Source organism: Phodopus roborovskii, unplaced genomic scaffold (genome assembly GCF_943737965.1).
Source record: "Phodopus roborovskii unplaced genomic scaffold, PHOROB, whole genome shotgun sequence".
Classification (NCBI taxonomy): domain Eukaryota; kingdom Metazoa; phylum Chordata; class Mammalia; order Rodentia; family Cricetidae; genus Phodopus; species Phodopus roborovskii.
The window spans coordinates 2,502,515-2,574,603 of record NW_026125444.1 but is presented as its reverse complement, the minus strand read 5'-3'; the positions used below and the strand labels follow the sequence as shown (position 1 = coordinate 2,574,603).

Sequence of the window (72,089 nt, the reverse complement as noted above, 5' to 3'; positions counted from 1 at the left end):
TTCTCCTACTTCTCTCTCCATTAGCTGTCTTCCCCCACTTTATTCAGGTGATTTTTAAGTTAAAGGTAATACGTTGATGTTTTGTAGAAGTATATAAAAATAACAATAGCATTTATAAGAGTCCTATTAACAGTTATTAAGTCAGTTACTTGACTGCTGTATATGTTACATTAATTGTCTTCACACTCTTTACCTAAGGAAATTAAATGAAAAATGCTTTCAAGAAAAGTTAAAAAACAAAAACAAAAAATTGCTTAAGTCCTCATACTTATACATTGACTGAGCTGTCTCCCTTGACTTTAGATCTGTATTTTTCCATGGGCATATATATGTATATGCCAAATAAGTAAAGAACTATATCTCCTTTGTCCCTGATATGATGATATGACTGGAATCTGAGGTTGCCTCAGTTTCCAGTACCAGCTCCTTTAAACTTCTTCCTTCCCCCTTTTTTTGTTGAAAATAGAATATTTTCTCATACAGTAGATCCTCATTACAGTTTTTCCTCCCTTCCCATCTGCATCTACTTCCTTAGTATCTCTCATTAGAAAAAAAACAAATGTCCAATCAATAGTAAATAACATGTAAGATAAAGAATAAACTATCACACCAAAGTTGGACAAGACAAACCAATAGAAGAAAAAGTGCACAACATAAGTCACAAGAATTAAAGGTCAACTTGTTCAACACTAAACTGGAAGCTGTAATATCAATGTAGAGGACCTATTGTAGACCCATACAGGCCCTCTGCATGCTGCTTCTGTCTCTGTAAGTGTATATGAGCTTTGCTCATGTTGATTTAGTGTGCCTTGTCTTCTTGGCATCCTCCGTTATCTCTGGTTCTAATATCTTATATTCTTTCCTTCTTCCACAGGGTTCGTTGAACTCTGAGGGGAGGGATTTGTTAACATCTCATTTAGGGCTGAGCATTCCATACCATACTTTCTCTTCTATCAGGTTCAACTTTTTTTTTTTGTTTTGTTTTGTTTTGTTTTTTTTCATGACAGAGTTTCTCTGTATTGCTTTGGAGCCTGTCCTGGAACTAGCTCTGTAGACCACATTGGCCTTGAACTAACATGTATCTGTCTCCCTCTGCCTCCTGAGGGATTAAAGATGTGCACCATCAACTCCCAGCTAATGTATCTGGTTTTATGATGAGTTATTTTATGCACTCGGGGTTGAGTTTTGTGAAAGGGGATGAGTATAGATCTATTTGGATTCTTTTACATGTAGCCATCCAGTTTTGCCATGGGCATTTGTTGAAGATGCTTTTTTCTAGTGTGTGTTTCTAGATTATCAAAAACGAGGTGTTCATGGATGTGTGGTTTATGTCTGGATCTTCAATTTGATTCTGTTGATCAACATATTTGTTTCTTGTGCCAGCACCATGTTGTTTTTATTACTGTAGCTTTGTAGTAGAATTTGAAATAAAAAATGGTGAACATTAGCAGTTCTTTTATTATTTAAGATTGTTTTGGGTATCTTGGACATTTTGTGTTTCCATATGAAGCTAAAAATTGTCCTTTCAGGATCAGCAAAGAATTTAACTGGAAATTTTATGGGGATTTCTTGATTAGAGTCACCCTGAGACATTTTATATTATTTGAGGCTATTGCAAAGAGTGTAGTTTTCCTGATTTCTTTCTCAGATAATTTTTCATTTGTGTGCAAAATAGCTACTAATTTCTATTAGCTAATTTTGTGTTCAGCTTCTTTGCTGGATACACCGGTTGGAGTACCCCAATGGCATTTTTAATGACAATTAAGTCTACTATTATGTCATCTGCAAATAAGGTACTTTGACTTCGTAGTTTCCAATTTGTATTCCCTTAATCTCCTTCAGTTGTCTTATTGCTCTAGCTCAGATGCCAAATACTATATTGAAAAGGTATGGAGAGAGTAGACAATCTTGTCTTGTTCCTGATTTTAGTGTGGTTGCTTTGAATTTCGATTTTAACTTGATTGCAGCAATGGGTTTGCTATGAACTGCATTTGATACGATGAATTATGTCCCTATATCCCCAGTCTCTCCAGGGCTTTTAGCACAAAGGGCTGTTATATTTTGTTAAGACCTTTCCTGCATCTAAAAAGATGTGCTGTTAAGTTGGTTGTATGAGATCTCTCTCATTTCTTTTTTGTAGGCATGTAGTGTGTGTTCTTATCTCTTAGAACTGCCTTCACCTTGTCACATGGATTTGTTTATGTGGGGCATTCATTTCCATTCAGTTACAGAAAGTCTCTAATTTCTTTATTGATTTCTGCCTTTATTTCATTCAGGAATGAGTGTTCAGTTTTTATGAGTTTGTGAGCTTTCTGTTGTTTCTGTTGTTTGATGATACCCAACTTTAATCTTTGGTGGTAAGACAGGATGGAGGGTGTTATTTCAGTTTCCTTGTATCTGTCGAGACTTATTTTGTTTCTGAGTATGTGATCAGTTTTGATAAAACTTCCATGATAAAAGGTATATTCTTGTGCATTTAGGGGAAATGTTCTGTAAATATCTATTAGATATCTGGTTTAAAACAGTTAACTCCAGAATTTTCCTATTTAGTTTTTGTCACAATAACATGTCTATTTGTGAGAGTGGAGTATTGAAGTTTTCCAATCTCTGTGTGAGGATCAATATGTGATTTTTGCTGTAATATGTTTTCTACAGACTTGGGTGTCCTTGTATTTGGGACACAATGTTAAGAACCGCAATGTCTCTTAGTAGAGATTTCCTTTGAAGAGTATGTAGTGTCCTTCCTTATTTCCTCAGATTAGTTTTGCTTTAAAGACTATTTTCTTAGAAATTAAAATATTTACACCAGCTTGCTTCTTAGGGATGTGTTATATTTGTTTATGCTGTGGAATCTGTTTAATGATTCAAAGATGTGTTGCATTCTTTTATGTTGCATTGGTTTAACTTGTGAAATTGTGTTACTTTGGGTGCATAAAACACCTGACTCGTTTAATAAAGGGCTGAACAGCCAATAGCTAGGCAGAAGTGAGAAATAGGCAAGGCTGTAGGGCAGAGAATAGGTAGGAGGAGAAACGTAAGGAAGAGGGTGAGGAGAAAGAGAAGGAGAGGAGGATGCTGGGGGCCAGCCACTCAGCCAAACAGCCAACCACAGAGGAAGAAAGGAAGATACATAGACTAAAGGTAAAAAGACCAGAGGCAAAATGTAGCAAAAGAGAAAAAGTATAATGTAAGTTAGAAAAACTGGCTAAAAACAAGCCAAGCTAATGTCAGGCATGCATAAGTAGTGAGAAGGGTTTTATTTATTTGGGAGCTGGGTGGCAGGGCCCTCCAAAGAGTAAACAAACAAACAAAACTCTACAAGATCTATTTGCTTGAAATATCCTTTTGTGTCCTTTTTCCTGAGGTGGTGTCTATCCTTGATGTCAAGGTGTGATTTTGGATACAGCAGAAGAAGGGATCTTGTTTTCACATTCATTCAATTAGTCTTTGTCTTTTAATTGGGGATTGAGACCAGTGATGTTGGGAAATGTCAGTGACCAATGATCATTGATTCCTTCTATTTTGTTGGGTTCTTTTTATTCATTTGTTTGCTTGTTTAGTTTTTTCTTTCCTTTGTGTGTGTGTGTGTGTGTGTGTGTGTGTGTGTGTGTGTGTGTGTGTATGTGTGTGTGTCTACCCACAAGCATGTGCATGTCATCCCCTTCTTTTGACTTTACTGTTCTGGGATTATTTATTTCCTGTGCTTTCTTGGATGTAGTTAATCTTTTTTTGGTTGGGGGTTTCCTTCTAGTACCTTATATAGAGCTATATTAATAGATAGATATTGATTAAATTTTGTCTTTACATGAAATGCTTTAATTTCTCCATCTATGGTGACTGAAAGTTTTGATGAGCATAGTGATCTCTTTGAGTTTGTAGAACACCTACGTAGGCCACTCTGGGTTTTAGAGCCTCTATTGAGAAGTTGGGTGTAATTGTAATAGGTCTCCCTTTATATGTTGTGCAGTCTTTTTCCCTTGCAACTTTTAATATGCTTTTTCTTTTTCCTAAACAATTCCTGTTTTTATTACAATGTGCTGAGATGAATTTCTTTTCTGGTCCAATTAATTTTGTGTTCTGTCTGCTTCTTGTAGCTTGATAGGTATCTCCTTTACTTTATGCAAATTTTGTTCTATGATTTTGGTGGATATTTTCTGTGCCTTTGACCTGCATTTATTCTCTTTATTCTTATTATTCTTAAGTTTGGTCTTTTTATAGTATTCAAGATTTCCTGGATGTTGTGTGCCCAGAGTTTTTTAGATTTGACATTTTCTTTGACTGATGTATCCTTTTCTTCCATTTTGTCTTCAATACATGAATCTTGTGTATTCTGTTTGTGTAACTTCCCTCTGAGGTTCCTGTTATAGTTTCTAAAATTTTCTTTTCCTAATTCCCCTCAATTTCAATTTTCTGTTTTGCTTCCTCTTCAACTTTCATTTCTTGAATAGTTTTATTCATTTCCTTCCACTGTGTTTTAATATATTCCTTTAAAGGATTCACTTCCTTTTTTGGTATCTTTATCATATTCATAAAGGCTGTTTTAAGGTCTTTTTCCTGTGATTCAGCTGTGTTGGAATATTCAGGGCTTGCTTTGACAGCATTGCTGGGCATATTGTCCTATTATTGATTTTTCTGCTAGTGTCTATTTATCTGGGGATAGGAAGATTGTAATTCTAGGTTTCTGGTGTTGTATTTGTTGGGTGGATGTTTTGTTCCTTGTTCTCTGTTTCTTCCATGCTTTTTAGGAGTGTGTGGTAGCTGTGTGTTGTCTCGTAAGGAATTCATCTTGTATCCTGATAGATGTGGCCACTGGGTGTTGCCTGTAAAAATGCTATTGGGGGCTGACACTTAGGAATGGGGGTGGACTAGATGGTGTTGGTGGGCTTCACAGGAGGGAGAAAAGCAGGCTGTTCCATGAGGATCTGCTTAGTTAGTTAGCTGTGAATGAGGGCAAAGTGAGGCGAGGCCATAGCAGAAGTTCTCCTACACAGCTGGGGATGAGACTGAGGGTTTGAATTTGGAGGAACAGATAGAGAGGTGAAGGTTTGCAGCTAGCTCACTGCATCCCTGGCCACAGTGGCCTGTGTGTTCCCAGCTAGTGCCTGCTGGAGTTGGGGGCTGGGATAAAATAATTAACTGGAGGAAAGAGGTGAGGAGGGGAAGGTCTATGGTATCCATTCGAGATGGAACAGAGCAGAGCAGAGAAGGAAGGCTGTAGCAGGTTTTCTGCTGCAGAACTGGGGATAGGACTTCAGAATGGGATCTGTTGGAGAGGAGGGAAAGGTGGAGATCTGCTTACCTGGCCAGACTGGCCTGTGGGTTGTCAGGGAGTCTCCCATTCCTATTGAAGTCTGTTGAGCCAATTCTTTTTGTAAACAAGTTCTTATTGGTCTGTTACTTCCAACCAACCATTGCAGAGGGATACATGTTTTCACATGTAAACACCTCATAAAATTATTTTTTACTAAAACCTGAAGCCACAAGTGGGAAAGGTGAGGACCCAAGGAAGAAAACACAATGAGTAAATGTTTGTGCGATTTCATTTGTCTGATGCTGTATGGATGAACAGGTTTGCATACTAACGTCCTTACAGATCCTACTCTCTCATCCAGACATAAGCGAGAGACTGTAAAGTAAAACCACAAAAACTCATATGAAAGCTACCAAAGGACTACATTGTTTGAATAGGATAGACATTTATAATTTTTCTTGAGAAGCAAAGCTACTTTAAAGATACAGATAAATAAATTAAGATTTCCCAGTGTAGGCACTAAAACAATGTTACTATCTTTTCAAAGGGGTAAGATTTCAGAATAAGGAAGGCAAACAGTGCAATAAAATTTTTCATTAGAGAAATAGTACATTTTTTCTATTTTCAGCAACATTAACCTACTTGAAACTTTATATCCACAAAGAATAATCATCACAGAAGCAGACACCCACAGCTAAACACTGAACTGAATTGCAATCCAGATGCAAAGAGAGGGAGGACAAGACCAGGCTACAGAAACCCACAGAGACAGCTAACCTGAACAAGGAGGAGCTGATGGACCCCCAGATTGATAGCTGGGAAACCAGCATTGGACCGACTCAGACTCCCTGAACATGGGTCTCAGTTAGAAGGTCTGGATAGTCTAAGGGACCTCTGACAGGATGTATCCCTGGTGCACAAAAGGACTTTGGGAGCTCATTCTCCATGGAGGGATACTCCCTTAATCTAGAGGCAGGAGGGAGGGCCTAGTCCCTACTCCAAATGACAAATTTTGTTGATACCTCCTGGAAGGTATCACCCCCCATGTGGAGTGTGTGTGTGTGGGGGGGGTAGGGGTGGGATGGGAGAGTGGTCAGGGGGCATGGGAGAGAGGGAGAGGGAACTCAGATGGATATGTAAAATAAGAAAAAAATTACCATATGCAACATCTTAACTCTGATGCATCCTGTACCCAAAGAGAACTTATTTACTTCTTGTTAACCTGTGAAAATATTTTGGCTGATCCGATAAAACATGTTACGATCTTGACAGGAGACTGAGCACATATTCTTTTTGGGTTTGACCAGTGTTCAGATACTGACACTCAAGTAGTTCACTATTATCTACATTCCATATCCTGTATACATACAGAAAACATTCTCTCTCATGTACAAACTTCATATGAACAATATGGCAATATACTTGGTAAATTGGTTAAAAAAAAGAAAAAAAGGAGCCAATTCTTTTGGTGCCAACATTAGAAAATATTCTTGGAGTGGAGTTGGGGGCCTTGAGCTTGTTACATTTGTCCAGATACCCAATTAAAAGAGCCGAAAAAAAATCTGTTCAGAGAATTAATTCTTCTAGTGGTTTGTATAGCCACAAAGATGCGCAAAAACCTGGTAAATGTGTAGCTAGCCTTTCATGATTCTCCTTCTTTTACATATTTTTAGGTAGAACGTAGGTCTTATTAGCCTATGGAGGACCTTGGGTTCGAGTTCTCGCAGAGAACAAAGATGATTACCATTTACAGATTTGTTTTAGCAGTGCTGGGAGAAGGCAGATAGTGAGAAAGCAATGAGTTTATTATACCCCAGATCATATAGATAGAATATGGATGCAAAGCTTAGTAGCTATCAAGCTACAGAAAGCAAAGACTACCATAGATTGACAAGTGAGCATGTACTTTGCTTCTTATACAAAGTGAAATTGGTAGCCTATTTGAATGAAAGAAGCATAGCACAAGTAAAAATTGAGAAAAAAACTTATGCTTTTAAAACAGTATTTGGAATTGCAATTTGTAGTGCAAAAATCTTAAGACATTAAGAACACATTCTTTAAAAGATACTGAGTTAAAAAAAAAAAAAACATAGCAACTTTCCTTGGTTTAGTAAATAAAATACCATGGTTAACTTTTTCCCATGAAATGCTATTTATTTAGGTGAAATGTATCTTAACAATTCCACACTGTACCATTTATGCCTACATCTTAGCACACATACCTAGTAATTTGAACATACAACATTCATTTTGAAAGAGCAAGGGAAAAATAAACTGGGAGCTTAAAGCAGGAGAGACAGCTGTTGAGTTCAGTGAGAATTTTCCATTTGAATAGCAGATGGAAGTCTTTCCCTTGAAGAGTAGACTGTGGAGACATTAAAGATTCCTAACCACACAACAATAGGCACTTAGGGTGCCAAATATTTATGCTTTTTTCTCTCTGAAGCCCGGATATTTTATGCAAAATTTTCATTTGAATTTCAGGCAACATTTCAAAAACATTTTGCTTAAGGAAAAAAAAAATCTCAACCCAAAACAATCACCAATCTGTTCTTCTCATCTGCAGGAGAATGCAGAGAAAAAGACTTAGCTGAACTTGCATCTTCATGAGCCATATTCACTATGTCCTACAAAAGGATTCTCAATTTGCATCCAGTTTATTCAAGTAGGTTTCAGAGTGTATCCTTTCTATTGTCTGTCTTCTCTCACCCGACTATAACCACCTGGAGGGCAGGGATAATTTCACTCCTGCTTGTAACCTGGTGTTCCATATTGTGCTGGTGTTTACTCAGTATATATAAAGATTGCTCTTGTTGGGATAAAAAAAGAATATTATGTACTTTAGGTAATTTTTACATTTTCTGAAGAACACAGGTAAGTCTTTCATATTTCAAATTATGTATTGTATTGTTGAGTCAAATGAAGCACACAAACTTCTCCCTTTGTAATTCTGGACATTGAAAGAAATGAAATGATAACCAACTACAATGTAGGGCCATAGAGCCACAGAGCTTAGGTATAGAGGAAGTATAGAGGAAGGGACTGGGAGGACAGATAGATCACTTTAGAGAAAGGGAATAGAATAACTATTGACAGATGGGGGTGCTAGAATGGGAGGATCAATGTGGGGGTAGGAAGAGAGGGACAATGGAAGGAATATGGGGAGAGACAGCTAAAATTTAGGGCCATTTGAGGAATGAATGTTTTGGAAATGTAATATAATAGGAGCTTCCTAAAATATATACACATGAAGGTAAGACAGATGAAATAACAATATTATTGTGGAGGCAGCCCCAGTAAAGAGAAATAAAGAAATAAAAGTAAATACCCTCACAATATGGCTGTGGGAAGAAACATTTTACATCTACTCAGGTCTCTGAGGAAAGCACACTAGGACCAGGTGGTGAGTGCAGAATTAACTTACCACAAATGGTCATTCTATATGCCAAAAATCAATGATCAAACGTGCTACAAAAGAATTGATGGCATATTCATTCTACTGGTCTTCCTTTGTGTACTAGGCAAATAAAGGAGCTCTAGAGTCCCAAACTCTCAAATATTATAGGGCACAGGGATTTACTGTACATGATATAGGACTTAAATCTCAGCGTAAGAAAAGAGATACACAAGATTTGATGTGCTTCTTAACCCCTCAAAATAAGATACTTTTAAATAAAGACCTTTCCAAGTCTGACAAACAGTTAAGACTTAGTTTAGTTAGTAAAGTCATTTTTGCTCAAATTTGTAAGACTTACTCCCTTAGTACATCAAGCAACCCATCTTCATCACAGGCATAGCAAACATCGCCACCAGTTTCATCAAGAAAGGAAAACTCATGAGAGACTGGGGTGATAATACATGCAAGCTTGACCAGATGGAGGTAAGACAACACACAAAGCTATTCCAAGAGATCAGAATGTAAGACAGTTCTTTTGGGGGAAAACATAGGTCTCAACTCAGGTGGTGGCTGTGTGCAGATTTAGGATGCAATTTCAAGCAAGGACACATGACACTGCTTCCCAGGTCCATACCTTTCTCCAGGCTCTCGGGTGTTACGCTTACTGGGTTAAAAAAAAAAAAAAAAAACTTATTTCTAACATTATTACTTTAAAAATAACTTAACACACTAGTAATAAACCTTAAGTCACTAATAATGCATTGATATCTCACTAAGAAATCAAATCACTCCTCCTTAGTGCCATTTAACCAAGTGCGAGTCCTGATTGAATTTTCTACTTCACTCTCTCCATGTCTTTTGTCTTGTCTGTTTTATGAGTCTGAATCTGTGCCTCTCAAAGGCTGTCTTGTGATTCTGTCTCTGTATATGTCCCTAACAATGTATATTGCTTTCTTTTTTATCAAACAGCACTGCAAGAATCACATGAATCACAGAAATATTCAACAATTTTATAAAGGATCAACCTACTGACTCTAGTTGACCCAGACAATAAAGAGTAGAACAAACATTGTGTATCAACCAACACCTGTAGGTTGTGTTGAACAGTTTTGGTGAATATTCATAAGGTTGTTTTCAATCTATATTTGCTATTTCCAGTAAATGATTATCATGCCAGATGCACAGACAATTCTCTTGGGTCAGGGGCATGGCTGAGTATATAATTTAAGATTACAACTGGGCATTAACTTCTGTTGTAAAATGTGATCACAGGGGAAATCAAAGGCAAGTAAAATTGTTTGTTACATTGCTATCCGAAAGGCAGGTTAAAAAAGCAGGATGAGTACACTATAGGACAGCAATCTTTAGTGACCTCAGGGTGAATTATTAACTCAGCTGTGAAGTTTTGTAGAAGTCCCAGTCTCTTAGAATCTGAAAGTTTATTTTTTATCATAATACATTGTCACAGCTTACTCTCTCATCTTTTCAGCATGTGTCTAGGCATCAGCCATTTTTTAAAGACTGTTGACGTCTATAAGCAACCACGAAATGTTTATTAATCAGACATTTTATAAACCTAGTGAAGACACAGATGAACTCTCAACGGTGGTTATGTGAAATGCTAACAACCTTGATGATGCTTAAATGCAAAGATCACTGAGTGAACAAAAGAGTGAAATTTTATCTCAAAGTCACCACTGTTTTAGATAAATTCTTATTTATGGTGACTAATATTATAGATACCATAAAAGTCTATTTGTAGCATAAAACACATTTTAACTGTTGTAGCCTAACATATGAGCATGACTAGCTTGCTGGCAATGTAAGATACCAGTCATTTGTCTTACCAGGCTGAATGCCTCATGGTCATATGGGACACAATTGCTCAGATACATGGAACAAGATTTTTATGTCCACAACTATTAATAAGCTCCAGAAACAGCAGAATGGGTAATTCTGCTTCTAATTCAATAAAGCCAAGATAAGATGCTTTGTTTATTTAAATAGAGCAAGGACTCCATTACCAGACTTAGCACTGAATAGTTTTGATAACTCTGCATTAACTTTTGTGAAACTACTTTCAAGTATACAGAAGCTGAATAGATATTTTTTTTCCATATCCCTGTCTTCTTGAGATGGAAAACATTTTTGCTAGACTTCTATAGTCGTCAGTTATGACAATTACAAAGTATCAAATGAAGGTCAGGCATGATGCTTGGAGTACTTAATAACTGAAGTTGGGATGTCTCATGCTCAGGTGGCATATGCTTTTCTTTACTATCATGTTCATTTTTGTGTATATATTAATAGAACATTCTTTTATAATAATTCTCTGAAAATGGAGGGTTGCTTAGATTTGAGAACAAGATTCAAACAGTTTGAAGTCATAGATAAGAAGTAGCCTCTATTAATCTGATGAGATCTCCAAGATGTACTAAGCATTGTGTGCTCTGTTCAGATTTCGTCTCTTAAAAAAAAAAAAATCAATGTTCTCCAATAAACTATCTGCTTACATCTTCTGGAATGAAATGACTCCTGGAAGTAGGTGTCAGAAGCCACTGCTACAGAGTCTTCTGAATACTAGAAGAAAGACATGTCTCCTTTTGTTATAAATCCCTGACACCCAAACGTTTTAGGATATTTGTACACTCTATTGCTTTGATTGGTGTAATAAAATGCTAAACAGCCCATAGGTAGGCAGAAGGTTTAGGCGGATTTCTAGGTAGACAGAGCAAGAAGGAGGAGGAATCTAGACATGTGAGAGAGACTTGAGGAGACCTGGAGGAAACAAGATGGGTGGTATGTGCCAGATCATAGATGAATAGAAATGGGTTAACTTATGAGAGCTAGGTAAAAACAAGCCTAAGCTATGGTATCGTCCTGGCTCTGGGCAACTACGGATGCCAGAGATGAGGAACCTTTCTGATTGGACCTCCTCTCAGGACCACTATGGTCCCCAATACCTGTAGAGGCCATGCTAGTGTCTGTGGTACGAACCACAGACACTAACGTGATGAAGACTGAGATCCATGCAGACACACTTGTTCTGTGCTGCTGACTGAAGCTGTTCTGCCTTGTGGGGGACCCTGTGGATGTGAATAACCTGTGTAGGTATCTGAGGCCCATGTTCCATTATGCCACTAAGGGTGTGAGTGAGTTGGTGGTCCTGAAACAGCTGGGGGCTGTGTTGATGTCAGTGCCATACAGATATTGATGATCAGTGCTGCTGCTATGTTGATGCCAGAGGGCTTTGTTGCAGGCCAGAAGCCATGCTGAAGTAAGTGGCTCATGTAGTCACCTGGGGCCATGGTGATGTCCCTGGTCCATGCTGCCACTGAGGTCTATGTGTGGGTCAGTGGACTTGATATGGCTGGTAGCTGAATTAACGTTCGTAACCTGTAATACCACCAAAGACCATGTAGATATCTGTGTATCCTGAAACCATGTGGGATGTCCACAGACAGAGCTATCAGTAGGAGTCATACTTATCTGAGTGGCTTGAGTTGCCATCTGTGATCATAGTGATGTTTATGGTGCATGCTGCCTCCAAGGACCTTGTCTGGGTCCATGGTCCTATTGCTCATGAAGACTCTGCTGCACGATTGCCTTGGCTCTGAGCAACAACAAGATGTCTGAGATGGAGACCAGTTATTTTTTTGGATTGGTCCTCCTTTAAAGACCTCAGTGGTCCATGCTTCCACCAGAGGCCATATTGGTGTTTGTGGACTATACAATAGACAGGGAACTTGATTATATCCATGGTTCATGCTACCATCCCATGCCATCTCAATGCCCGTGGTTCATGTGGACATCTGTAGTCTGTGCTGCTACTAGAGGCCATGTTGATGTATATGGTCCATGGTGCCAGCAGAGGCCATGCTGGTGTTTGTGGTCGGTGATGCCACGCGAGACCATGTTGATGTTCATGGTCCATGCAGGGGGCATGTTGAAGTCTGTGGTCTGTACTGTCACTGAAGGCTATGCTAAAATTCATGGCCAGTGCTGCTACTGGAGGTGGTGTGGATACCTGTGGTCTGAGAGATGTTGCCAGAAATCATGTTGAAGTTCATGATCTCTGTTGCTTCTTACTGTACCAAGCAAAGAAGCTTCTTTTGCAGTGGTACTGATGTCTGTGGATCCATAGTTGAGAATGAGAGATAATGAAGGCTTCTGCCACAATCTCCCCATTCTCCTGCCAGAAGTATAGACAGGAAGCCATTGAGGAGAGCATTGTGGTGGAGATGCATAAGTGTAGCTCTTCATAGTCAATGGCTTCTTGGGTAGAAGTGGGGACTGGATTTTCTTTAAGAGGCTCGCCTTGGGGAGTTTGACCATACTTCAGTGAATACATGAACAACACAAATTGGACGTGGTATATATTTTTCTTCTTTTTCCTTTTTTTGTCCTTTTGGAGGGAGGGCAAAGGAGTGGGGGGGGGGGAGAGGACCTGGGAGGACACGAAAATGAGTGGGCATAGAGGTGCATTATGTGAAAATCCAAAATGATCAATAAAAGTATTATGTTAGGAAAAAAAAAGCCTAAGCTGAGGCCAACCTTTCATAATAAGTCTCCATGTCATTATTTGTGAGTTGGTAGCACCCCAAAAATCTGATTATACCCAAATCCTTATTTCCTCCCTCTTCCTGTCAGATCTTGTCTTTTTACATACTCTCCTTACTGTGCCCAAATTCTGGGTATTCATATGTCTCAAGCTTGTCCTAAATGCACATCTCTTTTTATCTCCTCATTAATCATCTTATTTGGGTCCTGAGTCTTGATGGTCTTAAATAGCACTGAGTCAAATCAACAGTTCTATTCCTGATATTTTCCTGGAAAGCTTAGATCATATATTAATACCCCACAATTAGCTAAATGGCATCTCAGATTTAATTTTACTAAAATAGATCTCTTGTTCTCTCACAACTCTTTTACTAATAGCTTAGTAAATGGAACTGATTCCCTGTTACTCAAAGCGAAACCGAAAAATCATTCTGGATCTAGTTATTCTCCTTTAAGTTATTCAAGGAGTCCAAATAGTACTACCTCTAAAATATCCCTTCCTCATCATATGCTGCCTCTCCACAGGGTCAACATGAAAATAGTGATAGTATCTCAAGAATTTACATCTCCTTTCTACTCTTATTCCACCCCTTTTTTTCATGATAATCAGATCTCTATCTCCTCCCTGCTGCTATGTCTTGTTACAATGCTCAAATGGCTTTCCCACTATTCCTACAAGGCAATCTACACTCTTGAACCACCAAGAAAGTCGTAAAAATCCAAATTAATTCACACTGCTGTATCTTTTTTTTTTCGAGCTACACACACACACACACACACACACACACACACACACACACACAGGGTTTCTTTCAAGCTCACCAAAATGCACTATGGCCCTTCATATTTCCAGTGTCTAATTTTCTTTTTCTGTGCCATTAATCTTCACAAGGATGACATTGTCTCACATATCAACATATCATACCATAACAGTGACTGATATTCAGAATGATGCAACACACAAAAAAACCCAAACATGGAATTAGCAGTGTGGCATCAGAGATGAAGAACTCAAGATTATGGAAAGCTCAAATGCCAGTGACTCATCACCCCACAAGAAAACTTCCCATGAAAGTGCCTGGTGAGAACTTGAAGTGCAGATCCTATGTTTATTGTACTTCTAGCTCTAGGGAAAGTGCCTGGAGAAAGCCAAACTGCCACCCTATTCACATCTGCCTGGTGTTTCTCAGGAAGAATTTTAAGAGACTGATGAGATTAGGCAAAAAAAAAAAAATCCGTTTGCACAAGGTTAAAATAAAGGTTAAAATAATAGAATACAAGGTTAAAAGGATACAATGTCTCAAATGTGATTTGTTACAAAGTTAGGAAAATGTAACTGTGTCTATTGTACCAAATAGCAGATGATCATTGCTACTCAGAGCTTTTTTGTAAAAAGTTACAACAGTGTCAATAAAATAAAGCACTGATTCCCACCTGTGGCAACTCCACCCCTTGACCCTATAAAGCACCTAAAGACCTCTGTTCTCACTGGGTGCTGCTGGAACCTACTGGATAGATGTGAGGGAGGTTGTCATATAACCTGTAGCACACAAAAGGCCCGATGCAGCAACAACAGGCTCAAAGTATCCCTGGTGTTCATATGGAGGACCCTTAGGTAAAGAACTGTGGCAAAGAGCAGATTAAGTATGTCTTCCTATCTGACAATTCAGGAGAAAGGACTAGAAAGACCTTTGAGGTTGATTTATGGCAATGGATCTGGCTGTAACAAAAGGCCTCTGATATTTTAAAATTTCAGATTTAAGGCTTCTCATAATCTGACTTTGAGCTATTATGGTATTGTTTCTTCTATGGTGCCAAAAGGTTCTGGCCCGCAATGGAGTCAATAATGAAAAGAAAGGGGACTTTGTAAATGACTAATTCTGAACTGGCTGATAGGAACCATCAAGCAGATACAGATGATGCCATAACAGACAGAGAATTAAACATTTCCAACATGGCCTTCAAAAATATTTAAAAGTCAAAGATTTAAATGTCTTAAGAATTTTTAGTTTGAAGTATGCTTTGGTTTAGTATGCTTTTAAAAATTAATGAGATGTATTGACTTATTACTCATGCACACAAAACATTCATATTCTTTGTCATTGTTTACATTTGCCTATGTCATTCTTGTCATCATGCAATCAGTCCTAATTTTCTTATCTAAAACCTACAATTACTAACCAGGTGCTATTAACAGCACAGTACTTAATATAGTCAAAAGGATACATGATAAAACCCATTGTGCTAAAGGATTTCTAAAAATTAGATGTACCTTTTAATTAATTTTATTTTATCGAATTGTTCACTTTCATATGCAACAGAGTTAATTAAGGTCTGCGTTCAGAGTCACAAGGTACAGTGGCTTCAGGGCTGTTAATTTGCCACTCTGCTAATCTAAATGAGGTGAGTGTAGATTCTTTTATTCCAATATAGATTGCTGCAATTAACTTTCCCATCAAACACTAAATGTGAATGTACGTGGGTTACAGAATGAAATTAAGATTTAGAAGCTATAGCAGAATTAGAGATGTCAGAAGTGAGTGGAGCAAAATGCAATAGTGTGGTGAGTTATCACCCTGCCTGCACCTGTAGCATTGACCATGCCCTTTTGGGTGTGGTCACAGGTGTGGACCTGATGGAGAGTGGGTTTTAGGTCTGGCGTGGCTCTCCCTTGCTTCAGTTGGATCACAGAGGGAAGCCTGGGTGAAGCCTTGGAGCTGGAACTTTCGTCTGTCACTTGCTTCTTGTGGAAGTGCTTTCTCCCCAAATAAACTTCACTTAACCTGAGTCTAATGAATCTTGATTCCAACACAATACAATAGAGTTAATATTAACCACCCTCAGGGAAGAAGCTGCTACTGGACCATGGGGGTCAGGGTTTAGAACAAAGATACAGAATTGACTTGAGCCATGAAGCAAAAAGGCAGAACAGGGTGGGAGCAGGGATACTGGAGGCTGCGAATGGATGACAGGGGACATAGCCAAGCCAAACCTCCATGGATAGTGAGCTTTCTGCCTGTGAATCTGCAATGTGTGTACTGGTTGTCAGATGAAAAATCAGTTTGGGGCTGTCATGATCACAGTGTTAGGAATCCAGTACTCTATGGGTTTCAGTTGGAGAATTGTACCCTTTCTTTGGTCTGTTGTGTTCTTCTTGGGCTGTGTTCCCTGATATGATTTTCATACACTGGGTTCCTTCACAGTCTCAGCTGGTTGATAAACTTACAAGGTTTCACCCTTGGTACTCCCAGAGCAGACTGTACTGTATGTGTGGTTCCAGACAAATGGTATTTGCTTGTTTACCAGAACCACAATCATCATCCATCCTTGAAATTGAGTCTAAAGTATCTGTGGCAGACAAAGAATGACTTTAAAAACCATGGTTTCACATAATATGGAGTGACTTAAAGTTAGAGCACATCCCGATCTCAACAAAAAATTTAGGGTATCATGAACAACAGAACTCCAGCCCAGGAACGAGGAGATCTAGATTGTTGCCACATGGATGTGATGACTAGGTTTGGACTGGTTGTGAAGCCAAAAGGAATCCTGGCTGGATGAGCTACTGGTATGTGGACCTAGGAAAATCTCAGATTTGTTTGTTTCAGTTTGATCACATGAGGACTTTACTTCCACATCCATTTCCCCACATGGATTTATAAGATCAAAGTTTGTCTATTTATGTGAATTTATACAGAATAATGTACAAACCAGATCTGAAGTTTCCTAGCCTTATTGATTCATAATGACCCAGACTATCTGAATATACCTCAGCTTCACAGACCCATGCTGACCCAGACTAGATGTGAAGGCTCCTCAGCCTCACAGATTAATGCTGTACCATCCATCTTGGAGATCCATCATGCCAAAACATTGTACTGAAGGCGTTATCTAATGTACTGGTATTTTCAAATGGATGTGACACTCTAAAAAGAGATAGCATTTTGATCTATCACAAGTTACAGGAGACAGTGCTTGCCTCCTGGAGTTCCTGGGTTCTTGTGCAAACAGAGAAGATAATACCTATGTACAGTTTTGCATTTGAATGATACATGCTACGTCCTCAGAAAATTTACTATTAGTAGTTTGTAAGGGAAATGATACTGAGTACCTAAACTTGCACTGTCAGACACAAATTTCACAGAAAAAGCAAAAAAAAAAAAAAAAAAGATGTCTTATCATGTTGCTTAGGCTAGCCTAAAACTCACTGAGATTAGAGATGTGTCTAACCACACCTCTAAAATTCTTAACAATCCCTCTGATGCAGGACACCTGCAGCCACAAGCGTATTTACATAAAAAACAAAGGACATGACAATTAAGTCACAACTGTTAACAAAGGGTTCAGGTATCCTCTAAAACAAAGAAAAGTACTATTTTCTAGACAGGAATGTGCAAACCTAGCAGCAATTGTTAGTTGCTGTATGGCTGTCTTGTAATAGTCTGGGGTGGGGACCAATTGCCAGATCAAACCAGCTTTAATTCAGGAAAGCCTTAAAACCATGAGATTCTGTGGTCATACTCTATACCAGCTCCCATGCATATGACAGTCCTGTGTGTCTAGCAGTTTGCTGGATTGAAATACAGATTCCTTCATTTTACCAAACAGCTCATATTGCCTGTGGGTTCTTGGATTCTGTGAAATTTTCAGTTCATCAACTTCCTAAATGTGAAAGAACACATCTCCTGGCTTCATCCCAACAAACAAGTAGCACTAACATCCACGAGGGCAGGCAGAAAGATGGAAAACCAACACATCTGTCTCCTGCAGTTTGTCTTACACTAACGTATTGAACTTCAAAAACACATTCATTTCTAAATTTCCAACCATGATTATATTCAACATTTGTAACAAGATACATGTCACAATTTTAGGTTCTTTAAAGTAATGTATATTTCCAGAAGAAGTATACATTTCGTCCTGGCATGGCTAATCCAGCATCTAAAGGATGCTATTAAAGCTCTGAACCAAGTAAATAGTTCAATGTCCTGATTTAACAGTGAGGTAGTAAAAACAAAAGCTTTTCATGTGATCTGAAGTTGTCTTTATGATGTGGTCTTGATCAGTGAGCAAGCCTGTGTGTCAAGACAATCAAAGACTGATAGAGAGTACAGCTGATGCCTTCCTCTGATGCCTTTCCCAACATATTCAGATATACATATACCATACATGTACACACACAGAAAAAAAAACTTTGTTATTTTCTTTTTTTTTTTCCTATAAAATACTTTGTTTTTATTAGCAGACAGGGTCTTGCTGTGTAGCCCAACCTGGCCTGGAACTTGTGATTCCCCTGCCTCAGCATCCTGAGTTTATTTTTATTGCTCTGTCGTCACAGCAAACGAGGCGCGATCTCAATGGTGTTAATCCGGAGGACGGTCTGTGGGTTCACGATGATGTTTTTCTTCCTGAAGTTTTTCCTTTTCCTAAATTTCATATTGAGTTTGGGCCATGATTCTGTCTTTTCAATGACTGCGGCTTCAACCGGCATAAGATCCTTTCCGAGGAGTGGCTTGACCAGGAGTGTGAAGTTGTCTGTCCTGACCAGCAGGACCTTCTCTAGCCGGATCCTCTTTCCACACTTAATGTCCAACTCATTTTCAATTAGAATCAGGTCCTCGGAGGTCACCTTCCATTGGTGGCTGGCAAAGTGCACGACAGCAAAGAGGCAGCCATACTGGCCTGTGGCGATCAGCTCGTTCACTTTCCTCACAACCTCTTTGTGGTGTCTTCTCTTCAACGGGGACTGGCAGAACCACTTCTTCACAGGGTGGTGAGCTCAGGGAGATCTTAGGAAGATATCCTTGTGGATATGAAGTGCTCTGTGAATTGAATCTTTGAGAAGCATACCGGAGGGCAGCAGCTCCGGGTCCCGAAGGTGCCAGGATGCTGCGGCTACATACAGACACCAGCCGCCCAAAAGCGCCTGGCAATGCCCAGGCCACTATGGACGCCGCCATTTTTTCCCAAACTTTGTGATTTCTAAGTTGAGCTCTATACAAACCAGGAGAGCATAAGGAAAGATCAGGAACCCGGGTGTAGATGTGGGTGAGTGCCCATCTCAGGAGGGTTCTTTGTGGAAATTGCCCAAATACTTTGAACTTAAGGATTCCCTTCAGGAAACTGAAATGAACCAGGAGGAAATCTTGATGCTTTTCCTATTTCTAACTTTGCGGGTGCCCAACTTTGGTATAATTTATAGGGTTTGTCCCCAAGTCTCTTAAAGAAGCAATGGTGATTTAGTCCCTCTTACGTACCAATACCAGATAAATTACATACAAAAAATGAACTAAAAGAAAATTAAAAACAAAGACTTTCCTGTCTTTCACATATCTATATATCTGCTATAAAGTTCATTCCTATCTTTTCTCTAAGGATTCACTTGCTTAGAGAAATGATACCTTCTTTTCATTAAACTACCTGGACTCTATTAAAGATTCTTTCAAATGTGTAGACAGTGATGGTTTCTTCCCTAGACATACCTGTTCAACAGCCAAGAGAGCAGATAATTCTGTAACTTTACATCAAATTATCTATCACATACATTTTAGGTCATCATTTTATTTTCTTTCTTCAGTAATCAAGAAAAATCTCTACTAAATAACTTATCTAATTCTTTTATTTTATTAGTAACACTATATTTGCCTTAAGCTACACATTTTAAAAGCCTTGGGTTGGTTTTGGTACTGTATAATAACTAAAAACAAATGATACTATCTACATTTTAGGCTAGCCAGAGGATTTATGACTCTGCCAAGTCAATTCATCCTTTACCCTTTTGTGCCTCAGTTATATCATTTATAAAATGGTAATGACGTCAGTACTCACAGCACTGGTGAAGTTTGAAAAAGTAGAATATACAAAGAACTATAAAACAACTATTAAGAAAATAACCCAGTTTAAAAACGAGGCATAGAACTAGCATGGTGTCAAATTATGGTATACAAATGTCTGAAAGACTCTTAAAACTGTCTGTATCCAACTATGCAGATTCTTGCTCATTCATGTTCATTACTGCTTTATTCACAATAGCTAGGAAATGGCAATGGCCTGGATATCCGTCAACCTATAAATGGATAATGCAAAGATGGCATATTTACATGTGGAATGTTATTCTGGAATCAAGAAAACTCAATTGTTTTTGGATAGAGATGGAAGCAATCATGCTGAGTGAGGTAACGTAGATCAAAATGACAGACATCTCATGGTTTCTCTTATTTGTAGATTTAACTTTGAATCTTCAGATATTTGTATTTCATTTGAAATATCCTTAAGGGTCAAAAATTAGGAAGAGGTCATAGGGGCAGAGATTTAAGGGAAAGGGAGATAGAATGAAGTTGTTATGAAGGGTTAAAAATAGTGAAACAGGAAGGATTAGATTAGGGTAGAGGACCACAGGGCAGAGGAGAGGAAGGAATTGATAGGAAGGGAAAATAACACTAACCCCCCCCCCCCAAAAAGCTGTGTGGAAACTATTAGCTACTTATATGTTCTTGGGATAAAACACCATGACCAAAGCATTTTGGGGTTTTAGCTGCATGGGTCAAAGTCAATGATGGTACAGCAGAGACATGATGGAAGGGACAGGAATCTGAGAGGTCACATCTACAACTTCAAGCATGAAGCAGAGAGTGAACTTGAAATGTTGTGGGTCTCAAAAGCCACCTGTAGTAACACACTTCCTTCAAGAAGGCCTCTAAAACCTCTGAAATGACATCATCAATTAGGGATCAAGGATCCAAGTGCCTGAGACTATGGAGGCCATCTCATTCAAACCATCACTAAAATATACTACAGAACAAATTGGATTTGATGGTTTTTAAAAAGAGACACAGAGTTGGATGGGCAAGGGAATGGGTGGGGTAGACCTGGCAGGAATTGTATAATGCCTATGGAATTATACAAAATTCTCAAGGTTCTAATAAAAATGAAAAAAAGAAGAGTTGTCAATATATGATCAACACTGTTTTTAATCTTATGTAAATTGTTCTATAGACAAACACTAATTACATAAAGAAACAAAATACCAAGGCATGATTAACTCAAGGAAAAAAATAAGCTGCCTAAGGTGGAGAATGACTACAGATTATGAGTGATTCACCTCTGAGCAAATAAGGAAGCAAATAATCAAAACAGACTTGGCCAAAAATTGTAACACTGAGATCTAAAAAAGGACATTTATTTGCAATTGAGCTCTGTAAGCATGTGATTTTCCATGACAGAAATGATGCAATTAGTCCAAGTCACCATCTTCTGTAATAGATGGTCATCTACTACTAGAAGACTACATGGTTGTAACATCTACAACTGCATTTCTGATAAATAGCAGTAAATCTTATCACTCCTATGAGAAATATATAAAATTAAAAAACATGGAGCAGAGCCAGGAGGTGGTGTTTCATGCCTTTAATCCTAGCACTTAGGAGGCAGAGGCAGGCAGATCTCTGTGAGTTCGAAGACAGCATGGTCTACAGAGTGCTAGGACAGGCTCCAAAGTTACAAAGAGAAACTCTGTCTCAAAAAACAAAACAAACAAAAAAGCTGGATCAGGAATTGTGGCTAGAGATATTCTTTGACTTAAAATTTGTGTTCAAGTGTATATTTTACATATGTTCAATTATGGATATAAAATATTCATATCTGATATTACTTGCAAATATCATCTCATACTAAAACTTGTAATTCCAGCTAAAAGTAACAACTGAGTTAGGGAATGGTCAAGGAATTGATGGTAAATTTATAACCAAAATCTTTAACACATCTAGATGTTGAAGTGATAGAGTAGTCTTTTGATGTAATGTGAAATTGGTACTCAAAACACATTGTCACTATCAGGAAAAAAACCCAGGTTTCAAAGACTGAAACTGACCTGAAAACTGTAAATGGAGTTCTTAATTGGTCTAAGTAATAAAAACCTGGAGTCAGATATTGAGGAAAATGCTGAGAGATCAGAGAGGAGGAACAAACCTTTGCCACACCTTACCTCCTTGGTGTCTCCACAGACCAGAGAGCAAGTTCCTGTTTCTCCCTTGCTTATATTCTGTTTCTGCCCAGCTACTTCAATTCCTGTTTGTCTGTACAGACCTCCAGACCTTTATGGTTAACTAGTGGCAGGCTCCATTTTCTGGTCTTCAGACAGACTTTATTTGTACAAGCAAGATATCACCATAGCAAACCATGAGGCAGTATTTATTTGGTTAGTGATCAGACACAAGACAGTTTGAGTAATATGGCACATAACACTTTATTAATGTGCTGTTGACCTTCAATGTGAAACTTGCCATTTTTATTTTTGTCTCCATAAAGTACCATTGCCACTAACATTATTTGAACATTATGAAAATAAGTTATTTGCCAAGTATGTTGAGTTCTCTAATTAAAACCACAGCTTCAGAACAGTTTTAAAACCCCTGTAATTATGTGCTATCTAATAAATTTAATGAGTTTGTTATTCTGTTCTACAAAATTAGGGAAACAGAATTTATGACATTTAATAAAGAAAGGGAAATTCTAAGCTTCCAATTAATGATTACTAGTTATTCATAGTTTAGAAGATGACTTTTTAGAATTCTCTAAATCATTTTGAGGACATGTCCTGTCTTTACAATGCCTGGGGGCTCATCTTTGACTTGTTATGTGTTCTAGTAAGCTTTTGAATACCAATCATCTCACAAGTGTGGAAATATCAGTCTGTTATGGGACTTGGAGATTAGGAGGGAATGTGAGTCTTTAAGATGCTATCAAGAGTGACAGTTGGTATGCCAAGGGTATCATCAGAGAAGATACTCAGAATTAGCTCAAAATGTATATTCAAGCACTTTGTGTAGATGTAGTCCAATCTCTTCAATATGTTCAAGAGGAAACAAATACACCAATCAGAAGGTATTCCAACCTGAATATGTGAATAAGCAAACTTTCTCAGAATGAAAAAAAAAAAAAAAAGAAAGAAAGAAAGAAAAGAAAAAGAGAAAAAGCCTTGCTTGCTTCTAAAATCAATACTGAGTGTCTCCACAGGATAGTAGGCAGGTCGTAGCCTCTTTTCATGCACAAGTGACAGCATGTGGATGAACTTTATGGGAATCATCATGGAAGAAGTTCATCTGCTCAGATGGTTCCTTCTTCTACTCTTAAAACTTGGGTTTTGATAGATCTTGGTGGGTTAAAACTCCCTGTACAGATAGTCATTGAGGATTGATCTGTACCCTCTGTTCTCTTTGTGTAGAATAATGCAACCAAAGGATGTTCAAATCATTTAGCCATGTCTATGAACATATAACAGCAATTTCTGCTAAATGTTGAACTTCCATTTCCATCTACCACAAAATATTTGCTAGGAAAATGGTAATTGTTAAAACCACAATATAGACTTGTCATTTTAGAAACTTGACTCTACTCCAAGTTTCATATTATTACTACCCATAAAAAGTTTTGTTGGGAAGAAAATTGAAATAAAGGAATACCAGGGTCAGATATCTGGTATATTTCTACTAGGTTGAATATTTTCAGTAGGTTAGTGTAATAACATAAATTTCTGAAAAAAAAAAGAAGTCTAATAAATTATCTAGGCTGGACATACTAATTTCTGGAATTTTTCCCCATAAACTCTGGCAGACTTGTTTTTCAGAGCCATGGAAAGCCACTGAGCTATCATTGGTATAGGAATGACATTGTTTCCTTATAGCAAACCCGATGAGGATCCAGGAGAACAGCATGGGTTTAGTTGGAATGCAATGAGTTTGAAATGTCTTTGAGACATAAAGCCAGTAAAGAGGTTGATTGTGATGGGAGGGCAGGTCTCTGCAGAGTAAATGACCAAAGTAACAGTAGCATGAAAACCTGAGGACACAGTAAGGAACAAAAAAGAATATGGTCTAGCACATATTGTCAGACACAGGGTCTCAACTAAAAGGAGACATGTAACTTGCCACTTAAGTTCTAGAAAAATGAAAAATAATTTTTTAAATGAAAAAGAATATTGTGGGACAGAGAAAAAGAAAGACAATATTTAGTTAATTAAATATACATAGATGATGAAATACAATTAAGCATTTAATACCTCTTACACTGATAGCTTTTCAAAAGTTGTTTGCTACCTTCTCTCATCAGTGCTAAATATGATCACTTCAAATACGAACAAGGGATAACATATTAAGTATAGATTGGTATTGCTATACGAACAAGACAAAGAGAATTTAAAACGCAGATCTGTGTTTAAGCTGAGACCCTGTAGAAAATACAGCAAATGTTTCAGTAAACTTAAATTTAAAGGTAAAATATCATTTGTATTCAGGGTCTTGTTCAAAGGTCAAATATTGGAATATCTACTTCCTTGGCTGTAGTGAGGAAGTCCCGAGGCTGTCTGGTTTATTGGTTTAGACAGAGTATTTTTAAAAATTAATTATTTTTTCCAGCCCATCACAGTCTCCCCTCTATCCCTCCTCTCCTTCTAATCCCTCCCTTCAACTCCCCTCCCCCATCCCTCCTCCTTTCTCTTCCTAACAGGGCAGGCTTCCCATGGATATCAGTCATCTAGGCATATCAAGTTGTAGTAAAAGTAGGCATCTCTTCTCCTATTAAGGCTGGACAAAGCAACCCAGCAGGAGGAGAGGGTTCCAAAAGTAAGTATCAGACTCAGAGACAGTTCCTGTACCATTAGGAGCCATACAAGAAAACAAAGCTACACTCCTGTAACATATATGCAGAGGGCCTAAGTCAGTCCCATTCAGGCTGCCTATGAGCACCTATGAGCCCAGCTTAGTTGATTCTATGGGTTTTCTTATGATGTCCTTGACCCCTCTGGCTCCCACAATCAATCCTTCCCCTCCTCCACAGGATTAGCTGAGTTCAGCCTAATGCTGGCCTGTGGGTCTCAGCATCTGTTTCCATCAGTTGCTGGATGCCTCTTTGATGACAACTGTGCTAGGCACCAATCTATTTGTATAGCAGAATATCATTAGGAATCATTTCATTGACCTTTATGTGGCAAGTCCTATTTGGTTCTATCCTAGGTGTCTGGTGTATCCCATGTCTGGTTTCTGGCCCTCAGGGGTCACCTCTCCCTCTCAGAGCATGCATCTCCAGCTGGGCCAGTCATCAACTGATTACTCACACAATGTCTGCACCATCTTTGTCCCAGCACATCTTATAGGCAAGACAAATTGTAGGTTGAAAGGTTTGTGTCTGGGTTGGTGTCCCAGTCCCTCCCCTGGAAATCTTGTCTGGCTATAGGAGATGGCCAGGTCAAGCTCTGTTTTCACTGTTGCTAGGAGTCTTAGCTAGCTGACCCTCATAGATTGCTGGAAGTTTCCATTGCACTAGGTTTCTAGCTCATCCCAGAGGTGAGGGCAGAGTATCATAAGTTTTTCTGTGAGCAGGGAACCCTAGGATGTAGCTCAGGTTAGCTGGGAACATCAAATCATTTTATGACAGATTTAAACGCTGATTAGAAAATTAACAAATAATGCCCAGCATATATGCTAGTCACCTGCTACTACAAATTCTCATATAAATTTTTTGACATATACAGCATTATATCAAATACAGAGTCTCTGTGTATTATTTGTGGCTGGCGCGGTGGCGGGACATGACTTAGGCGGTGGGTGGAAAAAACCTAACTCCTTACATACATATATATGCATGCCCTGGATTTTTATCCCCAGCTACACAATAAATAAACAAGGCTCAACACTGTCACTTTGTGCCTATAGTCCTTGTATATTTTTTAATGGGATTCAGAATCTTCCTTTTCCTCTCTGGAAACTACCTGGGCCTCCAGTCCAGGAGAATACTTGTTAAACCTTCCTCCTCTTTCTTGTAGTCCCTTGGGCTCCCCAGTTCTCCCCCTCAGCACTGCACATGCTTGTGAACATTGTGAACAGTCTCATTAGTTCTGGATCAGAGTCCTGACTAGCACATCTATATTTGCCAGATAATAAATAAAAATAAATCACTTCCAAGCTTCTAGCTTCCTATGTGAACATCAGACATTTCTGATGGCTGGACTACCTTTTTCAGCAAGTTACACAGCAGTGTGTGAAAAAAATAATCTGGTAGGGGTTTCAGAGGGAATCTGGGAGGTGAGTTACCTCACTATACGTAGCAGGGGCACTGAAGCAATGCCAGGGATGCCCAGGCTCAGAGGCACTTTCCTTCTGCAGATCTTTTCTGCCTTATGTGCTTTATAAAGGTAGAGGAAGGAATGCAGGGTGTGATGCAATCCTTTCTGTAACCCACAAATATTATAACAACAAAACCTATTAGAAAGCTGAGTTAATTGTCATCCAAACCTGAAAACTTTGAAGGTGAGCTTCCACAGTCAGTGAAAATAATGACTATTCCCATTGCCCTGGTCTATAATTCATGCACACACCAGTCTATCGTCTTTTCTAATCTTCCCTCTCCTGTTCCCAAGCCTCTCAAACACCACAAGCAAGGCAAGTCTTTTGGTCTCCCAAATATTTCTTGACCTGTTAGAATTAAGGAAAACACATGGTATTTTCATAATTTCTCATTAACATAAAATGTTCCTTGATAAACGTTTATCTAGCAATAAACACTTGTATGTGTCACTTAGAAAATAAAGGACAGGAACCAGGCATTCTAATTTAATGCATCAAAGGAGTTGATCATCTTGCTTTTCTGGCTCTAGGGTCTCTTTCTGTTGAGTTTGACTAAGGCGTAAGACACACAGCCCCACATTCTGAACATCAGAGCAGTGTCCTTGTGTACTTTTGGAATTACACAACATTTGTTTCTTACAGTCCAGGATACTAGTTACTTCACGAACATCTTCACTTCCTAAAATCAAACATAAACAACAACAACAAAAATATTGAAAGGCATTTACTTACACATTTGTCCATAAAGTTCTAGCAATGATTTTAAAATAAGACTTTTGGGAAAATGCTGTTAGAAGTGTCTCAAGTGACAACACAGTTGTTAAAGTGAAATGATTGGCCTGCTTGTATACTGATTAAGGCCAGAGTTACTGGGTAAGCCTGCATGATCGATACTAGAAGTTCAGAGCTGAACATTTTCATGCTGGAAATTGCATCATTCCAGGTAGGTGAGAGCCACTAGTTCATATGGCTCAGATATCTTTCTCAGAAAGTAGACTATACTGTCCTAGTTATGAAATCCAAAATAAGGACTTCTCCTCTTTACTGTCATCCAACTCCATTTATTAATGTAACATTTGGGAATGTAACTTAACCACCATTCTAAGTTTATTTATCTTAATTTACGTGTGTTTGCCTGTCTGTGCATCATGAGTTTGCAATACCTGATGAGACCAGAACAAGGTTTTGGATTTATGAGTTGCCTGGCGTGGCTGCTGTGAGCTGTACTCAGGTCCTCTGAAAGAGTAGCAAATGCCCTTCACTGTTGAGCCATCTCTCTAGTCCATCACCACCCTCCAAAGTTAGTTTTTTAAGTTGGCTTTTCTCTGCTTCAGTTTCCTTGATAATCTTTCACCTTAAAAAATCTCACTTTGTATAGTTTTCAAACTTATATAATTAGAGAGAGAGAGAGAGATGAAGAGGAGGAGGAAGGATGGATTAAGAATCAGGAAACTGGAATGAATGGTTTTTGAGTTGCCCATTACTTTCATCATCACACAGCTCTTTCCACCACCACAAACAGGGCACAAGACTCCCAAAAGTCACAGAAAGGACAGAGGTTGAAAGAAAATTTCAGTAGTTTTGTATTCACATAACTTGAGATGTTTGTGTTTTTGGAAGGTCCTGTCAGGTTGGTCCTCAGCCTCAACATTATATCAATGCTAGGTTATTTGTACCTGGGCATCTCATCATCACTTCAAGGTTGCCATCTCTGAAGTCACTCCCACTGGCTTCATCTCCTAAGTCAGTCAGCCTGTTTACTCAAGTGCCATCACTGACACTTCCCTCCTCTCTCAGACCTCCACTTCTGTTCTGCATTTTGTCCTTTTTGTTCTTAAACTTATGAGGCCCTTTTTTTTTTTTTTTTTTTTGGTTTTTCGAGACAGGGTTTCTCTGCATTGCTTTGGAACCTGTCCTGGAACTTGCTCAGTAGACCAGACAGGTCTCACACCCACAGAGATCTGCCTGCCTCTGTCTCCCAAGTGCTGGGGGCAGTCTGAAATTTTAAGACCTAATAAGTTCATAGTTTTTTTTCAAATAATTTACCTTTTTAATTTTTTGGGTATATTTTATTTCCAATAATTTCATACATGAATATTGCATTTATATCCTCTACCCTCTCTCATTTATCTATTTTTTCTTCTGCCCGCTCATACTTCTCAGATCCATAGTATCTAATTCCTTTAGTATTATTATTACAGATGTACCTGTACCTGTATATATACACATATATAACTTGATAAACCATATTCATTCTTATTGCAGATTTCTGAATAGAAAGAACTTACTGAGTGTTTGAATGGAAAAAAGCACTACAAGGCTGGAGATGGCTCAGAAGTTAAGAGCCTATACTGCCCTTGAAGAGGACCCAGGCTTGATTTCCAACACCCACACCTGGTGGTTCACAAAGGCCTTGTGACTTCTGCTCTGGGGACTCAATGCACTTTGCTGGTCTCTTTGGGCATTCATGTTTGTTTTGCTCCCTCCCAACATATATACATGAGTTTTAAAAATTAAAATCTAATGACTCATGATGGAGTCCTAGCTAACTAGAGACTCTCTAATTTGGTGCCAAAGCCCAGGCCATTGCCTGTTTCCTGACCTGTATGCAGATATACTGCCTGAACATACTTCCCCTCTCTCCACACACACACACCCTCACTCAATGCGGGTTGAGTCATTTGAACTCATTGGACAGTAACTTGATGTGACCTTAGTGGATTGGATAATGTATGCATATATGCCAGTGAACATACACATTTAAACTAGATCTCTACTGCAAAATAATAAAAAATACAAATAAAATCTTTTTAAAAAGAGGCACCAAAAGAAAGATAAGGGAATTAAAATGAAGGCATAAAATGGGTAACAAACACTTAGTTCCCTCCCTTGTACTATAAGAATCTACTCCTAGATCTGAGGTAGGAACTTTTGTATGAGTTGGAAACTCCTACAATTCCTCACATTCTATTCTACTTTCAAGCAACAACTTGTTAGGAAATGAACACATCCATTCAGTAAATCCATTCAACCAAAATGTATACCAAGTGTGTAACTGATAATGTCAGAAATGAATGTGTCACTTCACATCTTGTCTGTATTTGCTTTCTGTAGATGGAATGTTTTCTTGTCTTGTCAGGTCAATAAACGTACAGACACTATATTAATCATTAAACTGTTGGCCAATGGCTAGGGCTTCTTATTGGCTAGCTCAATTATTAACCCATTTCTGTTAATCTAAGTATTTCCATGTGGTCTTATCTTACCAAGAAGGGTCTGGACCTCTTACTCTTTCCTCCTCTACATGGTGCCTCTTCGTGGTCTCTATCTCTGCCTACCTTTCCCAGAATTCTCTTCGTCTTCAAGTACCACCTATCTTCCTGCCTCTATTGGCCAAACTGTTTAATTCATCAACCAATACGAGAAGCATATATACAGAAGAACATTCCCCCATCATCTTTCACTTTAGTCTGTCACTAAGGTCTTACCTGAGTTGGTCAGCAGGCCAAAGAGGAGAAACATTAAGAAAAGGTAAAGAATCTTCATTGCAAAGGAGCACAGAAACCACAAAGCATTCCAGCAAGTAAGATCGTTCTGTGGAGAGGTTTTAGACTCAGAATTGCTGGATAGAGTGATATCTATGGATGATCAGGGTCTTACATGCTTTGGTCTTAGTTTCCTGAGCAGTCCATTCCCACCAGTGACCTGCACCTTGTCTTCTTGCTTTGATTGTATTGTGACACATACAAACCTTTATTGCATCATCAACACCCACAGGGACCACCCTCTGGTCTCTTATTCCTTCACAGGTCTCGAACTTGAGATCTCCTTTGGAGAAGTAATTCCCAACACCATTTCCATGCTCCATGTGGACACAGTGCCTGCTGCAATTCTATATTTGCTCTTTTCTCAGTTGGCACCCTGTTCACAGAGGTAAAAGCTGACCTGAATAAATCCATGCCATTTAACAGACTCAAATCATGACAGCCTCCAATTTAACATTTTCTCCACACCCTATGCTAAATACAACAAACAGTACTGAAAACCATAATGTCATTCTTTCAGTTGGCAATCTTGGGTGTTTTCCATTAAATGTGAATTTCCCAAGGCATGGGTCTGTGTATCACTAAATCTTGAGTACAGCACAGGGTCCCACATGATAAATGTTCATAGCAGTTTCTGTAACTGAAAAGCTGGTATTTTCACTTGTCACTATTTTTTTCTCTTTTATCAACATTTATTTTTTTAACTCAATGATAGTTGTTCATATCAGAATAAGTCCCTGGCCATTCCCTGGGAACACAGATTATTAAAATGTCCCCTCTTTTTATGAAAATAGAAAACATCAGTTGTACATTCCTTCACATCCACTTCCGTCAACAGGAGAAAATTCCTATCTTTTTACGTTTGAGAGCACTCTGTAAGCTATGTAGGCCTGGGCTGGTCTCAGAGTCCTGGTCTCGAATATTCCCTCTACCTCAGCCTCCATAATTCCATAATTGCAGTCATTCCTTGTCTTTTGTTGCAGAAATGATATTTTCTTCTTCAAAAAATCATCACCCTCCTGGGCTTTCTTTTCTCTTTTCTGTCCTTTCCTTTTAACAAAAACGTCAGACTATCATTTTGCTCTCCAAACCTCATATAGCTAGTAGTTAGTTTCATTGCAGTTATGGAAAGGAAAACAAAAGAAAAACAAAATACCCCTTAATTCTCCTTCCATTCTCCATCTCAAATGGGAAGTAATTACAACAAACGTTCTCTATTCTCTGTTGACTCCCTGGCAGCTAAATTCCCCACCCCCTGCCTCATTCTGTCATGTTCATTGTCAAGATTTGCTAGAAGGTAAGTAAAAGTTACAAGATTCTGGTCTTTATGCTGTTGATAAAGTCCACTGATTCTATGAATACAAGTGAGCATGCCTCTTTCAATGACTGCCTTCTACTCTAGATTCCTCTCACTCCTGTCTCAACTCTGTTATCCTTGCAGGGAGGTCCTTCAATTTCTCAGGTTCTTTAAGCCAAGGTGATCTTTTTCTTACCTTGTCACAGGTATCTCCCAGACTAAATGAGACCATTAACACTTTTTGTGTAATGTCCCAAATTTTAGATATGAATCTGCAACTCTTCTTGATTTCCCTGGATTTGCATCCCTTAGTTTCTGCCTTGTCATTTGTCCCAGATCAATAGGATAAAATCTACTTTTGACACCCAATAGCCAGATTGGTTTCATATGGGTAAAATACAACAGTAAAGTCTTTTTAAAATGTCAATTAATGACGAGTCCTTCAAATGAATTATGTTTATATGTTTTTATAATTAATTATTTTAAGAAAGATGTTAAGAAAGCTTAATAGGCATCAAGGTAAAATTATCAGATTATTAAAGTGAGCTGGGATAAAAACAGAATTTTGGTCAAGTTAGACATCAGACAAGTTGACTATTATTTAGTTGAATTTCTTCTATAACATTAAGAAGGGAGATTTAATAATACTGAAGGCCTAAAGACCTAGTTTATACAACATCCACTGTTAAGAGTAAATGCAGGATTCTAGCCTCCAATACCAACAGGAATTCACTGGGGACACACCAGTATAGCAGAACAAGGAAAAAGCCCCCAACTCCAGAAGACACCTCAAGCTAACTCACAGGACACACCTGCCAGAAAATCAGGTAAGCTGCCTGTAGACCTTCTCCTCTCTCTCTTTTTTTTCCCCCAAATCCAATACCACAGTCTTACTGGAAGATCTGTAACAGGAAAGCTAACCTGTAAGTCACACTTGTACAAGGACAGATACTTCCTGAGGTGCTGGAGGCTGTTGTTCATATAAGCCACATGTTTCCACATTCCTAAACAAGTTTGGTTGACTTAACTATACTGGATGGGCTTGCTCACATGTAGGTAGGAGGTATGTAGGCAGGAAGTATGTCAGGATGTAAGCTTGTTCCTGACTGGACAAAGGTAAAACGTAGTACTTAATCTTGTTGGATTGACTTTATAAGCTCCTAGCCAACTTAGCTCATGGCCATTCTCAAGGAATCCTGTGATATGGACCTGTGATATGGTCAGTTTCCATGTTCCTCACCAGTATTAAATAAAGCCTGCTTTAATTGGATAATTGTGAAAGTGGTCTTTCTCCTCACAATTCTCAGGTTTAGCAAACCAATCCCTGAAGGAATCACAAAGACCTTCTCCTCCAACCTTCCTTCCTCCAATTCATTACAGTATCCCAGCTTCCAATACCAGCAGGCATTCCCTGTGAACACACCACCTGAGTTGGCCAGGAAAACAGGCAACACAAAGTCATTATACTATCTAAAAATCTATGTCAAGGTCAATGGTCTCAATTCCCTAATAAAAAGACATAAACTAACAAACTGTATTCCAAAACAGGATCTATCCTTTTGCTGTATCTAAGAAATGTACCTGAACACAGATATTACCTTAGGGGAAAATATTGGAAAAAGATATTTCAAGAAAATACACCTAAGAAATACGGTGGTGTAGTCATTTCAACATCCAATAAAATAGACTGATTCCCATTTTCCTGGGAAATTGCCATAAGGACTTCCAAAATGGTACCAGTGTTCCCCTTTTTCCATATCCTCTCTAGCATAAACTGTTTTTGGTGTTTTTCATTTTAGCCATTTTGACAGGTGTAAAATGTTATCTTAAAGTTGTTTTGATTTGCATTTCCCTGATGGCTAAGGATATTGAGTAATTTCTTAAATGTCTTTCAGTCATTTTAGATTCCGCTATTGAGAATTCTCTATTTAGTTCTCTACCTCATTTTTTTAGTTGGATTATTTGGTATTTCGGTGACTAGCTTCTAGAGTTCTTTGTATACTTTGGAAATCAGCCCTCTGTCAGGGCTTGGGGTAATATCTTTTCCCATTCTGTGGGCTGCCATTTTGTCTTGTTGACTGTATCCTTTGCCTTACAGAAGCTTCTCAGTGTAAGCATGAGTTTTCTGGTTTATCAGGTCCCACTGGCCTTGAGCCCCAAATAAACACACAGATGCTATCTTAATTATGAAACTGTTGGCTAATGGTTTGGGATTCTTACTGACTTGCTCTGTCTTAATCATTAACCCATTTCTATCAATCTATGTATTTTCCCGAGGCTGTGGCTTACCCAGTAAAGCCTCAGAATCTTGTTACTCCTCCTGCAGCATCTCGATTCTGTTTGCCTATACTTCCCACCTCTTAAATCCACCTATCTCCTTTTTGGCCAATCAGTGTTTTATTCATCAACCAATAAGAGAAACATACATACAGATGACAACCCCATCATCCCAGTTTCAGGAGGTACCATTTATTATTTGTCAATATCAGTGTCTGTGCTACTGGTGTTATGTTCAAGAAGTGGTCTCCTGTACCAATTTGTTCAAGGGTATTTCCTACTTTCTCTTCTAAGAGGTTCAATGTGACTAAATTTATGTTGAGGTCTTTGATCCATTTGGACTTAAGTTTTGTACATGGAGATAGATATGGATCTATTTGCAATCTTCTACATGTTAGCATCCAGTTATGACAGCACCATTTGTTGAAGATGCTTTCTTTTTTACATTGTAGAATTGTAGTTTCTATGTCAAAAATCAAGTATTCATAGATGAATGGATTAATATGGGAGTCTTCAATTTGATTCCACTGGTCTACATGTCTGTTTTTATGCCAGTAACAAGCTGTTTTCATTACTATAGCTCTATAGTAGAGCTTAAAGTCAGGGATGGTGATGCCTCCAGAAGTTCCTTTATTGTACAGGGTTGTTTTGGCTACCCTGGGTCTTTAAGGTCTGTGAAAAATTGTGCTGGGATTTTGATGGGAATAGAATTGAATCTGTAGATTGCTTTTAGTAAGATTGCCACTTTTACTATGTTGATCCTATCTGTCCAAGAGCATGGGAGATATTTCCATTTTCTGTTATCTTCTATAATTTCTTTCTTTACAGACTTAAAGTTCTTGTCATACAGGTCTTTCACTTGTTTTGTTAGAGTTACCCCAAGACACTTTATGTTGTTTGTGGATATTAATTCCACTCTCAGGCATATACGCAAAGGATGCACATTCATACCACAAGGACATCTGTTTTACTATGTTCATAGTCAGAACCTGAAAGCAACCTAGATGAACCTCAACCAAAGATTGGCTAAAGACAACATGGCACATTTATACAATGGAGTAGTACTACTCATCAGATAAAAACAATCAAATCTTTAAATTTGCATGCAAATGGATGGAACTAGAAGAAATCATCCTGAGTGAAAGACACAGAAAGACAACCATGGTATGTGCTCACTCATATATGGATATTAGACATAGAACAAAGGATCACCAGCTTACAATCCACATCTCCAGAGAAGCTAGGAAACAAGGAAGACCCTAAGAGAGAGAGACACACATTGTTCCCCAGAGAAGGGAGAGAAGGAGGAAGGGGCAAGGTACCCTGATCAAATTGGGAGCATGGCAAGAGTGGGAAGGAGGTAGAAAAAAAAAAAGAAGAGGGGAGAAGATGAGAGGGAAGGAGAACATGGGGGATCAGGAATTTTGAGTCAGGGGAAGAATAGAAGAGAGCAAGCAAAGAGATATCGTAATAGAGGAAGACATTGTAGGTTTAAAGAGAAATCTGGCACTAGGGAAATGTTCGGAGATTCACAAGGATGGCCGTCAAATAAGAATCTAAGCAATATTGGAGAGGCTAACTTAAATGCCCTTTCCCTAGTAATGAGATTGATGACTATTTTAAATACCATCCTAGAGCCTTCATCCAGTAGCTGATGGAAACAGAAGCAGAGATTCACAGCTAAGCACTGAGCTGAACTCCTGGAATCTAGTTGTAGAGAGGGAGGAGTGGTAAGCAAAGGAGTCCAGATCATGCTGGAGAAACCCACAGAGACAGCTGACTGGAGCAAATAGGAGCTCACTGACCCCAGTTTGACAGCTGGGGAACCAGTATAGAACCATACCAAGGCCCTTGAACATGAATGTCAGTTAGGAGGCCTGTGCAGTCCATGGGCCCTCTGGTAGTGAAACAAGTATTTATCCCTAGTGCACAAATGAACTTTTTGAGACCATTCCCCATTGAGGGATACTCTCTCACCCTAGATATATGGGGAAGGGACTAGGCCCTGTCCCAAAAAATGTGACAGACTTTGATGATTCTACCATGAACGTCTTCACCCTTCTGGAGGAATGGATGGGGGCTGGGATGGGGTAGTCAGTGGGAGTCATGAGAGGATGGATTGGAGAGGAGACTGAGATTGATATGTAAAATAAGATTGTTTCTAATTTACATGACAATTTATAACATAAAAGTCCAATAAAATAGACCAAACCAAAACCAATCAAAAGGTACAGGAAAAAACACTACATACTCATCAAAAGAAAAATCTACTAAGATGATATTTCAGTTCTTATTCAGTTCTTAACATCTATTCTCCAAACACAAGGGAACCCAAGTTAAAAAAAAAAAACCAACAAAAACACTCCTCAGTTTAAATAATAATATTGACTCCACACACACTGATAGTGGGAGAGTTCAATGAACAATGGACAGGTAATCCAGACAAAGTGTAAACAGAGAAATACTGGAGCCAATAGACATAATAAACCAAAGGGCCTAACAGATATCTATAGAACATTTCACCCAAACACATCTTCTTAGCAGTTCACAGAATATTCTCTAAAACTGACCATATACTCAAGCTACAAAGCAAGTCTCAACAAACATATTAAAACGAAGTAACTCCCTGCAACCTAACAGACTACCACAGATTAATGCTAGATATTGACAAAAAACAGGAAGTTTACAAATTCTTGGAAAACAAACAACTGCCCACTGAACAAAAAAGAAAAATAAAATAAGTCAAAACAGAATTAAGAAAGAAATTAAAGACTTCAAATTCAATGCATATTAGTACACAGCATACGCAAACTTATGGAACACAATAAAAGTGGTTTTAAGAAGATTGTTCATAGAACTAAGTGCCTATATAACAATTGCAGAGAGAGCATATCAGCAATTTGACAGCACACCTGAAAGCGCGAGAACAAAATTAAGTAATCCCACCCAAGAGGACCAGAAATAATCAAACTGAGGGCTAAAATCAATACATTCAAAGAAATAGAGCAATATATAGTATTAATGAATAAATAATAAAATAAACAAGAAAGACAACCCTTATTCAACTAAAAGACAGAGAAAGAATATTCAAATTAACAAAATCATAAAAGAAAGGGGAGGGTGGCACATCACAACAGACATGGAGGAAATCCAAAGAATCCTAAGAACATACCCAAAAACAAAAACCAAAAGAAATGGATAGTTTTCTCAATAGGTACACATTACCAAAATTAAACCAAGATCAGATAAATAATTTGACTAGATATATAGCCCTTACTGAAATAGAAGCATTCAACAACAACAGCAAAAATACTAAAAATACTTGGGCAATAGTTTTTGTTTGTTTTTTTCAAAACTCTCCCAGACTTTCAAAGTAGAGTTAACACCCATATTCCTCAAATCATTCCATAAAACAGAAACAGAAGGAACATTGTCACATTTGTTTTATGAGGCCACAGTTACCCTGACACTCAATTTCTCTTATGAACATATATGCAAAAATACTCAATAAAATACTTACAAGCCAAATACAAGGTCACATCAAAAAATATCATCCACCATGATCAAGTAGAATCCATGTCAGAGATGCAGGAAAGGTTCAGTATATGAAAATCATTCCACCTTTTGTAAGTGAGGTTATGTTAGCAGTGCACATGATATGAGCTAAGAGTTCCCAAGTTCTTGGCTTCTTATCCAAAAAAACTGAAAAACAGGGACTCACACAGGTTTGCAAAGGAAGCAGTGTGACTTTATTTGAAGTTTATCAATAGTTAATGCAGCCTATAGAGCAGTGGTACTGAACCTCTAGGTCTCGACTCCTTTGGGGGTTGCATATCATTTATCCTGCATATCAGATATTTACATTATGATTTACAACAGTAGCAAAATTACAATTATGAAGTAGCAAGGAAATAATTTTATGGCTTGGCATCACCACAACATGGGAAATTGTATTAAAGCTTGGCAGTATAAGGAAGGTTGAGAACCATTGTGAAGCCTGACAAGGCCCCGAGTGACAGTATTTAAGAGCCTTTATTATTGCTTAGGGATTCCCTTTATAGGGTTCAAGAGAAGGAGTTTAGTTACTAGAGGGTGTTTTGGGAGCAATTTTCTAGTTTGATTGTTACATTAGGTCATTCATTCAAATCTCAGGTGCACAATTCATCTTTCCATTTCCATTTAATCTTAATCATTTGTACATTCAATTATGCATAGGCATAAGGTGGTAATATGTAGGACATACTCCCTAACACATTGTTAGATGACAGTTTTGGGTTAATGTGCATGTACTCAAATCTGATTAAAGCAGTATCTTCCCTTCTATTATTTATATCTTGATACCTTGGGAACACACTTGATTAGAAACTGTGTAAACTAAATTAATGGGGTAGAGAACTTATACTATTGTTAATTGATGGAAGTACATGTTGCCCAAAGCAGGTTGGGGATTGAGGGGATCCTGGAGTGGCTAGGGGCACTTTTTGGAGAAAGGTATGTGCATAGTATACACAGGTGAAAGACCTAGGTTGGAAAATAACTACTGTAAGAGGAGAGGTGTGTATATTGTAAAAAAAAAAAAAAAATAGTGGAGGTTCCAGGGTCCTAAACAAGTCAATAATCAGCATAATATGCTACAGGAACACTAAGCAGGGACTTGGTAAGTCTGGATCTGTACTTGGGGCTAGATATTGCTTTTTGTTGTTGTTTGCTCTTTAAATTCCCTTAGGAAATGACAGAACTTCTCTGTCTTCCAAACCTTGTTATTGATCACTTGGTGCACATACCTAAGATTATATATAGGACTCCAGCTTTAAAGACTTTCATTTTAATGGAAATAAATTTAATTTTCTATCCATATTTTGACATTATGTATAAGCACAAACATACACATAGGTGTAGTATACATATGCTCAGGACGAGTGATCACAACACTTCATAACCAGCTAATTATTAGGACAGAGAATGGCTGTGGATGACCAGCGCCCTCATGGCAGTGCATGCCTTTGAACACAGTTCTGTAGAGGGACATGTATAAATGTGGTCAGGCAGAGATCAGTAAACCAAATCTGTATTTACACAGTAGAAATGCAAAATCCCATTTTCATACTCGTCACCTCCATTGTGAAGACCAGAAGTAGGCAGATGTTTCTGGAGGGTAGAAAAGAAGGAGGAAACAAGGGATGGGCTACATTTGGGGATCATAATTCCTACAAGTAGCAATAGCTATGATTACATTATAGACAACTTTTAATTCTCCACATATACATACTTATTTTAATCTCCTGATTTATGGTAAAGACAAGGAGCCACTTGAGGAACAGTTAGTGTTTGAAAAATAAATACAATTCAAATGGCAGAGTTCAAACTCATCTGATGTATCAAAGTAAGAACAGGAGAGCTGAGAGGATCAGACAGAGGCCTCAGGAAAGAATCCCCAATTGAGAAGGGAAGAGTTTGGCAAGGCCAGACTTGGCTGGACAGGGCTGTGGTTCTAGATATAGCTCACATTGGGTGGGGTATGGTTGTAAAGCAGGGTCTTAGGAATAGGAGAATGCCTACTGGGGCTCTCTGAGAGAAGTTCCAGAACAACTCATGGTATTTGTGATGATCAGTGAAGGAATTGTAGGTAAAGCACATTGAGAACTAAATACATTTAACTGGTCTTACTCTGGAAATTCAAGTACATTCAGAAGACCGGATGTTAGTTACTGGGTCTTATATCATTTAGAGCATTTGAAGGTTGTGCCATACAATTCCATTTGACCCCCTTTCCGCCTCACAGGAAGACAAGACAATTTTCTTGTAGTTGACTTGCTTATAGTTGAGGGAGAATAAGAAGCCTTCAATCTTCCTAGAGCAGTACTATACAGGTGATGGAATTTCTTTCTTTGAAGATCTGAGAGAGAGGAAGATGGTGAACAACAGAACGTAGATAAGGGTAACTATTTCTAGCAACATGTTGACTTTTAATCCAAAAGAGAAAATGACTACCAGATAAGAATAAAACAGCTTGGATGGGGAGTGAAGAGCTGATTCACTCAGTGCAGGAATGAGGGACCAAGTTGGATTCCCAAGACGTACACAAAAATTAGGTGCAGAGGTGTGTGTCTATAACTCAACCACTAGAATAATGAAACCAGGCAGACTCATGAAGCTCACTCACTAGTCAGTCTTGCAGAATCAGAGGATTCCAGATTCAGTGAAAGAACAACTGAGGAAGTCTGCTAACATCCATCTGTGGCCTACATATGTACCTGCAAACCCATGCATTTATACCTGCACACACACACGCACGCACGCACGCACGCACGCACGCACGTACGCCCGTCAAAACAAAGAAAGAAAGGCAGAAAGAAAGGAAGATAATTGCTCAGGGTCCTTGACAAAGCTGGGCAATGTAGAAATATAGGATAAGTTGGAGGACAAGTGAGGCTCCATGGCACTAACCAGGAGGATTTGAGTAGCCGTCAAGGATGTCACAGAGCTGAAGAAGGACTGAAAGTCAGAAAATGTAAGTGGGATCAGGGTCAAATAGAATAGAGTGCCAGGGAAGCCTCCAGAGGTAAGACAGAAAGCAGCTGAAGAAACAGTGTGTGTCTGGTTTGCAGGCCACCTAGTCACATAGTCAATAAAAGACTGTCCTTATGGCAGCGGTCAGTTCCAAGATACAGGCATTGGCTTACCCGGAGATTTTGGAGGATGGAAAGTTTCTAGATAGCTTTAAATTGCCCAGATAAATTATTTAAATGATTACTTTGGGGTTGATTATATTGAGTCATCTTCCCATGTCATGTACCAATATTTAAAAACTTGGATGCTGAAGATAGCCAAAAGCCATACTTGAAATTACTAGAAATATCCAAAGCAAGTTTTCAGAATGAGTAATTCAGAAACATGCCCAAGTGCCCATCAAATGCATGCCTGGGAACTTGGTGAGGAAGTTGGCAATGATATATATATATATAAAATTGCGACTATTATATATATATATATATATATATATATATATATATATATATATAAAATTGTGACTATTATATGTAAAAGCATTCATTTTTTTTGTTTTTAGAATGCAAAATGCCTCACCTCTATTATATGTCATCTACTTAAAGACCTTTTGTGATGAATGAGGTTACATAAGAAAGCTTCCTTTGTGGCCAGAGACCTCCCTTCACAGACTAGGATCCAAACAATGAAGGGTGTCTCTGTGGGCCCATTGCCTCTGATTGCTGCACCTCTTTCCTCCCCATTATATTCCAGTGTAAAAGGTGATCCACAACACATTTTGACTCCTTCCTTTAAGGATCAGGATGACTCAGCCACTCTGTCCTGTGACTAACAAGGTTTGGACGTTTACAGACTACTCCTGTCAATCAAAAAGTGATTAAAGAGAAAATTACCCACTCCTGGCAGACATCTGTGTGACCTAAGGTTTGAGCTATTTCTTAGAATTTATAACCTTGACAGTTATTTTGTAGGTCTTTTTAAAAGCTTGTCATTTAAAACAAATGGACATTTAAACAGCTTTTTAAAGCTCTGGTATAAAAATGTTAAGATAGCCTTTTTTTTTTTTTTCATCACCTGTGTTTTATTACTACAGTCAGGGAAATGAATCAATGAATCATCAATTTTCCCCTTTTAACATTTTCTTAGGAATTGGATAGTAGCAGAGACAGGCTATCTCCAATTTTATTTCCTTTCTAAAGAAAATAGCTTAGATGAACACAAATTCTTATATATAAAAGGACATCAGAAAATAATGACAGTCACCAACTCAGAGTTGTAATGCATTTAACAACACAATATTAATGTCTTGTGTGTGTGTATTTCAATTATTTTTAAAAAGGCTATATGATAGAAAATGGACACAAACACAAACTAGCAATTTACAGAAGAGAAGTGTAATGGCTACAAAAAAAAAATCAACCTTACTAGTAATTTTTTTAAAAGTCAAAATAACATTGCAAAATGCTACTTGCATTCATAAGACTGGAAAGCATATTAATGCCTGCAAATGAAAGTGCTTGATACAGTGTCTGCCTACTCAGTGTCCACTGAGACTCATACCCAATTAATGCTAAGGAACTTCAAGCAAATGGCTATTGGGTTGGAGGGTGTGGCTAGCTACACTAATGATCTGAGTAGTTCCAGTGAGGAGGGACCATGATGCCAAGGACAAACTAGGAGAAGACTCAAGGAGCAGAGACTGATACATAAAGTATCTTGGGGTAATACTTTCCAAACAAGTGAAAGACTATATGGAAAAACAAAAGACCCAGGATAGCCAAAACAACCTTGTACAATAAAGGAACTTCAGGAGGCATCACCATCCCTGACTTTAAGCTCTACTACAGAGCTATAGTCTTAAAAGTAGCCTAGTATTGGCACAAAAATAGACAGGTAGACCAATGGAATCAAATCAAAAATCCTGATATTAACCCACACACCTACGAATACCTGATTTTTGACAAAACAGCTAAAAGTATACAATGGGAGGAGGAAAACGTCTTCAACAAATGGTGCTTGCACAATTGGGTGACGGTGTGTAGAAGACTGCAAATAGGCCCATGTCTATTGCCATGAACAAAACTCAAGTTTGAATGGATCAAACACCTCAACATAAATCCAGCTACTCTGAACCTCTTAGAAGAGAAAGTGGGAGGTACCCTTGAATAAATTGGTATAGGAGACCGCTTCCTAAACATAACTCCAGTAGAACAGATACTGAGATCAACAATTAATAAATGGGACCTCCTCAAACTTAGAAGGTTCTGTAAGGCAAAGGGCACAGTTGACAAGACCAAATGGCAACCCACAGTCTGAGAAAAGATCTTCACCAATCCTACATCTGATAGAGGGCTAAAATATACAAAGAACTCAAGAAACTAGTCATCAAAACACCAAATAACCTTATTAAAAAAATGGGGTACAGACCTGAAGAGAGAATTCTCAATAGAGGAAATCAAAAAGGCTGAAAGACACTTAAGAAAGTGCTCAACATCCTTAGCTATCAGGGATACCATCTTACTCCTGCTAAAATTAGAAATACCAATGACAACTTATGCTGGAGAGGATGTGGAGAAAGGGGAACACTCCTCCACTGCTGGTGGGAGTGCAAACTTGTACAGCCATTTTGGAGATCAGTATGGCAGTTCCTCAGGAAAATGGGAATCAGTCTACCACAGGACCCGGCAATCCCCACCTTACGCATATACCGAAATGATCCACATCCGTGAAACAAAGACATGTGCTCAACTATGTTCATAGCAGCATTAATTGTAATAGCAAGAACCTGGAAGCAATCTAGATGCCCCTCAATGGAAGAATGGATAAAGAAGATGTGGCATATCTACACAATGGAATACTTCTCTGCAGAAAAAACAATGGAATCTTGAAATTCGAAGGCAAGTGGATGGAACTTGAAGAAACCATCCTGAAAGAGATAACCCAGTCACAAAAAGAGGAACATGGTATGTACTCACTCATATATGGATTTCAGACTTAGAGCAAAGGATCACCAGCTAATAATTCATACCATCAGAGAAACTAGGATACAAGGTGTATTCTAAGAGATTCATATGAAGTCCCCCCACAGATGGGGGAAGGGACAAGTTCTCCCAAGCACATGGGGAGTGGGGGGCAGTGAGTGGAGTGGGAACTAGAAGAAAGAGAATGGTAAGAGAGGAAAGCATGTGGGACTAGAAAGATTGAGTCAGGGGAGGAATAGAAGAGAGGAAAAAGGAGAGAGAGAGAGAGAGAGAGAGAGAGAGAGAGAGAGTGAGAGGGGGAGGGAGAGAACATAAAAGAGAGAGGCATTATAGGATTGAAGAGAAAACTGAACCTAAAGAAATGTCCAGAGATCTACAAGACTGACCCCAACTAACAATTTGAGCAAGATTTGGAAGGCTACCATAAATACCCTTCCCTGATAATGAGATCAACAGCTAACTTATCCACCCTCATGGAGCCCTCATCTAGTACCTGATGGAAACAGAAGCAAACAACCACAACTAAACACTGAGCCAAACTAGAATCCAGATGCAGAGAGGGAGGACAAAACCAGGCTGCAGAAACACATAGAGACTGCTTACTTGATCAAGGAGGAGCTAATGGGCCCCCAGACTGATAGCTGGGAATCCAGCCTCGGACTGACTCAGACCCCTAAACATGGGTCTCAGCTAGAAGGCCTGAGCAGTCTAAGGGATCTCAGACAGTGGAACTAGGATGTATTCCTGGTGCACGAAAGGACTTTGGGGCACATATCCCATAGAGGGATACTCCCTTAACCTAGAGACAGGAGAGAAGTCCTAGTCCTACTCCAAATGACTTGACAGATTTAGATGACCCCTCCTGGAGGGCATCACCCTACATGTGGAGTAGGGGTGGGTGGGAGGGGAGGGTGGTCGGGGTGCATGTGAGGGTGGGAGAGAGGGACAGAAAGAGGGAGGGTTGGAGGGAGGGAGGGAGAGGGAACTGGGATAGATATGTAAAATAAAAATAAAATAATATAAAAAAAATTAAATACTGATCATGGTAGAATTTGGTTAGGATCACTCCATGGAAACTTTACCCCCCCCCCATCTCCTGTTGGTGGGACTTGAATGGACAAAACCCATAGACCACATAAATTTCCCATGAGGCTTTGCTAAGAACACAACTCTCAGAATCCATGGATGTTACCTGGTCCTTGGGCAGGTGGTATACACAAGTTAATTTAGTGCCTTGCAGGAAGTAGTAAAGAGGTAGACTTGGTGCCAATCTTCCATTACAGTATGAGGTCTAGATGTGTTCACTTACCAATGATGTAATTATTATGAGGAGAATGCATTTCCTGAACTCAAAAATTTGAGGGTAAAATACAAATTCACAATGATTGGATGAGGCTTAGGACCATAAATTGGTATTTTTGAAGAAAACAACAGAAAGCTTCTGTTAAATTTAGCAATTTCCCTTAAGAAAAGCATGGCAACTTTATAAAAATGCTACTGATAAAGGATTTGGATGCTTGTTAGCCGATAAAGTCATAGTTCAGCCAGAAGATGGGTAACCTCTTGGAGCCGCCCACCTAAAACAACAAAAAGATGCTGGGTGTTAGGTACTTAAAGACTTATATTTGGTATTTAAAGATCACAACTAAATTAGTCCATTGAAAAACAGATGTTAATGTAATATCAGAGCATCTTGAGACATTTAAAACTGTTTTTCTAAATAAGTCTTGGGTTAAAGGAGAAATCACACTTAAAGTTAGCGATAAAACCAGAGTTCTATACTTCCTGGGTGTGGCATACAGCCAAAGCAACACTCTGGAAGTATACAGGGTTAAGTATATTTGTTAGAAAGTGACATACAAAAATCAACAAAATGATCTCTCAAATCATGATCATTAAAGAACAAACAAAAGAAAAAAGAACAGAGAAAGGAATAAAAAAATTGAAAAAATAAATTAATCAACCCCATCTAGACTAATTAAGATGAAGTGAGTTATTTTAAGAAAAAATGTAATAAAATGCAATTCTGATGACAGAAGGAGTAAGTTTTTAAAAAAAAGGACCAGAAATCATTATTTAAAATATGCTCATCTGGGCTGCAGAGATGGCTCGGTGGTTAAGAGCACATACTAAGTTTTCATAGGACCTGATTTGGATTCCCACCACATCAGCAGCTCACAGCCATAAGTGCATCCTGCTAGAGAGGACTCGACAGCTCTGGCATCCATGAGCATCTTCACTCATGTGCACATATCCCTGCCACCCCCACATACATGCAAGTAAAATTAAAAAGTAAAATACTTTAAAAAATTATATCTCTATATACCCATATCAATAACATTTATTGAATGACAACAGAACTGTATAAAAAGTTCATACCAGCGAACCTAAAATTTTATAGAAATGAATTTTTAGGCATACAGACTATCAAAATAAAATTAGAGATAATATAAAGCTAAATAGATAGGTCATCAAAATAAAAAAAATGGAAACGTAATTTTAAGAAGTCTATTTTTAAGACAGAAGAATCAATTCTAGACCTTTTCCTGAATGCTTTCCACAAAACCTTTGGGGAAAAGACTTTTAAAATGTTATGTAAATTTAGGGGACATAAAATAAGTAATATTTACTTGTTCACTACGGCTAGCATAACATCAAATTGAACAAAAGCTGCTTCAGATATCCACTCTGTAAACAACAGGTGAGACTGTAAAGATACAAATCTTTTAAAGAAAATTATAGGCCAAAGTTCCTAGGATAAGCTAGATGAATGCATCATGACTAAATAGGACATTTTATAAAAAGTGGAAGATGTTTCAACATGTATCAAATAATCAATTCCTTGAATACTAGGAAAAGAAAAACAAGGAAATTCTTTTCAGTGTTATACCACTGATACTGAAAGATGAGTCAAATCTGTTTCTAAAGAAAGCACAGTAATCTGGGTGTATCAAGCGATAGGATGTTCCATAGAAAATTAGCTTTGGTTTCTCCTGTATTAGTTATTTTTCTCATCCTTGTAACAGATATATGTGACAAAACATAGGATGAAAGGGTTTGTTTGGATGTCAGTATGAGTATATAATTCATCCTGCCATCGCAGCTGGAACACAAGGCAGCTGGTCACAGTATACCTGGAGTACAGGCAGGAAGTAGAGAGTGATGAATGCTTTCTCCATTTTTCTTATATCTTCAGTTCATAGAACAGTGCTGCCACTATTCAGGGTGGTTCTTCCTCCCTAGCTAAACCTCTCTGAAAACATTCTCACAGATACGTTCAAAGTGTGTTTCCTAGGTGATTCTTAATTTCCTTAGGTTGACAATGAAGAGTAGTCATTACATCCTCCTTTGGAATCATGTTGGCGTAAAAGACAGTTTTTCTTCATTCAAGAATGTAACCAACCTATGTTCTAGGTTCTCATTACTCTCAGCTAGGATGCAGTCTGTGCTTACAGCTAGAAAAGTAGAGGTTGTCTTTGAGAGAAGGAGGCTGTGTGACTGGAAGTTCTGGTAATGTGAAAGTATTAAACTGGACTCTACTAAAGAAGGCATGCAAGAGCTTTGTCTTGGTAGACTCTGAAACAGGAGAGCAGTCAGAATGAGAACCCAAATGAAGAAGGTCTCACAAAGTGGTGAGTTAAGGGGTTTCAGTGGCCTGAGTTGGCTGGGATTATTCTTGGGCTTTGAGGTGAACAAGATCCTATCATCGGAGAGGTGATATCCACACAGCCTGTGTGGGCTCAGCTAACATGGCTGGAACCCTTGATACCTGCTGAGTTTGGGTGTATATCATTCCTGTAGGAGCTTGAAAGAGTTTCCAGGTACATATGTATCTTTGTATACATGTATTATTTGTGTATACATATGTATACACTTATGTACATGTTCATGTATGATACTACAGATCCAATTTACCAATTATTACAGAGACTTACAAAATATATGTGAACTATTTTAAAATTATTGGAAGCAATGAAATAATTGTGTCAAAGGGGAATAAATATCAACATATAAACAAAGCTCACTTTCCTGTGTACTAGCATTAACCAACTTTTAAATTTATAGAGAAGATTCCTCCTTCCCACTAGCCACAGAAATAAATCTATGAAACACCATGAGAAAACCATCATTAGAAATGTGTGAGATGCACATTTAAAAGACATGTGCTTCCTTGCAATCAAATGTAAGGAGTAAGGTTTTTCCTCCCGCCACTGGTCTTGTCCCACCATTGCATCAACCACAATTAACACACATAGACTCTGTATTTGATATAATGCTGTTGGCCAGGTACTAGTTTCTTATTGGCTAGCTCTGTCTTAAGTATTAACCCATTTCTGTTAATCTAAGTATTTCCACAAAGTTTCATCTTACCGGGGAATGGGGCAAGTGTCTTGCTCTCTCCAGACTCTCCATCTTAACTCCTCCTTACTACCTCCTCTTTCCTTCTTGTCTCCTAGTCCCACCTGTCTTGCTTTCCTATTGGCCAACAGTGCTTTATTCATTAACTAGTATGAGAAACATATTTACAGAATGACATCTCCCATCAATCAAATAAGCAGAAATGTTCATTTGTAATACAGTTTCTAGAAATATAAATAATACTGAATTTTTTGAGAGCCATTGATGAAACTTTAAGTACCTGTGTAATTTAATTAAATACTTTTTCTTCTAGGAGTAAATTTATAGAAATTCATTTGAGAAAATCCATCAGTTTTCATAGGAAAATATAACCTAAACTCTTTAATTTAAATGAATTAGGCATGCCCATCCAATGGGAAAAAAACTGATCAGTTTTTAAAGGATGTAGCATATAACGTGTCTGTTGATACTACCCTAAAAAAAGGAAGAACTCCAAGTTAAAGACAGATGAGTCCATATGGATTCTCATATTTTCCTGGAATGGTAAATGACATGTAAGTTGATGGTCTACACCCATTTGTTAGGGGATATATTATAGATGATGCTCTCACCATGGGCTTGGGAGTTCTACTAGGATAAAGTCAGCTGCTTCCAGACTGTCCCCAACCCCAAGGGAAGGTGAAACTCTAGCTTTCTGAATGAATAGATTCTCCTCAGAGACATAGGTTGAAGAAGTTCAATCTCTAGTCCTTTGCAATAGAAAACACTGCTTGGGGGAGGGGAGAGACAGGATTTTGTCAGTCTCTTCCATTAGGATTGTCTCTGCTGTCAGGTAGATGATTTTATTCCTCCCAGAGTGTGACTAACCAGAGCTGGGGTCTTGAGGCAGTCTTGGCATATCAGTTTTATTTCTTCAGGAAGCCAAACAATGTAGGAATGTGAAAAGTTTTCTTCCTGATAATATTCTTGCCCTGACAAGTATGCAAATAAAATAATAAAATGCAGATTTATGATGTTGGCACTCACAGTAATCAAACAAAGGATGCCAAGTGGAAAGACAAGGAATAGAGTAGAACATTGTTTATGTGTAGTGGGTAAAAAAAATTCAGCCTGGCTATCTTTTAGGAGAAAGAAAGAGCATGAAATTTGAAAGTTAATTTCATTTTAAGTATACTTATTTATTATGGAATTTTTGGTAAATGTAAAGGCAATTTAAACTTTTTCTTCTGTATTTTTCAGGTTTTTTTTAAAAATAAGTATATATTAGTCTTAAAATAGTCAAATTAATTCATCAAAACTTCCCACCTCAAAAACAGACACAGTTTATTTCATTTTCCAAAGGGAAACAGTACATCATTATTGATAGAATGAAGTTATCTTTTGGTGGATGCTCACCAATGTTAGCTTCATTATATCATATCTGATTAGCATATTTTAAATTCCATATTGTCTATTTAGCATTATAACTTGTACTGAGTGTTATTTTTTTTTTTAATGCAGTTGGCTTTTCTTTGGTCAATTCATAGTCTGTTGAAGCTAAGAGAGCTTTATGGTAATGAGTCTCCATAGTAAGCAACAGCATGGGACGTAACTGTAGTATGAAGTATATAAAAGGAGGCATTTCCCTGCCTGGGAGACATAGGAAACATTTCACAACATGGTCTCATTTGAAAGTACCACCTGAAGATACCTGCCACATCACATAGCTGAACAGAATCAGAATGCTATGTAACTTGATTATTTTCTGTCAACTTTCTAGAGTCTAAAGACACAGCTTAAGATCAATTTGTGTCTTTGGTGTTCAGCCTCTCAGACAAATATGAAATATGAGGAGACAGAAATAAATGCATGTGATGGAGTTGAGTGGGGTCTCAAGAAATGTTACTGCTAAAACTGGGTCATATGGTCAGCTGTGTACTGTGCTTAACCCTTATGAACTAAGTTTATTCAAGGAAATGTTATTAACTGAATTGAGGCAGAAACTAACATAACGATTGAGTTTGGAAGCTTATTTTTCCTTTGATTCAAAGTGGAAAGTGCTGTTCTGTTTACATGCCCACTCTTCACTACTCCAGCATACTCAAGATACTCAACATGAACACATACTCAAGAGAACGGGGCCAGACTGAAACCAAGTGGAGACGTGCATACACTCTCCAGCTTCAACTGCTTTTAGTTTCCTGGTTTGACACTGGCTTTAGAGTCATCCATTGTTACAGTTTCCATCTGAAATGTCCCCGTAGTTCATATTTTGAGCACTTGTTCCCAGTTACTGGTGCAACTATTGGAAGTCGGAGGACTTTTAGACACGAGGCATAAATGATGGGAGCATGTCCTTAGAGTGGGGTCTGGGGTGGTTATGCCTGGTCCCCGATTCTGATCTTGTTCTCTGTTTGCAAGTCCACTGTGATGTGAACAGCTCCAGCCTCCTGCTCCTGCCACCATGAATTAAGCTTTGGCACCATGTCTCCTTGGCCACATTGGATGAAAATTTTCTGAGACTGTGAAATAAAATACATCATTGATCTATCAGGTTATTTCTGTCACAGATTTTTCTCCCAGTGATGTGAAAGTAACTATGCCATCAAGCTAGTATACTCCCATGGTTTGCTGTCTGCAGCTCTTCTGTGTATGTTCTTTGCTAGGGTAACATTGTTCATCAGGCATGGGAAGGTATCCTTGTTCAGCTCACACTGGTTAAGGCCAGCATCCCCTTCACTTGGGTCTATGAATATGCCCATATGCATATCACCCTAGAGTTTCTTCACTAAGAAGAACCGTGGAGTTTCTTTTCTATAAACAAAATGTAGATTTCTTCACCTTTTCCTGCCCCCAGTCATCTCTTCCATGCCACAGACTTTAATCCATAAGTATCCCTTAACTCCATCCCCAGGAAAATGGATTTCAGGCTTGTCTTTGGTTTTCCAGGACAGGACTGTCTGGAAACTTTCTACCCTAAATCCAGTGTGTGCATTCCCTGTTTCATGTTTGCTGAAAGCTGGGAATATAACTGATTGAGATTGGTGACAGGATGATAATGAGGTGAATCAGAAGCTGGTAAAAGGTAAATGCCCAAGCGTGATCAGCAGTATCAGCAACATCTGGGAGCTTATTAGAAATGCAAATTCCCCAGCCTTACTCCAGGACTGGTAAATCAGGCTGGATCCTATCCACTTGCCCTTTATCCAGCCCTTCTGCCCACTTCCAATCAAGAACCAGAGCACCTAGGGAAAATCTCAGTCATTAGCATGCAGCTAGCTAGTGGCTTTAATTTTTACCAACTATCTCTTATGAATGTATCACCAAGAAGGAGGAAGCATAGCAGAACTAATTCAAGTGTGAAAACTGTTTTGCTACTTTTCTGCAAATAAGAGTGCAATAAACAACGAGTAAAAGGTTCAATATGGGAAAAGACTCTTTCAATTTTAAATAAAATTCCTGCCCTCAAATAGGTAGATGGATATTCTAGTCTTTACTGCCTCTTGGACTCAAAGGAATTGATGTCTTCAAAATGGGAACTCAAATGATCTTCAGTTTGTTGTAACTGGAAGATACAGGAGGACATTTCTTCCCCAAATACATGCCCACAAGCCACATGTAGGTGACCAAAATTCTTCCATGGAAGACTGATTTTTTTCCTCTTGAGACTGAGCTTGTGTAAGTACATTTAAATATGCAAATTCTTTCCATCACGGGAGTAATGCTTTCAAATGCCATCAGTTCAGTTCAACTATGAAGATTTCCATCTGAAGTGAAACAGTATACAGTAAAGTCCTGGTGTGTTAGGAGGAAAAGGCTGAAGATTAGCATGGTATTGACATTAGTCATCTGGAAAACATCACACTTTTCTGTATAAGACCTCAAACTCTCCAAAGTCTGGTTCTGGCCTAACTTTAGATAAGTCTTTCTGTTCTTTCGATACTCAGATTCTCAGCTGTCAAAAGCCTCATGAGTTTAAGCTTTAAAAAAAATACTTGGCTGTCTTTTAATGTTAAGTATTCCAAGAGAGGAAAAAAATAAAAAAATCTCCAGCACTGTGTGGGAGGTCAACATTTTGGCCAATGTCACTGAGACTCCAATTATTGATACTAATCCAAAGATAATGTAGGGTATTAAAGTCAGAGATGACCTTTTTGCTAGCACCCAAACATCACCTCCTGATGACAGTTTATTTTATTCCAGTGAATGGAAAGTTAATGACAATCAAGTGAATGGATATTCAAAGCCTTCAATTATTATTTTTTTTTTATACAGGTTGAACTTCGAGAGGAAGCCTATGCTATTTTCAGCAATTCCACCCATATTGTTTGTTTGAGGTATTTTGTTTTCTCATGTGAAGCAGTCTGATAAAGAGAAAAAAATTCCTTGTGTTTTATTACAGAGCCAAGCTGAGTAGTTAATTAATAACTTAGAAAGGGGATTTAAGCCACTTCCTACTCTCTAATGCATAAGATGGCTCAAGTGCTCCCTCTGTTCTTGGCAGCAGAGTCCTAGAGAAATAAACAACTAGCAGGGCTCTCACATAAATCACTTTGGAGAGATAAAATGCCTGGCCTTCTGGTGGATCATTTACACTATATAACCCCAAATCCCAGGAAATTAGACCTATTAGTGGAAGCTATTGTAGACACATACTCTCTTAGTCTTTCATCTTGTCACTTCTCAAGAAAGGGAAAGGACACAGTGAATAATAACAATGTTTTCCTGGACCCACATACCTCAGTAGGAAGATATTAGAGGTAGCCCAGTCTTCTCCTTCTCTTGATATATATATAATTGCTCAGACAAAAGCAGGAGTACCAACTTGTCAATCTGGCACAAAGGCTAGGAATCATCCTCAGTTGGTTTTGGTTCACTCTTCCTTCAACAGTGCTAATCAGCTCTTTCAAATTCTATCTCCAACATATTATTTCAAACTCAGCCTCTGGTCCCCTTAACTGATACATACTGTCTCTCACCATCAACCGCAGTAGGAGCCTCCCAAGTCCAAATCATCTTTTTTTGGTCCTTTTTTAAATTATTATTTTTTACATTCCAATCCCAGTTCCCCCTTCCTCCTTTCCTTCTATTCCTCCCACTCCCTCCCCCACCTCCAATTTGCTCTTCAAAGAGGGTAAGGCCTCTCCTAGAAAGCCTAATAAGTCTGTCCCACATCTTGTTGAGGCAGGACCATATATTTCCCCAGCCACACTATTGTCACCTATATTGAGGGAGTTTTAGTTCTCTCTTATGCAGGTTCCCCATTTGTCAGGCCTGAGTCAATGATCTCTCTCTCACCAGCTTGGGGCAGCTGGTTCTGTGTTGTTTCCAGATCATGGTCTCGACTCCTTTGTCCATATTTTCGCTCCCCCCTTACTTTGATTATATTTCAGAAGCTTGGCCCTATGCGTCTGCTTCCATATGTTTCTGGAAGAGGGTTCTAACTTCTCTGGGGTCGTGGATTGTAGTCTGGGTATCTTTTGCTTTGTGTCTGGTATCCATAGTATGAGTGAGTACATACTATATCTGTCTTTTTAGGTCTGGGTTACCTCACTCAGGATGGCTTTTTCTAGTTCTGTCCATTTCCCTGCGAATTTTAGGATTTCATTGTTTCTTACCACTGAGTAGTATTCCACTGTGCAAATGTGCCACATTTTCTTTATCCATTCTTCCAGAAAACCATATTTTAATACATAAATCAGACTCTATTTCTATCCTGCTCAAGTCCTCCAGAAACTTCTCAGTATAAATAGAATAAATTTCAAATTCTTGTCATGCTCTACAAGGCCCTTATCACCACCTTTATTGTTCTCCACTTGTCTACTCAGTGCCAACTCTCCAACTCAAACACATTTATCTTACAAACTTGCCCGAGGCTCCTCACACAGCAAGCACCTGCCATTAAGGTCCCAGCTTAGACAGTGACTCTATAGAGGAGAGCGTGTTTGAAACAAATCCCTTTCCTATCTAATTTCACTCACTTGTTAAAACACTTTATAATCTTGCTCTTTTCATTTGATTATTTATCATCTGTATAAATGGCTAACTCGCTAAATACCTGCTTTAATGGTCCCACATGAAAAGAACTAAGTATTTATCAATGAGCTAATGAGCAAGGAAATTGTGATACAGACACACCACTTAATGCTGTTCAGTCAAAGAGGTATTTCTGAGATTTGTTACATGGGGAAATCATGAAAGATAATAAGCTAAGTGAAATAAGCCGGACACAGAAAGACAGATACTTGCATGATTTTAGTCTTAAGCTCTGGAAGAGCTTAAATCACAGAAGCAGAGAATATGAGTAGTGGTTGCCAAGATCTCATGACTGGAGAAAATAAGAGAAAATACTAAGAAACTATTGCTCAAAGAATATGAAAGTATATAAAATTTTAGCATGGTATGGTAGAACCTGGAGTTGGAAGTTTTATGTCCCTCCCATCAGTTCCTACAGGTGCTTATAAAATAACATTCCGAGGCTTAATATCAATTACAATTGTTTGGCCAATGGCTGAGACATATTACTTACTGGCAAGCTCTCTCTTAGAAATGAACCCATTTCTATTAACCCACTTGTATTGCCCCAAGGCTATGGCTTACCAGTAATGCTTTGGCATGTTACTCCTTTGGTGGCTCTGTGGTGTCTTCCTGATTCCTCCTTTTTTCTCTCTGCATGTTTGTTTAGATTTCCCTCCTAGTTCTATTTTGTCTGGCCATTGGATGATGACTTTATTGATCAGGCAATAAAAGCAATACATATTAGCAGCATACAGAAGAGTATCCTGTATCAAGAAAACACATGGAATTCTAGCAATTAGAGACATTGGTGGGAGAATTGAAAACTGTGAGCTCCAGGCTAACCTGAGCTGTATGGAGAGTCACTCTCTGGAAACAAAACCCCCCAAAAAACCCTAATCAAAACAACCATGAGAGGCACACAGAACTGCAGATGTATAAAAAGAATAACTCCAAGAGTTCTATTGCATGGAGTAGTGATTATATTTAATAATTTTAGTAAACCTGAAACTGCTAATAGACTACACATCCTCCTTAGCTTTAATTATCAACTTGACACGTACAAGAGATGTGTGAAAGAAAAGCATGACTGAGGAATTCCTTAGATGAGGGTAGCCCATGGATGTGTCTGTAGAGGGTTGTCTTACTTGTTAATTTACACAGAAGGGTATGGTAGAGGGTACCATGTCTAGGTACATGGTCTTAGGATGTATAAGAAACCTAGATAAACATGAACCTAACCATGAACCAGCAAACAGCTTTCCTCTGTGGTTTCTACTTCAAGTTCCTTCTCTGATTTGTTAAATTAAGTTAAATACAACTCCTCAATGACAGGTTGCAAACTGTAAATTGAAATAAACCTTTCCTTTTCTTTCTCTAAGTTTTCTCTAAGTTCTTCTTCTTCTTCTTCTTCTTCTTCTTCTTCTTCTTCTTCTTCTTCTTCTTCTTCTTCTTCCTCCTCCTCCTCCTCCTCCTCCTCCTCCTCCTCCTCCTTTTTCTTCTTCTTCTTCTTCTTCTTCTCCTTTTTCTTCTTCTTCTTCTTCTTCTTCTTCTTCTTCTTCTTCTTCTTCTTCTTCTTCTTCTTCTTCTTCTTCTTTTGTTTGTTTGTTTTGTTTTTTGAGGCAGGGTTTCTCTGTGGCTCTGTGGCTCTGGAGGCTGTCCTGGAATTTGCTCTTGTAGACCAGACTGGCCTCGAACTCATAGAGATCCCCTGCCTCTGCCTTCCAAGTGCTGAGATTAAAGCCATGCACCACCACTGCACAGCTCTCTAAGTTATGCTTGATCATAGTGTTTTACCACAGCAACAGGAATGAAACTAGAACAGTACATTTTAGGTGAACTCAGCTAATAGGAAAGTTAGTGAGGTCTTTAATGAATTTAATATAGCAATTCTATAATGTACACATGTTTAAAACATCATATACTATGCCATAGGGAAATGTTTATCTATGCTAGACTGTTAGCTCTAGAGAGGTAGGAACCTTGCCATATCCTATTTTCTAGAACCTACAGTAAGATCAAGCACATAAGAGTGCATCATAAGGATTTGTAGAATTACCAAGTAAATGAAAATTTCTCTAATATCATTCTACAGAAGTGTAAATATATCTGTACTATAAATATCTGTCAGTTAAACACATTCTGTATCTACAAAGAGCTGGACACTTTTGAGGCATTTCACTGGTATTGACTTGCACTAGTCTACTTTTATTGACTAGGCAAGGTCTTTTTTTTTTTTTTTTTTTTTTTTTTTTTACAAGATCATACCTATTGAGTAATGCCTGAAGAAAAGCCCCTCTGAAAGCCTGAAGGCTCTTTCACTCACTCTTGGCCCTGGTATTGCCACTTGGATTCTTCCAGGACACCACTAGAAAACACAATGTTAGCATTTCCTTTTTCTGCCTCCAGCCTATCTGTGAAATCTACTCTATTTCCTTTCCCCAGAGAGATCCATGTGTCTTCCTTTGAGTTCTCTTTGTTACTGGGCCACCCTGGATCTGTGGATTGTAGCACAATTATCCTTTATTGAACAGCTAATGCGCACTTACAAGTGAATACATCTCATGCTTGTCATTATGGATCCAGGTAACCTCACTCAGGGTGATTTTTTTTTTGGGGTCTAGTTCTGTCCATTTGTCTGAAAAAGTTCATGATGTCATTATTTTTAACAGTTGAGTAATACTCCATTTTGTAAATGTACCACATTTTTCTTATCCATTCTTCAGTTGAGGGACATCTAGGTTGTTTTTAGTTTCTGGCTAGAATGCAAATTGATCTATATCTATCACCCTGCATAAACTCAAGTTCAAGTGGATCAAAGACCTTAACATAAAACCAGATACATTGAAAAGATAATTGTGAATAGCCTTGAACTCACTGGCACAGGAGACAACTTTCTGAACAGGACACAGGACTAAGAATAGCAATCAATAAGGACCTCATGAAACTGAGAAGCTTCTGTAAGGCAAAGAAAACCATCAGTAGGACAAAATGGCAATATGAGAAAAGATTTTCATCAATCCCACATCTGACAAACTGGACCATATATACATATATTAGACATCAACAAATCAAATAATCCCATAAAAATGGGGTACGGATCTAAAGAGAGAATTCTCAACAAAGGAATCTCAAATGTCAGAGAAACACTTAAGTGTTCAACATCCTTAGCCACGTGGGAAATGCAAAACTTCTACAAGATTCCATTTTACACCTGTCAAAATGGCTAAGATAAAAAACACAAGTGATAGCTTATACTGATGAGGGTGTAGAATAAGGGAAATATTCCTCCACCACTGAACTGCTGGTGGGAGAGCAAACTAGAACATCCAGTATGGAAATCAATATGGTGGTTTCTCAGAAAATTGGGAACCATTCTACCTTAAGATTCAGCTATAGCACGTTTGGGCACATACACAAAGTACTACCTACCACAAGGGCACTTGCTCAATCATGATCTGTTTGTTTTTATTCCAGTTTTAGGCTCTAGTATAATTTGAGGCCAGATATTGTGATACTTCCAGTTATGTCCTTACTCCATACAATTACTTTGACTATTCATTGCTTTTTATGGTTCTATATTTATTTCTTGACTTTAAAAAGAATGATTTTTTTTTCATTTCTAATGTGTGATAGGCACATGAATGCAGATACCTACACAGGCCAGAAGGCATCAAAAACCTCTGTAGTTGGAATTCCAGGTGTTTGGTATCTTCCTGGCATGTGTGCTGGGAACCAAGTTCTAGTCTTTCAGAAGACTAGTACATGCTCTTAACCACTGAACCATTTACCTTTCTAGTTCCCATGAATCTTTTTTTCTATGTCTGTGAAACATGGTATTAGAATTTTGATGGGTTTTTCACTGAAACTGTAGGTTAATTTTGGTAGTACAGCCATTGCAGAAATTCTCTGAGGCATAATTATATGATAATTTTCTAGTGCTTTCTCTTGACCATCTTGCCTTGGAGGCTAATGCTCTGCTGCTCTGTATTTCAAGTTCAAAATCATTTGCATTTAATCAACTATTAGTTGGCTATTTGATTTGATAATGTCTTGAGGTCCCTTCTTACTTATTTAAGTACCCAGGAATATAAATTGTGTAAGTTTGTGTGAACTTCCAGCTTAATGAGCAAGCCTTTCAATAATTTTTCTCAGATGGATAGGTATAAGAACTGTACAATAAAGTTTCCAGAAGTGTGTAAAGAAAAGGAAAATCTTTTAATGGGGTGGGGGAATGTAGTTACATTTCAGGTCCTTGTTGACTTTTCTTGTGAATACAATGTACATATAGGATACATCACATTTCTTCCCTATATGACCAATATATCCTTAAATTTAATTCTTCTTGATCATAGGGGTTTTCACTGTGATGAATCTATATTCTCAATGACCACAGCTCATAAGGAGTTTCTGACAGATGAAAGTTAACTTTTGAATCAAAATTCTTGGTACCACCATGGGCTGTTACCCTCTGTATTTCTTCTGGCTATTTCAGAACTCACTCCAAATTCCGGATCTGCATTCCAAATCCATAGTCTATGTTATGTGAATTTGGATGCACACATCCAAGGAGCATGGGTGGAGGTATGGCGGGGGAAATCCTTTTGTATGTTGTGAATGTATACTTCTCTTATTTGTTGATGAATAATGATGCTTTGGCCAATGAACAGGCAGGATTTAGCTGGGTGGGAAATCCAAATAGGGATAGAAAAAGGTAGTAGGCAGAATCAGAGAGATGTCATGTAGCTGCCTAAGAATCAAGAGACACAAGCATCAGCAGTAAGCAAGACCACATGGAAATGCACAGATTAATAGAAATGGGTTAATAATTAAGAGAGAGCTAGCTAATAAGAAGTCAGAGCTATCAGCCAAACAGTTTATAATTTATATAAGCCTCTGTGTGTTTATTTGGAAGTAAATTGCTACAGTACTGGGTGGGACAGAAACTTCCTCTATAGAAGTCAGAGAACAACTTTTGAGTGTCTTTTATTTGCTTCTACCAGAGAACTTGAGACTGAATTCATGACATTGGGTTTAAAAGCAAGTGCCCTTTCCTGCTGGGACATCTTGATACCCAACTCTTGTACCACATTCATTATTTTTCATTGGGCTCTTAGTCATAGCAATAAGAAAGGCAACTAAGTTAATATAATTATATCATTTTATAGCCTATACTTCTCCAATAACATATATTGTCACAACTGTAATTTTTCCAAAAGATAGAAGCCATATGATCACACTAATTGAATAATGTAATTTGGAAGTCATAATACTTTTAAAATTTAAGTAATGTCCATATCTGCTGTAGCAGAATTTTAATGTGTGTCTTTAGGACTTCTGCCTCCTCTTTATTAAGTAACACTCTCTATAAGCTGTTGTGAAGGCATTTTGTAAACCTAAAATCCTGATTTAGCTGACTGTGAGATACAGAGTAGTACACAGATGGGCCTGTCCTAATTATAGGCACAGGAGACTTGAAATGTGAACAGAATTCAGTGTCAGATAGCTTCCCTTGAAATTGAAGATGGTCACATGCAAGGCTGAATACTAGCTTCTAAGATCTCAGTTAGATTTGCAGCCAGAATCCAGCAAGGAAAGGGAGACTTTAGTTTTACAACTGCAATGAGTAGAATTCTATCAAAATCCCAAATGAGTCTTCCAAAACTAAGATTTGTTTTACTCATACATACAGACTTTGGCCTATAGAACTGTCAACTAAGCATTATTTGAGCTTTCTGATTTTGTGGTCATTCATTATAAGTCAATAGATAATAAATGCATTATCTTTCTCAATGTTCATGTTTCTTTCATATCTATTATAACCATGTAGCTTTGTACAACGATTCTGACTGATCATAGAAATATGGAGGCTACCAGGTTACCTCCAGGAGAGATCTGTTGTTGAAGATCATTTCTTTGGTTACAGTTTGTTAGAAGAAAATAACTCATTTAGTTTTAATAACAAACCTAAGTAGAAAAATCAGCAGAACTAGCTGATCAAAATGACTAACAATCATTTTCAATATTTGGATTCAAGCTAGGAAGTTTGGGCAGAGATCACAGATAAAATTACGAGCCTGACTCTACAGCAAGCAATTTTCCAATAAAAGCAAGTGATTATGAAAACAAAGAGGCAGAACTATGTTAGATGATTCCCCTGGAATGCACAATTAAATTCATACCTTCATGCATGCAAAAGCGGATTTTAACAGTCTCCACATGCACACCTCAGTTCTGCTCAGCTGTGTTTTCCTTTGCAAAATTTTCTGCCTTCTCTCTACTGACTACTATGCCTGGAGGGTATGAAAATAGGTAGTCCCTGGGGATGACAGGGACAGAGATTAATGAGAATTCCCCATGGGAAAGCAGCACTGGGATGCCTCCACTCAGCCTGGAAATAGTGAAGCATGCTTCTTCAATTAAAAATTAACCAAGTGAATAAGACCCCGCAACACTGAACAGACAAGGAAAATTAAACATCTCCCCAGGGATTAGCCTATGAGTCATAAAAATTAGAACATAAAGCTATGAACATTTGAAAGATATTTGCAAACTCAAAGCTATTGATGATTCATCCCCATTCCAAGATCACAAGCCCCAAAAGAGACATAGGATCTTGCAGGGTTTGAACAAAACCTTTTCTGCTATAGAGCTTCAAACAGAGACAAGACCAGGAAGTACTGTTGTGTCTATGCCATGGAACCCATCAAGAGACCACAATGAGTCAGAGACTGATGCAATCACACAAGGATCTCTTTATTCAAAGTTATCTCCAGTTTGCAAAACTCTGATGCTGCGGAGTGAGGGAGTGCAGCCCTCTTTAAAGGACAAGAGATGATAAGTAGGGGGTTACATGCCCTGGTATTTCGTGTTTGGGTCAGTGGGTAAGGGGCAAGGCAATTTTTATAAATTATTGATCAGGCCATGGCGCCCACTCAGAAAGAGTCTATGGCGGTGCTAACTCAAATTTCTGCTGACACAGCACATTCCTGGGGCTGGGTTCAGCCCCCCAGCCCCTAGATGCTTTAAGATGAGGATCCTTTCTTAAAATTGGAGTCTATGAGGCCAAGTAGGTTTTTATAGGTCCTCACAGAGCAGAGAGTCAGTGCAACACTGCCTGAAGGCATGCTGACTCAGAAGGCCTGGCTTTGGTCATTATGACATGTGGCTTGAAGTTACTCTGATAGGCATCTAACTTGAAAAGCATTAGTAATTAACAGCTTCTTGATTATTTTCTAGCAAACATGTAGTTCTCAAAATGTTTATTCATATAATCTTGGGTTTCTGAATTATTCAGCTACCTCCGCAATTTTTATACCCTCTCATGAGTGAGCTCATTCCTAACTTCATATAAACAGTGGTGAATAATTTTTTTCCTTTTACTCTTTGCTGCACACTCTTATCAGTCAATAAACACAGAGAGGTTATAATGTGTTAGGCAATGGGCAAAGTCTTTGGGATTCAATAACAAAAGAATTAAGAAGTATTCCCTTTTCTCACAGTATTTGCTGCTTGTGACATTAAAAACAGCAAATGCAACATGTTAAGATAAGTAATAGAATAGGAAAACACAAGGAGGCAAGTGTTCTGGACAGGGAGAACAGATTATATAGAACCAAAGTTAAAGCAGTCTCAGATGGTGGTAAGGAGGTATCTGTATGTGGGTATGTATCTGTCTTTGCTCATGAACACAGTGATTGTTGGGAAGAATGTGAAAGATGAGATCTATACCAGAGGAAAGCAGATGCTAAATTATGCTTCCTTCAATGTAACCTCACCTTAGCAAACTCACCCAGAGCTATTGTCCAAAGAGCTCTGCTTATAGCAAGACAAAGATACGGGCCAATACTGCTTTAAGATATGTTTGAAAGACAATAAAGTTTTTAACGGCTTAACACTCCCTAACACAGGGGCTTTTGTGTAAATCCCAACCTCTTCTGGCTTTGTGAATCAACCATTCTATATAACACTTTTCAGGAGAGGCCATTAAAGTCAGTAGTGGCCCATAAAGGTAGTTGCTGTCTACTTTGGTGTGACACCAAGGTTTACAGGCTCTCAACCCATAGTATCATAGATTTCAGAAATCATGGTACAATCACATACTCAGAACAACTAGGTCTTCATAGTGTTAAAGATTCTTTTTGGAGACAGCATCTGATAGAAACCCCTTCTATCATTCTCCCGTTGCCTCAGTTTCAGCAAGTTCACAGAGATCAAGATAAAAATTTTCTGGATAACATTAAATAATTGAAATGTAGGTCTAGAAATAAACAATGCGAAGTAGGAAAAACATTAGAATATCTTCTAATGTATGAAATAGGAGGAAAATGATGTATAAGCCACAAAGAAGCATTTGATTGGTCAGTTAGAAGAGTTGGTGATATTTTGGGGTAGGAGTGATGCCAATGTCTGGTCTACTAAAAGTTAATCACCAGTGGACTGAGATTGGCAATTGAGTGCAGGATCAGGCTGATAGTTAGTTGTACATTCATATCAGTATAATGGGTCAGGTAAAAAAAGAAAAAAAAAAAGAACAAAACCAAAAACATAAACCTTATTTCCCCCAAAGTTCTAAAAGAAAGAAGAGACAAATCGTTGTCTCTGGTGTCCGTTAGCGCACCAAAGTGTGTGCTAGCCTTTAGGATCCCTCAGCATGACAAGTACCTGTTACAAATTTTAAAGTCCATGCTAGCATTCTAGCACTTCTCACCTTCTGTTTTACCCTAAACTTCTTACCAATTATGCACAGCTATAGAAACTCAGTTTTCACCTGACCTACTGAAACATTGGTTATGTAAAATGAATGGAATTGTATTTTTGACTACTGAATCACATTCTAGGAGATCAATATTTCAAATTTAGTATGGTTTTAAAGATGTTGTTTCGGTTATGGTGTCTATTGATGTGAAGAGACACCAAGATCATGGCAACTCTCATAAAGGAAATTAATTGAGGTGGAAACTTACAGTGTTAGAGGTTTAGTCCATTATCATCATGGTGGGGACCATGGTGGCATACAGGCAGATGTGGTACTTGCTACATCTTGATATGCAGGCAACTTGAAATGAACTGTGTATCACATGGAATGAAGCTTAATCAAGAGTCCTCAAAGCCCGCCCCCACAGTGACATACTTCCTTCAGCAAGGTGATATCTACTTCAACGTGGCCACACCTCCTAATAGTGCACTCCCTTTGGTGGCTATTTTCTTTCAAACCACCGGAGATGTGGTACCTTGTTATGTAACTTGTCTCAATTTCTGTCATTTGGGCTTATTTCTCATTTTTGAAGCTATCATTCCTATTGTTAAATTATCATAAAAGGCAGGAATGGAAGTCAAGAACTAATTATGCACAGGTATCTCTCTAGACCATCACTTATAAACATAATTGAATCAAGTAATAATAAAAATATGCTGTACCACTTGTGTATATAGCATCATACAGATAAATCAATCATCAGATAGATTACTTACATCATTTCCTACCATATTTTCTTAGTGTGGACACAATCTGAGTTTTTTTTTATTCTATTGACATATAGAATAACAAATACACATTTGTGTAATACTTAACAGAAAAGAGTGAAGGGAATTTCATTTCTATAATTAACTTGACAATCAGTTTTAGGGTATACTCAGTTATCTGATGAATGTTGTCTCAGAGAGCAAAACTGAAAATGTAACCAACCCCTGACCACACAACTTATGTATATACAGTAAGGATTTTGTCAATCATGATCAGTAAGAAAAGTTTCTGTGGGAAGATTAAGGGATCGGGTAGTCATTTCACTGAGATAAAGGGAGGGGGAGGTAAATCTTCAAGAAAGCTAGCATTAAAACTTAGAGGATGAAACTAGTTGCCCCAAAACCTGTCTTGCAGGCATGAGAACCTAGGCTTGGTGCCTAGAAGCTATCTAAGAAAAAAGCCAAGCATAGCAGTAGGCTTCTGTAATCTTAGTTCTGGAGATGTGCAGAGAGATGGATTCCTGGTGATTGTGGTCAGTCAGTTTAAATAGGTCATACCTTAAGATAGACACCTTAGTTTATTCTTTGGTCTCCACACACAGAGACACATGCGTATAAATACACACATGTGCATCTGCACACACTTGAATAATCATACGTATGTGCATACACAAAAGAAAAAGAAGGATAAAAGACTATCATCTTCATATATTTGTATGTATAAGAAAGAAAGAGTGAGGTTATGGAAACATTTAATTTATGCATAGGGAAGTAATTGGTGATTGATGATATTAAAAGGTGCAGGCTGAGAAGGAGGGGATCTTTGCATCAAGCTAATAACAATTGGGAAGAGGAGAAATGAAGAGAGCAAATTCAATCCATAAAAATTATAAAAAGTTGCTGCAAATAAGGAAGGTAGTTGCTATGTTGATTAATATATCTATAGAATGCTATAAACAACTGGTCTGGAAGATTTCTAGTCTTAATTGATTAATTTATCATCCTAAAATGTGATCTCAGATATCCACCTGCCCACGGCTCATCCCAATAATTCATAAAGCTTTCTAGTGAGAGAAAGAGTCCTTTTGTGATATTTTGCATGGCTAGGAATGATTACCTGATGTGTCAGTTAATGGACTTTCAGACCCTAACTATCTAATCAATCACTAATTCAACCAATGAAAGATCAAGATCAAGAGAAGTTATTTTTCATGTTTAGAAAGAGCTGTGTGTGTTTGAAGGCAAAGAGGATGAAATCAATAGAAATAAGAAATTGATCATGTTAAGAGACAGTTAAGGGGGGTGTCCAAAGAGAGAAAGCCCCAAGAAGTATTGATCAAAGATTGTACTTTGTCCTCCAAAGCCCAGGCTCTAAAGATTTTTTTTCATACCACCTTCCTCCATCTGACGAAAGTACATTTCCTTCAAGACAGCACTCCTTCCTCTCCATTATTCCCACTTCATATATATATATATATCTCCCCTCCTCAGTCATATCACAAATGAAACATAAATATCAGTAAAATTAACTTTTGTCAGGCTGCATTGTTTTAAAATTGGTCATAAGCTAAAAGGAGATAATGTGAGTGTTTCATATATACCTCACATTTTATATAATTTAATAAGAAATATTTTGTTTTTCACTCCAGAGAAAAGCAGGATGAACTTACTTATTGGTAAAACCTGAATCTAACTGATCTCACTGACAGGGAGAGCAGAGTGTTAGTTATCAGAGACAAGGGAGCCTTGACCAGAGGGACCAAGAAAGGAGCATCAACTGGTACAGCTAAATGAATATAGGAAAGTGTAAAGTGTTTCCACAGAATGCATAATGAAAATGTTTTGTTTCCCAAATGCTTGAAGAAATGATCCTACATGTTTTCATTCAAAGAATCTATAAGAGTTTGAGGTAGTAAATATGTTTACCCTTATTTGAACAACAAACAACATATATAATTGTATTAAAACATTACATGGTATCTTAACTGTTTATGTTCATGTCAATTAAAGATTAATAAATACCAGGCTACAGAAACACATAGAGACAGCTGACCTGAACAAGGAGGTCTGGACCCCCAGACTGATAGCTGGGAAACCAGCTCAGACCTCCTAAACATGGGTCTCAGTTAGAAGGCCTGGACAGTCTAAGGGACCTCTGACAGTGGAACCAGGATGTATCCCTGGTGCTCAAAAGAACTTTGGGAGCACATTCCCCATGGAGGGATACTCCCTTAACCTAGAGGCAGGAGGGAGGACAGTCCCTACTCCAAATGATTTGACAGATTTTGTTGATCCCTCCTGGAAGGCATCACCCTCCCTGTGGAGTGGGGGAGGGAATGGGAGGGAAGGGTGGTCAGGGGCATGAGAGGGAGGGAGAGAGGGGAAGAGAGAGGGAGGGAGAGGAAACTGGTTTGATATGTAAAATAAGAAAATAAATAAATAAAATAAAAGATTAATAAATAAAACCCAAAACCCCAATTTTAAAACTTCACCCAATATACTCCCAGAAAAAAAGAATTTTTATAATTCTAAAGGTGAGTAGCTTATGGAAAGAGACATCCTGCTATAATCATAGTTAAAATGGCCCCAGCATCACAAAGACAGAAGGAAAACTACTGTTTATTGGCTAAGTCAACTTCCTTGTCTAGTTTTAGCCTAGCAGCCCGCACAGCACAAACATTTAGTCAACTAAAGCCTAGTGGTAGCTGCATCTCAAATTACTCAAACAGAGAGATTAAGCCAAGGAAACATTACTTGAAACAGCTACAGTTCCAAGGCCTCAGTCTACATCAGCAAACTTACCATTGACATTACTATCATTGGCCTCATCTAGAATGTTAAAGGATATTTTTATTATTTTTTAATTGTATGCATGGGTGTATGTTTTGGCATGTGCACATAAGTACAGGTGCCCAAAGAGATATCATATCCCTTGGGGCTAGAGTTACAGGAGGTTGTTAGCTATCTGATTTGGGTCTAGAAACAAAAATTAAGTCCTCTGTAGGAATAGTATGTGTTCTTAACCATGGATCCATTCTTCTAGCAACTAGAATGTTTTAATAAGAACAAAGATATGGGGTCAAGATCAGCCTCCTGTGAACACAGAGTTGACTATTGCTATCATTCTATTGTCCCCAAGATGGAACAGTGTTGAAAAGGGAAAAGATGCATATATTGACTTGACAGTGCAGGAGATAATTAAGACTATCCATTTTAATTTAATTTCCCAAGCATCCAAGTTGTCACTCAAGATCATTGTTATGGCAATGATTTGGCATTAAATATTGTTATAATTCCTGACATCAGATCTAAGTAGAGCATTGTTTTAGAGTGACAGCTCTGTGGAAAATTCCCAGTACTTTCCATTACAATCTGGGCTGGTGAGGTTTAATTAAAACAGCCAAATTGCAAGCTGCCTCAGAAGATTTTATAATGAAATTGTTGGCTGGCCTTTAGTGATAATGGTGCTACAGACCATTGCCTATTGTCACATGATCTTACTTGATATAAAATGATTGGTGGTTGATTCAATAAAAAGAAGCCAAGACTTTTTATTGCTGTCATTTCTGATGCTTTTACTGGCAATGGAAGTAGAAGATTTAAAGTTTCAGTTGTCCTCATAAATATACCTAATCATGGCAAAGCAAGAGGAAGGATGACACATTAAAGGTCATCTATTTGAAAATCTACTGGAAGCTAAATGGAAAATCTTAAGGAGTTCAAATTCTATTCCAATTACAAACAGAAAAGTGTAGTTTGGTCTAGGCCTAGATAAATCATTTAGAGCACCTATTCCAAGCTGCATACAGACCAGGAGCAAGGCCAGCCAGGTCTCAGTTCTGTTGTCAAGGTTCTACTAAGTCATCAGGCTTCTTGCTTCCCTAGTCATTTATTCTCCAGTGAGCATTTTAAAATCCTGTGGCTGGGAAACCTATTAGAGATAGGCTACTCTTCTCCCATTACAAATATTACCTCTAAACCTTGATAAGGTAATACCTGTTCTTCGGCAGCTCTGTTACTTCCAATATACCCCATATTTAAGTCATTTGTAACTTCAATCTATTGTTTTGCAGCAGCTCAAATCCTCCCCTCTTCTACTTTTCAGACAAGCTATCTAAATGGCAACAAAATAATTCAATTTGGCCTTGCTTTATTTCTCTAGTCATAACTCATTTCTCACTGTGAATTTGCAACTGAGTTCATGTATTATATGCATATGCATGCTTAGATTTAGATGAAATGTGAAAATAAGTAACTAACAAGTTTTCTTTGATTTATAGTAGGCAGGCTTAATAAAGACCCATTGGAAATACATCTTTTTTTTTAAAAAGGTAGAAAACATATATGGTAGAAAGTAATACTCCTTCAGTAAGTGGTGTTGGGGAAAGTGGATAGCTCTAGTAGAAAACAAAGAAATTAGATTCCTGCTTGCTACCATGTATAAAAATTAACACAAATTGGTCAAAAGCTTAAATATAAGAATCCACAATATGAAACTACTCAGAGAAAATGAATGGGAAGGCTTTACCACATTGGATGAATATTATTATGAATAGAGTCTTACAATATAGGAAATAAAAAGAAACTTGACAAGTAGGATGCCAACAAACCAAGTCACTTTTACAAAACAAAAGCAATAGCCAATAGTGTGTCCAAGATAGATAAAGAAAATTTCTGCCAAACCTGATGACCCAAGTTCTATTTCTAGGATACATATGGCCAAAGGGGATAACTCATTCATACAAGTTGTACTATGCTATCTACATATGTCTTACTCCATACATACATACAAAAATAAATAAATATAATTTTAAAATTAACAAAACAAGGCAAATTAAAGGAGAAAATGAAATAATCATCAAGTTAAAGTTACAACTTACAGAATGGGAGAAAGTATTCACAAATTAGTTAAATACATAAAACATGTGCAACATTACCAATAGGGAAATGAAAATTACCTCAGACTGGTTGGAAGGATGTGGAAAATGGGTATTTCCTCTTTTCTATCTCCCTCCTCATTCACCTCATTTATATATCCCAAGCTGCCCTTGATCTTTTAAGAGTCCTGACTCAGCTTCCTCAATGCTGGCATTACAGGCATGTGCTATGCTCAGTCAAAAAACAAAAAACAATGGGGGTGGGGACTCTCACTTCTTGTGGTTTTGAATGAAAAAATGGAAGAGTAATTATGGAAAAAAACAGTACAGAATTTTTCAAAGAACTGGAAATAGAGTTACAGTATGATGAAGACTAATACTTGGGATACATACAAAGAAAATGTGATCCATATGGCAAATGGTTGTCTGTAGTCACATGCTACTGCAGTACCATCTATAGGAGCTGAGATACAGACAACATTGTGCTCACATGAACAATGGAATATAAGTCAGCCACTAAATAGAGTAAGATTCTGTCATTTACTGGTTAGTGTTTTGTCAACTTGACACAAGCTAGAGTCATTTCAGAAGAGGGAACCTCAACTAAGAAAATGCTGTCAGATTGGCCTTTCAGCAAATTTGTGGGACATTTTCTTGATAAATGATTGATGTGGGAGAACAGAGCCCAGTAGGAACAAACCTATTCCCATGGTCACGGGTGGCACAAGAAAGCAAAATGAGGTAGGCAGTGGTGGGGTATGCCTTTAATCCCAGCATTTGGGAGGCAGAAGCCATTGAACCTCTGTGAGTTTGAGTCCAACCTGGTCTACAGAATGAGTTCCAGGACAACTGAGTCTACACAGAGAAACCCTATCTCACAAATACGTGAACAAACAAACAGCCCGTAACCCCAGGTTGAGCAAGTCATAGGAAGCAAATTCATAACCATCGTTCCCTCATACTATGTGCATCAGCTTCTGCCCTGCCTCCAGCCTCTCTACTGAGTTCCCTCAGTGATGCACTGTGATTGGTACCTACATGTAAACCAAAGAGACCTCTCTTACCCAAGTTGCTTTTGGTCACAGTGTTTTAGGTAACGCTAAGTAGGACAGTTGGTATTAGAGGGTAGTAAGCTAAACAAAAGTTATCAGGAACATAAAGTCAAATAACCACATGTTGTTGCATCGATGTAGAAGTTAAACTATTTATTTCAAAGCAACAGAGAATAAATTATGGTACTGGAGCCTGGAAGGTTGATAAGGAGGTGAATGGGGAGAAGATGATTGAAAAATATAGGGTATAGTTGGATAGGAAGAACAACTGTCATGCTAAATAAACTACATGGGAGTACACTTATTATATGGCAATCAAAACCTAACATGTATCAGAAAAAGAAGCAATTAACTTTCCTATTATTACCACTCAGGAATCTTCAAGATGCTGTATCTGTTAATTTTCTCTTTATTGGAGACTCCTCTTAATATATTATTATTGTTTTCTCTTTGGAAAATGCAATTAGGGCAGTAATAATTGTTATTAGTGATGTAGCAATGACCTATTAAGAATGTATATTTTAATTATTTTTGAGATTTTAATATAATTATACCACTGCCCTTTCCATTTCTTTTTTAAAAGTCCTCACATTTACCTGCTTTTTCTATTTCATATTTATGGCTTGTTTTTCTCCTTAATTGTTATATACACATACAACACACACACACACACACACACACACACACACACACACTTGTACCAAAATACATAAATACATCCAACTCAGTCAGTATGAGTATGTATGTTTTTATGGCATATATTTTGTCTTAGAACATTATTTACAGGTTTCAAAATATTTACCAAATACCCCATGATAGTCACCCGGCTATTCCAGCCATACAGGCAGAAAAGGCTTTGAAAACGGACACTAAATTAATTTAAGTCTTTCACTATTAGTAAAATTATTACTGAGTTTCATCACCAAAGTTGGTACTTATCTGACTTCCTTCCATGGTATAAACGCATCCCAGAGGTAGTTACAGAAATGTATTTGGTTAGTTTTGAACTTATAGATGGTTGATAATTGCGAAAATATGAGCAAGCCTGTTAGCCTCTCCAGCCTCAGATTTCTTACATATGAAATTACAGTAGATAAGAAAATGAAAAGATGTGGATTCCTTCCAGACTAATGTGGTTTGATCACGCCAGACTGCCTGAAACAGAGTACAAGCTAATCCTACATTCAAAACAGCTGGACAAAACAGCCCTACAGACTACAGCCACGCTATCTGAATCTTCTTCGAATCCCCCAAGACAGCGCCCCTTACCAGCAGGAAGTAGTTTGGAAAGAACGACGCCCAAATTCCCAAATATTGTGTATAAATGTTTGTTTTCATTTAATTGGACCTTGTCATATAAAATTAAATAAAAAAATTATATAAAAAAAGAAATTACAGTGGATAAAAAGAGTATTCACTGTACCAAGCTCTTGAGTGGACGTTAAATGACTTGGTGTATTACACATACAACTAATAAACCTAGTATCAATTCAGTGTTCCATTAGGATTGGCTGTGATAAACCAGGACCAGTGAGTGACAACACTGGAACCTAATTTTCATTGTGTATGTCCTTACCCATTGCCCTAGGACAGTGCTTGGCCCAGAATGCATACTCAATTCATATGTAATAAATAGATGAATTATCAGTGCATTAAAACATAAGAAGATCACAGATTTTTTTCTTCACAAATTTTATTTGTTTATTAAATGACTATTGTCTGCATTTGCTAAACTTCATTTCTGATAATGCAATATGTATAAGTAGAGAATATGGGAATGTGGATGCTACCAGCACAGGGACATGAGGCGAGTTATACATTCTTCAAGCATCTATTAATTCTGCAAGTAATGTCATTTTTATACATTTGTATATGGACCCAGGTTGCAGAGCTTATACTCCAATAATCAGAGGGTGACATAGTTAAGGAATTCATTCTTAAATCTAAAACATCAATGAATTTAGCCCCAATCAATCCTTCTTCCTTATAAAATTGCAATCAATTATTTTAATTTTTCAAAGGACTCTTTGAATGTAATGTCAGATTATTGTATTGTGACTTGTTTCACTGTTTGCTGCATCCATATCCATTTGTGATAAGCAACTGATGCTTTCAGTGTTTGCACATCAGATACAGTTGGGTCATCAAGTGCACCCCTGCCAGAAAACCTTTGATTCCACATGCCAACTTAGTTTAAATGTACATATTTAACTCTGTCATTTGACCCACAAGACCCACAAGATCCACAAGAATGACCCCTAATCACATTTCTCCAAATTGTCAACATTTTCTACGTACCAAAAGTAGTCCAGAAATATGTTATGTTTAGTTTCCACCTTGTCCACAATGTTTGCTGAACATTCACAATGAACTGGTGATTTAGAGACATTTCTATACTTTTATTCCAAATGTTATTTTGAACCAAGAATGTTATATAACTTTACACAATTTCAACTTATTAAGATCATAAATTTAAAACTTCTGTTTATTTGTTTACTTATTTGTTTTTGAGACAGGGTCTAGTGTAGCCCAGACTGACCTCAGACTTGCTATGCAGCCAAGGATAGTCTTCCACTCCTTATCTTCCTTCCTCACCTCTGAAATCTTGGGAGTTCAGCCATATGTCACCAAACTTGGCTCAGTATTTTGGTTTGTTAAATGACCATTTGGTCATTTCACTTGAAATGGTCAAAAGCTAGGGCCAGCTTCTCATTTCAATAACTCAAACCTGTTTAATTACATCAACAGAATTCTCACTTTTGTAGTAGTTATGGAGGAAAAACAAATGATTAACCTATAGTGTAATTTATAAAATTAAAATGATTAATTTAAAAATATCTTTATTGATTTTTGATAGTATCTTCATGTATAATGACCATATTCACCCAATTTTCCAGAATCATCTCATATCCACTTCACCAAACTCTTTCCATGTCCATCTCCCCTTCCCTACTTGCTGTACTTGGGTCCTGGTTATTTTTAAGTCTTAGAGCTGATTTGCCCTACTCACATGCTCAGGTGAGTTGTCATCCACTCAAGTGTGGTTGACCTACTAGGGATTTTCTCTGCCTTGAATTTGTATAGGCATTGTGGTTTCTGTTGTTACCACTATGAGTCCATATGTGCAACAGCCCTGTTGTGTCCTGAAAACAGTATTTTATTCAGTGTCTCTGTCATTTACAATCTTTTTAAACCCTGTTCCACACAATGATCCCTGAACCTTGGTGGGAGCTGGTGTGAAGTAGATATTCCATTCATGGCTGAGAACTCCATGGTCTCTTATTCTCTGAATCTTTGACAGCTGTGGGATCTCTTGTCTTATTGCTTAGTACTGCTAGAGGAAAAACATCTGATGACGTCTCAGAGATGTACTAATCTTTGGTATGAGAGTAATTCATTAGGAGCTGGT

General features: G+C 38.0%; 1 pseudogene; it reads right to left on the bottom strand.

Moving 5' to 3' along the window:
- Window positions 1-18,416: 18,416 nt before the first annotated feature.
- LOC127215458 (39S ribosomal protein L21, mitochondrial-like) lies at window positions 18,417-19,169 on the bottom strand (annotated as a pseudogene).
- Window positions 19,170-72,089: the final 52,920 nt, after the last annotated feature.